Source organism: Saccostrea cucullata, unplaced genomic scaffold (assembly GCF_032062105.1).
Source record: "Saccostrea cucullata isolate Sc308-1 unplaced genomic scaffold, CSIRO_AGI_Scuc_v1 ctg2089, whole genome shotgun sequence".
NCBI lineage: Eukaryota > Metazoa > Mollusca > Bivalvia > Ostreida > Ostreidae > Saccostrea > Saccostrea cuccullata.
Window position 1 is genome coordinate 1 of NW_026922317.1, and position 60,000 is coordinate 60,000.

A 60,000-nucleotide genomic window follows, 5' to 3' on the forward strand; every position below is an offset into this window, starting at 1 on the left:
TTAAGGTGCAAAAAATCAGGTGACCTTGATTAACAGATTGACTGGGTATCATGATCAAAGTAAAATATCTGACTTTGCTTTATTTGCATTGGTCAATATTTTAATGAGCTACAAAATATCAATGATCGAGGTACAAAATATTCTTTTTCATTCGATCACGGTCAGAATCGGAGAAGATTATACATTTTGGCCGTGGGTTGCAACGATGGGTTAATGTATAATTTGACTTGATACCTTGTGGATTAACTACAGAATACTGCATCTGCAGATTCTAAATTTCAAAAAAATATTCATTTATTTCTTATTCAATTGTAAAAATTGACCATTAAAATCACATGAGTTTAAACGTCTTTATCGCTCAGAGTTTTGAGTTTTTAATTATTTGTAACACTAAATCTGTTTCACAAATCACATCATCTTTACCATTTTTAGCTCTACTGGTCAGAGACCAGAAGAGCTTATGCGATAGTAATGCGTCCGTCGTCCGTCCGTCTGTCTGTCTGTCTGTAAACAATTTTTCAAAATGCTACTCCTCCTACAGTTTTGGTCCAATTTCAATATAACTTGGCACACAAGTAGACTACACTAAGATACATAATTCTGTGTATCGGTTTTTGATTTCGATGAACGGTGTTGCCGTGGTTACTAAAATAGAAATTTCTGTGAAATTCTTTCAAGATGCTACTCCTCCTACAGTTTTAGTCTGATTTCAATATAACTTTGCACACAAGTAGACTACACTAAGATACATATTTCTGTGTATCGGTTTTTAATTTCGATAAACGGTGTTGCCGATGTTACTAAAAATAGAAATTTCTGTAAAATTCTTTCAAAATGTTATGTCTCCAACAGTTTTGGTCTGATTTCAATATAACTTGGCACACAAGTAGACTACACTACGATACACAATTCTGTGTATCGGTTTTTGATTTCGATGAACGGTGTTGCCGTGGTTACTAAAAATAGAAATTTCTGTGAAATTCCTAAAAATGCTACTCCTTCTACAGTTCTAGTCTGATTTCAATATAACTTGGCACACAAGTAGACTAAAATAAGATACATAATTCTGTGCATCAGTTTTTGATTTCGATGAACGGTGTTGCCGTGGTTACTAAAAATAGAAATTTCTGTAAAATTCTTTCAAAATGCTACTCCTTCTACAGTTTTAGTCTGATTTCAATATAACTTGGCACACAAGTAGACTACGCTAAGATACATAATTCTGTATATTGGTTTTTGATTTCGATGAACGGTGTTGCCGTGGTTACTAAAAATAGAAATTTCTGTGAAATTCTTTCAAAATGCTACTCCTCCTACAGTTTTAGTCTGATTTTAATATAACTTGGCACACAAGTAGACTACACTAAGATACACAATTCTATGTATCGGTTTTTGATTTCGACGAATGGTGTAGGCGTTGTTACTAATAATAGAAATTTCTGTGAAATTCTTTCAAAATGCTACTCCAAATACAATTTTAGTCTGATTATAATATAAATGTTGCGTGCAAGTAGAATGCACTAAGAACATAAAGAGACTTAATCAAGGATAATTATTCTATTTATCTGTTGAAAAGTTTCAATTTCCAACTGCTTAAGTACTTTTCTCTTCCTTTGCTATATAAGAAGTACAAACCAGTAGAGCTTCAGTCTCGACAGAGACTTCTGGTTATATAATCTGATTAAAAAAACATGTTTTACATACCCTCTGAGTGGTTGTAGTGGCTGTGTATGATGATGTATTGGTTCCTTGGATTACGACGTTTCCATTTAAAGCATAATATTTTCGCTGAAAAATTCACAGGACACGCAATAAATTTTCATCTTCATCATGTTCAATGTCCATCACGTTTCCATGCTTACACGTTGCACTCATTAGGGCTATTCTACCAACCGAAATAGCATCACAAAAAGGATAAATTATCGCATAGTTAGCTGCAATCAATATCAAACAGCTATGTTACGATAACTTTACTTCCAACGTCCACTGTGTCGCCATTTCGTTTCTTTACGATTGGAATATGACCAAACGAAATTCGTTAAAAATCGCTAATTTTTTCGGTAAAAGTGAAAACAGATAAAGGAAATTCATTAAATACAAATTACAAATAAAAATTACCCCCAAAATTATTTTTAATAGCTTAAAATAGCAATGCTGAAAAGAAATGGACATTACATGACTGACTGGTTCGATAAGAAGAGAAGACTGCATCATTGACTTTAGAGAAAAAATCAAAACAGGATACGACATTGCGGATAGCTGGGATTGTGAAGAGTACATTATAAAACGCAAAGTTATACCCATAAAGTAAAGCTTACGTTTTAAACCCCCAGAATTATAACCAGGTCTAAAGGTTAAAACAAAAAAAATCATTTCAATGATAATATATAGTCTTTTTATATTCCATATGAAGAACGGAAAGGGGATTGGATGAGCTATGCTGTAGATAGGGCACACTTTAAAAGGAGGATTGAATACACTGACATACTACTTTCACCCGTGTTTCAAAATAAACTGACTGAAAGCCAAATTCCCGAGAGCTCTAAAAGTCACAGTCACTCCGTATTTAAAAAAAAAGCTATAAATCAACTTTATCTCTTAGTGTAGTACCATATCACAGTCACAACGTGATCATATAATCACGTGCTCCAAAATCGACCTTATCTCTGTCCCAAGTGCTCTAAAAGTCACAGTCACTCCGTATTAAAAAATATATCTACTTTATCGCTGAGTGTAGTTCCATGTCACAGTCACAACGTGATCATATAATCACATGCTCCAAAATCGACCTTCTCTCTGGATGTTACCGGTTACACCCTCTTGTAAGTTTACAAAGTAGAGAAAAAAAAGAAATCACTTTTACAAAACAGCAGCAGTCTCAAAAAGCTTGACGATAAAGGAACACTGAACATTGGTAAAGGAAATGAAAGCCATTTCTGTAGCTAAGTATCTCTTTGCTGACAAAGTTATCACAGACGAAATGCAACAAGAGATACAGTTTGAAAAGACTGGTTATAGTCGTAACGGAAAACTACTAAATATTATTTTGGGAAGAGGACCAAGAGCTTTCCATGGGCTCAAAAGAGCACTTTTGAAAGCTCAACGAAACGACCTTACAAAGATTTTAAACAAGAAAGATAGTGAACCCTCCTAGTATGAAAAAAGTTGATCATGGCACGATCTTTTCTCCACAAAAAAAACAACAGATAGATGTTGAATCCAAAAAATCTTTTGTCAACGTCAACAGTCTCAGGAACCGCGACGTAGAATCAATTTGGGCAATTTCACTAATCTCTTTCTCACTGCTTCACCTTACAAAGAGGAAATCATGATACACATCCGCCACTTCACTGAATCAACGAAGAAAGGGGTCACTTTCCCCCTTACCCCGCTGGCTAAAGTTTGAATGCTTTCTGGATGAAATAGAACACTATCTAGAAAGCCATCTGAATCAACAACAAGAGATGAAATGGCACATTGGCGGTGGCGTCTACGTTTCCCTAACCTCTGAATTTCCCACAGTGGACATAAGACACTTCTAGAAAGCAGACGAAACCATTCCCAACCAAGAAAGGGGTCACCTTCACCAGAAGTAAATTTGATAGACTTAGATCTGCAGTTTTTGAATTGAGAGAGGTCGTACCTGAATTAAATGATGCACAATTGTGTATGCTCGATGAATCCCATCAAAACCAACTGGGGATCCTTAGTTGTCCAGAATGGACCCCGTTTGAATATGAAGCCCAAGAAGAAATAGAATCGATGGACTGTGATGTCACCAATTCAAAATAAATAGTTGATATCACCTATTCGAATAGGTGATATCTTCCATTAGCAATTCATATTAACATTAAATAATAAATGCTCCCTTGTTGAAGAAAATCACTCGGCACACCTCGGTCCTTCCGTGAAAGCGAGGCTCAGGCGAGGTAATATGGCTGCTGCTGAAGCAAAGGACGTTATCTAAAACAATATTCAGAGAATAATTCTTTCATCTCAGCGGTGCTTTAATAATGAGGATGTTGATTGTCATATTATTTTACAAAACCTACAAAATGCCATGCGATCGCTGAATTCAGACTTGTCGAAATCCGTCGGTCCTGTCGGCAAGGCCGGTAAAAATTTGTCAGGACCGATAACATTTAAGAAAACGTCAGTCCAGATGACCGTTTGAAAAAGAAATGAGCGTAATGCAAATTTAATAAAGGTCGGGATCGGGATGCGTAGTTCAAGGTCACAAACACAGGAAAAAATGGCCGCGTACGCAGCAAGTTGACGCTAGCAAAGTCATAAAACTTGTCATTTATGTTTATGTTAATGACTCTCTATCCCAAGAAAGGAAACTTGTTAGATTGAAGGCTATTGAAAATAATAAAGGACATTTTGGTGCTTTTATTCAAATGATTTTACCAGCATCAAAATGACGTACAAGTATCTGGTCTGACAAAAGTTTGACTGGTCCGACAAAACATTCGACTGTGTCAGACCAAATGTCTGACAGCGTTTAAAAAATTTCTACAAGTCTGTGAATTCGATTAAAGAATCTCTTGACTTGTTGAACTTTAGCGCCATACACAGTGCCATTTCAGCATTGATAGATCAAATACATTTAAAGATACGCAATGATACAGAAAGCTTATCATTTTCGGCTCCAAGGGAAAACAGTTTGGGTAAGTTTCACTCGTATCTTAGTAAACAGTCAATGGTTAAAGCTACCAAAGATTCAATTCCAACAGTACCATGGAATTTTCATTTCGTTTACCGGGGAAATTCGGACTAGCCATGTTTATCTCCCATCTACATAGTACAGAACAGTATATGGCCATAACCGAGTCAAAATTAAGCATTTTTACATTATATATTTCAATGAAAACTACTTTACTTTGCCGGTCCCCAGAAAAACGCGCTAAAATGTAGTGTCGCCGAAGGCGACTTGAGTATATCTGAGATATCGTGAGCGATCGAAAAAAATTAAAACTACGAAGTTTAGTTTAAAACTTTGCTTTTAAACGAAGTTTATAACCTCGTTCTCTGAAGAGATTAATAAATATTTGTTTGTTTATGGAAAAATCGACAAAGAATAATTCTGAACGAAGTGCGTGCGGCGCATGCTTAGTGTTATTTCTTCGGACTTGGGCATTCTTCCATGTAAACAAACTAACGAAATGCCGTTAAATCTGAATAATGTGATCTTGCAAAAATTACAGAAACAGCTGATTTCTTAACTTATCTAAAAGAACGAGTCACTGACCCTAATTTCTCGGATGGTATTCAAGGACTAAGACTTTTAGACGAAATCTTCCGGGCAGATGCTAGACTAATCCTAATTTGTCGAATAATATACGAGGACTAACCCTAATCTCTCGGATGGATGCGAGACAAACCCTAATCAGTCGAACATGCTAGACTAATCCTAATCATTCGCAAAATATTCAAGTTTAATCCTTATCAATTGAGTGACGTAAATGTTACGTCATAGTCCAATGAGAGCGAAGATCTTGAGGATTCTTTTCTCCTATTTCACAAGATAAAAAAATTTTTAAACCATATGTGAATCCAAGTACAAGTATTGTAAATATCAGCTTACATTGACTTGTACATAACTAATGTGAAATTGTGATTTTTAGCTCTTCTGAGCCAAAGGCGGTGTGCGTTAACTTTTTAGAATATGGGCCATAACTCAAGAACCCCTTGGCCAATCATTGTCAAATTTGTTACAGGGTATGCCCAAGGGCTACCATTTATACTAAAACTAGGGTTGGGACCCTAAAACAAGGGGAGATAATCAGGAAAATAGAACCAAAAGTACTAGTTGCTAAAAAATCTTCTTCTCCAGAACCACCAGGCAGATTTTCACCAAACTTACAAACAAGGTTCAGGATATGTTGAAGATTACAAATTGTTCAAGGCATGTCCCTGGGGCAAAGGGCGTGGTCTCAAGGTCACTTCAAAGTTTACCAAAATTTACACTTATTAAAAACGTTGATATTTTGCTTACTATAAAGACTAGGATCATCAAATCTTGTAAGTTGATGCATCTCATGATTTGAAATCATGTTGATACAAAATTTAGGTCAGGATGACCTACTTTTTAAATTTTATGGGCTTTTGTTTTCAAATTGATTTGGAGGCATATTTTGGACACTTTAAGGCCTATGATCATCAAACGTTGTCAGTTGATGCATCTTGGGTCCTTCAACAAGGTCAACTTAAAAATAGGTCACCGTGACCTACTTTTTGAATTTTATGGCTCTTTTCTAAAACATTTAATCCCATTATTTCAGATACTGAGAGGTTTAGATTCACCAAATCTTGTAAGTTGATGCATCTTGGGGCCTTAAAACATATTTATGAAAAAGTAGGTCACTGTGACCTACTTTTTGAATTTTGCAGGCATTTGTTTTCAAATTGTTTAAAAGGCATAATTTGAATACTTTCAGACGTATGATCATCAAACTTTGTCAGTTGATGCATCTTGGGTCTTCGGAAAAAGTCAACCAAAAAGTAGGTCACGGTGACCTACTTTTGACATTTTTTTTTAGCTATATTTAAGTATCTTGGGTACGTTTTGGCTTATAATCATCAAACTTTGTCAGTTGATACAGCTTGGGTTTCCGGAGAATGTCGACCAAAAAGTAGGTCACTGTGACCTAGTTTTGACATTTTATGGCTATATTTCAGTATCTCAGGTACTTTTTGGCTTAGAATCATCAAACTTTGTCAGTTGACGCATCTTTGGTTTTCGGAACATGTCGACCAAAAAGTAGGTCACTGTGACCTACTTTTGAATTTTATGGCTATACATAAGTATCCTGGGTACTAATTGGCCTAGAATTGTCAAACGTTGTCAGTTGAGGCATCTTGGGTTTACGGAGAATGTCGACCAAAAAGTAGGTCACAATGACCTACTTTTGTATTATCTCAGGTACTTATTGGCTTAGAATCATGAAACATTGTCAGTTGATGCATCTTGGGCCCTCTGAAAATGTTGACCAAAAAGCATGGTGACCTACTTTTGACATTTTATGGTTATATTTAAGTATCTTTGGTACTTTTTGGCTTAGAATTATCAAAACTTTGTCATTTGATGCAACTTGGTTTTTCGGAGAATGTTGACCAAAAAGTAGGTCACCGTGACCTACAGTAGTTTAGACATTTTATGGTTATATCTTAGGTACTATTTGGCTTAAAATTATCAAACGTCAGTTGAGGCATCTTGGGTTTTTGGAGAATGTCGACCAAAAAGTAGGTCACAGTGACCTACTTTTAATTATCTCAGATACTTATTGGCTTAGAATCATCAAACATTGTCAGTTGATGCATCTTGGGTCCTCGGAAAATGTCGACCAAAAAGTAAGTCACGGTAACCTATCATTTTTTTTTATTACATTTTATGGCTTTATCTAAGTATCTCTGGTACTTACTGGCGTAGAATCATCAAACTCTGATAGTTGATGCATCTTTGGTCCTCAGAGAATGTCAACCATAAGAAGGTCACAGTGACCTACTTTAATATTTGAGGTACTTATTGGCTTAGAACCATCAATCTTTGTCAATTAATGCATCTTGAGTACTCAGAAAGTTTCAAATCAAAAAGTAGGTCACCATGTCCTACTTATGGTATTTTATAGCTATACTGAAATATCTTCAGTCCTAACTGGCAAAGAATCATTAAACTTTGTCAGTTCATGCATCTTATAGTAAGAGGCTTCAAATAGAAGTTATAGATTGTACAATTTATCAGAAGAGCGATTCAAGGCCCTTGGGCCTCTTGGTTTAATAACAAATGAATAAATACCCATTTTTTTTGTAATTCAATGATTCTTTGTACTCACTTTGTATCTTCTTGGCCTGATCCATGAAGCTCTTCAATTCCCGACATAGGTTCTCTAAATTTGAATTTACACATTATTATTTTACATATACTTCAGAATCATGTGATTTATTATTCTTTCATATCATAAATTTATAAATAACAAATTCTGCATACTCACATCTCAGACTCTGCAGAGATCTCTGATACGGAGGGCGTTCTCTCACTCTGTGTAATCAGTGTAGAGGAAGGCTTAATAAAAGCACACCCTGGTGTGGAAGTTTTTGTCCATGATGATGAAGTTGACACCTTAAAGCTTTGACTTCCTATGACCGGAGAAGCCTGGGTGGTTGGTGCAGACTGGAGTTCTTTGAACGATGGCAAGGCATAGGGTTCATACCTATATAATAATAGACATGTTCATAATTATGCATGATAGATAAATGTTAATTATTCCAAACCAGGTCCTTAAAGTTTAAATACATGATTATTATCATTATTATAAACAGCTAGTATATAAGAATATTATTTAAAAATGTGATTGTTGTTTACATAATACAACATACACTTCATATACTGTCTTGATAAATTAACACATAGTCCATAAATTGAGATAATTGCTAACATATATGTATAATATATGTCAGTTACTTTTGCAAGGTTCTGACTTCATTTACAACAGCACGAGTACACGTGTGCGGAGACACAGACCCTAGTATGAAACAAAACACTAGCAATAGAATTTGAGTTGTAACTTGTATGTAAGCCTGTAGGACTTTTTTTGGAGAATTTCACAAAAAGGAAATAGTGTAATATAAGTATACAGAAATCCTTATCCTGAAACTCTCTTTAATTACTTTCATAAAAACAAAGAAAAAATACACGCCGTTCTATCAGCATGTTCGCCATTTCTTCATCTGTTATCAAATTGATCTTTTCTTTCAGCGCCTTCCAGCAGTCTACTGTATCCCCTATATACACTCCGCTTTTCGCCAACTTCTGATCATATTCTTTCTTTCTTCTTTTCTTCGCAGATGCCCTCAAAATCGGCACTCTATCCCCTCTTTTCTTTCGGTCTCTTTTTCCGTCACGTTATCATCCGCCATTTCTGCTTGTGTATGCAAATTTTAGTCACGAGGTTTGACTCGACTTCTCTCGCATGGAAAGTGGGTCAAATACACGTCGTATTTTAGAATTTGTTTTATTAATATCTATGTTCTCATGGCATATAAAAATTTACTGTAAGGTGATTTCGTGTTTATTTTATTTATGGAATACGAAAATATCCACAAATATTCGTATTTTTAAGTTGAAAATTAAACAAGATGTTACTTTAAGTTCAAGTTTAAAGGCCAGTCATTGGGTTTAAAAGCAACCAATCGGTGAAAATGGTGGAGGATATGAATTTTCTGGTCACATTCAGATTGCAGCACTTATTTTGAAAAGATCAAGATTCAGCTACTTTATTATCAGTTCAAAATTGTTATGCTAGGTCCTCTCATCAGTGAGCATTTATTTGTCAGATTTGTTTTACATAAAAAATATTTATTAGATTTAATTCTGGCTTCAAAAAATTGAAGCAGGGCTGATTTTGTATTTCAAACTAGAGATTGGCAGTTTGTGGCCGTGACTCACTCACTGTCTGTGTAGTGATGGTGCCAAATTGAACCAATCATCTCTACTGGTATATATGTTATTCTCTGTTAAGAGTAACAAAATATTTAGATTTACTCGCTTTTATTAGTAAGTCCATTGTATTCAGCATGTTCCATTTAGAATAAATAGTTAGGGAAGAAAAATAACTCCCACAATCAAAATACTGTTCACATGGTTCAGTCTGAGAGAGAAAACTCGGCTTGTTTAGGTAACCATCCAAGTGTTAGTCATGAAATAACTCTTCCCTCGGAGATCCAAAAAAAAAAAATATCACTCCAAGGTGTTCATTACATTATATCAAAACTGAAAACTTAGTACTGTTACAGATATAATGTCTCCTGAATAATACACATGTTGTTCACCAGTTTCATTGCACTCTGGCCTGCTCGATGAGCATTCGAAAGGTACAGAAAGGATCATCTTAATAAATATTAAATTAGTTATAACCAAGGCATATAACTATTTAATTTATATAAAAACTATAAACTACAATCTTTAAAAAAATGATGAGTACAATAAATTATATTGGTTTATAGTAAGTTATTGTTAATGTTCTTATCAATACCCTCTCTGTGCCTCGCAAGCAGTCTGAGGCAGAGCACATTGGTAGAAAAGTGCGGGAAAACATCCCCAGATCATCACCTTGAACTTTAGAAAATGTTACTCCCACAGGTGGCCGACGAATGGAATATTGTCAGGATTGGGAAACCAGCCTCTCACACATTTTATTACATAATCTGGCATTATGTCTCTGCGATGCCACACTAAATTTCTGAACCCTGGGTCTTGCTCTAATGCACTTCTTTTTTTCTCAACATATCTAGGGTGATCCCAGATATGTTTATGATACATCATAGTCCAAAATCTTTTATACTTTTCTTTACGCATATTTCTGTTTCTTGTATCCTTTGGGTGAGGGTCAGTTTCCCACCAAATCTGCCTATTCATTTCATCAGTGATACAAGGTCTACAGAAACAATATATGCACTCTGAATTATTCGGATCCTGTTGTATTCTGAATGGTTCATTTACAACCCATTGTTGGCATTTGTTTCTTCCTCATGTTCTGGTGAATCAGTCTGAGTCTCAGCATTCACTAAAGATATACCATCCGAAATTACTGCTGAATTAAAATCCCAATCAAAGTGATTGAGAACATCTCTTATATTTTCTAACTGATCATCACTCAATTCCAATACAACCTTCCGCTTGCTTGCTATTTTTAGATTTTAGATACTGTCAAAATTTTCGCGCGTAAATGTCAAGTTACTCTTATTTAATGCCAATTAGCAGCTTTAGCCAGTGCAGATGCCAAACAATAATACGGGAGGGGGACATAGGGGAAAATAGAACTAACAGCTAATAATTTAATTAGTGAATAAATTATTTTTTTTTTCAATTTTTTGTATGCATTTTACGCTTTCTTTTATCCATGCAGATATAAATAAGTTAACATCAGATTCAAACGAAATTAAATTTCACCATATGACATGCCTGAGCAAAGAATATGCAATAAATAGTTGCTTAGAAGACTGCAATGAAAATTTGTTATGTATGGTACAGATAGACACACAGATAAACATGAAGTTGACATCATTTAACAGCTGTTCCTTAGCATTCCAGTTCACTCACTTTATGCAAACTAGTAATTTGCATACACACATTCCAATAGCAGTTAACAGCAGTTATTTAGCATTCCCAGTTCTTTAGCTGTTGTATAGGCCGAAATATTTTAATGAGGTCTGTGAAAACAGCTGTCCAGTATGAATATTGATAAGAACTGCTTTAAAAACTGCTGTAAGCTAATTAACATTCAGGAGAACTGCTAACAAGCATTTCCTTAAATGGATATCCAAATGGCTGAAAACTTTCCTACGAACTGCTATAAAACTGCTACATATTTAGACATACATACATAATTATTTACAATACCATCAACAACGAGTATAATTATATACAATTTATTATATCATTAGGTACAATAAAATTTTTTTAAAAATGTACACATCATGTTCACGACCAACGCATTGGATTGTATCTTTTATAATTGACAGACAAACATGCAGAACAGCATATTGAAAAAGTTTAAACTCTTCAGCTACAAATTTATCGTGAAAAAAATAAGAATGAGACATTTTTAGATAATACCAGTAAATAAAATAAAAATCTATTCAAGTAGTAGTAAAAAAATGAAATTATTGAATATTGGAACACAGTACATTGTAATAAGAATATTTACAAGGAGCATGTAGAATTTTTTTATCAATATTGATTAAATTACACACACACTTTACAATATATATGTAAACAACAACTACAATTTTAAATCATTAGTAAGGAAATCTTATGGTATTGCTCATCTTGTCTTTGCCATTTTCTACCTGCATTCCGGATTCATTTCTCACAATTAAATTTATATCCTAGCCTCCCAGGGCTGTGCTTCATACCATTTATCCAAGAAAGATTTTCTCCACTTCTTTGTTATGTGTAAGGTCACTGCATGTTTAATGTCTGCAAGCTGCACTGGGTCAATTGGCAATTACTATATCAGTTAAAAAAACACACTTTTAGTTTCACGGTACAATAATATAAAAAATTCAAAACTTATTCAGATTTCTGTCAGACTTTTACCAAAATGTATTTATTTTTTAAAATTAGTTTTAATTAGTTAAAATTGCAAGTTTTAAAAGTTAAAGTTATACAGAAGTAAGACTTTTATTTCTGATTATAATTACGTTCAAAGATTGACTAGACTAATTATGTTTTCCTTTGTATAGTAAAACCTTGAAATATCACAGTTTCCTAGATTTAGTCTGACTCCATATTTAAACATGGCGGTAAAAGTATCAACAAGACACGGAATCTTCCATGTTTTCAACATTCCTCACTACTATTATGCTCTTTGCACTTGGATTTGGTAATAAAATTAAAGTATGACAATTTTATTTTTTGTTAGCGATGTCGGCGACATTTATTTTATAATCGATTAGTAGCATCGAAGAGCTTCTAACGACAGAAAATCGTTTCATCACAGCATTATCAATCAATGATTCCTGGCATGGCGTTAAACCAATAAAGGAGAAAATGAGAAAAAGTGTCTAGCGCTCAGCATATTCAAAGGGCAAAACCTGGTCAGAAATTCTACAGGACAAAGTCGAGCCAGTGGCAACACACTGTCATTGGGCATTGCGAAACTGTGATCAAGACCAAGAAAAATTAAAGAATCTTTTATTTAACACAGTGGAACACTATAAAAGAAATCACAGTGATTGTCATTCATCTTCCAGATGTAAAATGGACACAAACTATGAACCTTCCAGGGTTGTTTTGGTTGACAAAGTTTCTGAAAAACTATTACGCAACATTATTGTGAGCTCAAATTTGTACAAGCATCCCGAAGATTATGTTCTAGGAAAAGACACATATTATGTGGAAAATTTCTTTAACACAATGAACATTTTCCAAGACAAAAGGATAGCATTTGGAGACCACACACACAGAGCCAGATCCTATTTAGCAGATTGTCATTGGAATGAGAATGTATATAGAGAGTACACCTCAGTGTGGAACCCAGGAAGATCTGATGCTCCAAGAAGTACCAAGGGGAAAAAGTGTACAAAGCCCCAACATATTCATACAGAGATAACATCTGGAAGAGACAAATAGCTGCTCTAATTTAAACGAGCATATATTCAGTGTTCAAAACCAAATAATAACTGGGAGATGAATTATATTAAGGACATAGGACACGTTCCTCAAATTTGTGTTCTGGATCTCTTAATATAGGATAAAGAAATATTCAGTATTAACATCATTTTGTGATTTCTACACTGTTTTTAATATGTTTTTAAATATAAATACACTTAAAGAATACTGATTTTGGCTATTCAGAAGTTACCCATAAAGGATTTTATAAGAAACTCCACCCTCTCGCATCTTGTCCAAATGCCTGGTAAGGTACCTTATTTTTTGTGAGGAAATTTGTTTTAGTACCTATAAGTCAGTGCCAAATTCTTGGGGAACAGTATATATTTTTAAGTATTATAATTACAATCCTCAACAAAACTAATACAATAAATATTTGTAAACTTCTAATTTTATTCAGTTTGCTTTTTAATTCATGTTTATACAGACATATCTACAAAAATCGCGCCATCGTTCATGTGCCTCTCCTCTACAAATATCGTCTGCTACAGAGCACGTGTTAAAACAGACAACAATTCTGCTGCTGTTCTGATATCAGTGCTAAGCCCTGCCCCTCAAGCCTTATATGCTTAATTGCTGTAGGGGTGTAAAGTTTTTTAGGTCACTCTCGGCCTTTAAATTGTTTAATTCATGACCCCCATGAGTAGGGCGGGGTCACAATAGGGAATCCAAGTTAGAGATATATAGAACAAATATTTAAAAATCCTCTTCTGAAGAACCGTTGGGCCAGGAAAGTTGAAACTTGTGTGGAAGCATCTTTGGGTAGTGTAGATATTAAGTTATTAAAATCATGACCCCCGGTGGTAGGGCGGGGCCACAATAGGGAATCTAAGTTTTACGTAGAAATATACAGAACAAATCTTTAAAAATCTTCTTCTCAAAAACCACTGGGCCAGGAAAGCTGAAACTGATGTGGAAGCAACCTGGGGTAGTGTAGATTCTAAAGTATCAAAATCATGAGAGGGAAGGGGTAGGGGGCACGAAAGGTATAGCAAGAGGGGAAATCTGGTAAAGAACTGTATCACCCAAGTTACTCAGGTGAGCGATGTGGCCCATGGGCCTCATGTTGAGATTGCTTATGCCTTTTACCCCAAAAACATAATCCACATAAAGGCGAAAATTCAATTAATTTTCTCAAAGTTTTTCCCTCGCTTCGAATTTACCTGCCATGTTTACATTCGGAACTCTCTAGATTGTTCGTTGTAAATGCACTGAGTACAACTTATCGCTCGTGTCTCTTTTGGTACATTACGAATACACACGGAAGGAATTCTATCGTTAAACCGGGTCCGTAGGACAATATCATTTTAACGATAGAACGTACTATCTTGTGAAAACCGGTGAGATAATTGGAGTAAGAAGGATAACTCTTGGTAAAGATTAAAAGTTGTACATTCCATAGTAAAAATAGGGAACTTTCATTGGTTGAATGCGGTCATGTTACCTACATTTACATCAATGAATAATTCATTCATACCCATACGGAACTCCACGGATGCTGAAAAGGTGGGAGATTATGATCACACACACACACGCGTGACTATATTATACGCATTTACCCCGACAAGTTTTTTTTTTTAACAAACAAGTTTAGTTGATTATAATGAGTGAATAATATGCTTAATAAAGCGTTTACGTGCACAATGTCTTCTTTTCGCTTACATGCACAGTGTCTTATTTTTGGTTAAGTTCATGATACTTTTAAGGATTACATTTTAAGTGTGTTATACTTTATATTAGCCTATTGTGTATAATATACATCTACTTACGACAGCTTTCTCCAGTTAAACCCCGTATCTTGACATCTTCTGGTCCGCTGACTTCAATGGTTGCAAGTTTGCAATTAGTGATGAAAACTTCCCTGATGTCCATGGAATTGACACTCAGGTAGAAAACAACGAGCGATTCCGCGGTTCTTTTGTATAACGGGGAAAGCATTGACACCTGTCATTACGGTATTGAAAATATGTCACATGATCTGGACGTTGATCGGGTGGCGGGAAAAAATCAAGCTATTAGATAAACTTTTGAACCATTTCATGTGGTCAATTTAGGTTAATGTTATTTATATTGTAGTTGAACATTTTGAATGTCCATGACAGGTGTAAAGAAAGTTTATTAGAATAGGACCCCCACGGATGGTTACCAAATAGTTTTTGGTTAGATTTACGCTTTTTACATAACGCTGGACATGTCTTGTGACTGAAACGGTGTTGAAATGTTCAAGGGATCACAGTTCGTTTATAGTTTAATAGGGTATCAAAACAAAGCTTTGTCCATTTATCTTACTAATGTTTGAAAATATGTTGAAAGATGATAGCATGCTAAAATATGATAGCAATTACGCTGACACACACATCGATAATGAGAAAAAGTCTGAAAAAATAATGAAAATCCTACATCAGTATTTTACATTACACATAAAAAAGATAATAGTTTTACATCTAAGATTTTTAGTTTTCTATATAGGCAGTTGTAAAATACATGTTCTTTAATCGGTCCGATAGTTAACGTGACATGACAAAAACCAAGACATTGAGATAAGACGAACATTGTTAATTATTAAAAATCTTTGTAACAAAAAAAAAACGTGATGTAAATATCTTATATGATTGGGGAAATTTGTGGTGTATTGAGATAACAGCTGCAGGTTCACGTGATAAAAAAAGGGCGCATTTTTTTTTAAAAAATGTTTGAAATGAAAAGCGCGGGTATGTATTTGGATACGTATGTATCTTATAGGCGGGGAAAATGTTCAGAGATAACGGGTACACGTGAAACTTTTTTACACCCTTGTAATCATACATAACATTTGTTTTCACAGAATATATAATAAATGTTGTTTAGTGAAAGATTTTTGGGACACTTGGTAACGCTGATCGAGTATCTTACATAGACACACAAATTAAACATGTGATGTTTTAGGTGCATTTTTCAACTTTAGAATTCACGTTCCTTATGGAGGCTGGGGGTCGACAAATTAATCACAAATTAGCCACCAGATTTAACTTATTTTTTTTAGATATGGTATCTTAAGCTGTCAACTATCATTTGGCAAAGAAAAAATTCATACATTTTAGTTTTAAAATTTGATCATTTTTGTATATCTTTATATGGAGCTCTTCTTTTAAAGGAGATCGAAATAGTTTGAAAATAACTGCCACACCCAGCCTCTTTAATTGTATCTGTATATGTGATTAAGTAAGATTATGTTCCGATAAAAAGATTTTAGTCAATAAACTTTACCGCTCCTTCCAGTCTTGAATTAGAGCATCGACGTGACTGAAACTAATTGAATACTAGAGGGTTTTTTGGACTAAATGACTGAGCAATACCAAGACAACACTTAAGAATTAAAATTAAAATTAGATATTTTTTTTTACAATCCATTTTTTTTAGTAATATTCCCTTTATTTTCATGTAACGATATTCAAAGTGAAAGTCCGATTAGCCTTTTTATGTTTATACTTATCGGCAGTTAGGGGTAAAATTATATTCTTTCATTTATTATTATTAAAATTATTATTATTATTATTAAAATTAGGATGACCTCATCAGCGCAAAGATCATTTACGGATTTTAAGAGAGAATGGTGTGAAAAAGCTAAATCTCTCAACACTTTGAAATCAGGGTAAATATCTTTATAGCTTCTGGGTCTAGGTATTTAATTAGTATAGAAAAGTTGTAATTTTAGTAAAGAGGTATAATGCTTTCAAAAATTGTCCATAAGTTGTTGAAAGTAATTATATTCCGTGATCATTAGATTTTGTTATTAGTTAAATTACTTGTATGGGTAAATAAATCTGGTAGTAAATAAAGGACTGTTTTTTCTTTAGGTTATTCCTCTTTCTTTGTAAAATTTCTTTTTAATATCGTAGGGAGCAAATGAATAAGCCAAGTAGAAAAAGAAAGCCTAGTGAGGCTGAAGATTCTTATACATTAAATGAAAGGTAGGTTCTTTATGAAACGTATTGTTATGTATAAAGAAGTACTGGATAATTTTTTAAAATCAGATAACTATTTTTAATTCACTTCAATAAATAGGTGGTTTTAATTTTATTTGTTTTGTTAGCTGTACATATATTTTTCGAATTCCTCTTTTCCCGGGCAATAAAGAGAAGAAGATTATGCAAAGAAGAAGACGAGTTTATATCTTATTTCCGGAAGGAAACTCATGGATCCTTTTTTTTGTTCATACAAAAGTTTAACATAATTTATGAAGTAAGTATCTTCTTAGGTTTATTTCTTACTGTATATTTTTTTTTATGATTTAATAACCCCTAAAGGTACGAGCAGTTAGAGAATAGAGTGAGGGAAGAGAGAGGATTGACCTTTATAGAATATGCAGATACAGTCATGTTTTTGGAAAACAGCAACAACATAGCTTCATGCATTGTGTCGATGGGGGATATTAATTGCGGTATAAGTTTAAGCACCTCCCACAGCATGGTTCCTTGTGACTTACCGATGGTGAATAATGTTTCAAGCACCGTATCAGTGATGAACGAGGATCTGCGTACGATCCCCTTAGAGCATGAAATTAACGCTCTATCTCAGTTGGTGGAATGCACAGAAAAGACGCGGAACAAACGTCTGTGTTAGTGATGTATATAAAAGATTACATGAAGAAATTTTAGTAATATTTGTATTTATTGCATATACTCGAAAATTAGTATTGAATTCAGCGCTACAGTTTTGTACATTGTATTGTTGTATTTATTATTTTATTTTGGTTTATTTGAAGTCTATAATATTGTTTAAAAAATTTGTTATGTCTATAAAATGAAAATAAAATTGAGTAATATTTGTATTTATTGTATGTACTCGGAAATTATTATTGAATTCAGCGCTAAAGTTTTCTTTACATTGTAGTGTTGTTTTTATTATTTTATTCTGGTTTACTTGAAGTCTATAATATTGTTTAAAAAATTTGTTATGTCTATAAAATGAAAATAAATTTTTTTAATTGTTTTTAAATATGGGTACTTACTTAAATGTTAGAAATCTGTAAGCCTGAAGAGACCAGTAGGTGTTATGGACTCTTGGATAATCTGCCTTTTCGAGGTTGTCGATGTTTTCTGAAAGTGATGGTCTCTTTTTATATATACCTTTTTTAAGAAAAAGGTGTAACCGTTAATACCCTGAGATAAGTTTTGGATGTAACCATTAACACCCTAAAAAAAGGTTTTCTTTCTTTTGTTGTTTCTTTTTTTTTGTGATTGTTGATCACTGATAAGAAAATGACTGTGACTTTTGATGAATATGACCAAAATGACTGTGACCTTTGTATCGACCTTTCGGTACTGATAAGAAAACTGACTGTGACCTCTTTCATGGCCTTAGGTTCTGATAAGAGATTGACTGTGACAAAAGCCGGTTATCGTTACCTTTTTCTGATTTTCAGGATATCAGAGTTAACAGTGCTTTAAAAAAAATCGAATTTCTGTTTTTAAGCATTTTTTGGAGAAAGTGTACAGAATTCTTTTACAAGTGTAAAATTTATGACGGTAAAAATTACTAACATTCAGATGCTGTTAATAGACATCATTTACAGAGGATTTTAGTTTGCATCACCATCACACCAAAATAATCTTGTAAATGTATATAACCATGTTCATCCTTAGTTGGTGTGTTATTCGTGTATAGTCTTTTGAGGGTTTTTATCCTTAGCTAGTAACACTGTGCCGGATAATTATGCCACTTCAAAAGTGGCATTTTGGCGCCCGCCAAATTCTCATTTCACATAAAAATCATGTATACCAAGTGGTAGACCATCACTCACAGAGTTCATAACTACCTTTGTTATAGGTAAATCTCACCTGTCAGGTGAGATAATCACCTTTGAACAAAAAATTCCCATAGGAAAAATAAAGTTCCTATAGGAAAAATAAAATTCCTGAGGGATATTATCAAAATCCTGCAGGATTTCTTAATTTCATGTGGGATATTTAAGAAATCCTACAGGAAATTAAATTACTATGGGAGAATTTAATCTCCTGTAGGAATACAATTTCCTATAGGAGAGAGAAAAAATCCCTCAGGAAAAATATATCCCATAGGATTTCTTAAATTCCTGTGGGATTCTCTTTTTCGGTCAGAAATTCCTGTAGGAATTTTTTTCACTTTTGAATTATTTACTTGCTCCTAAGGGAGAAAAATATCCTGTAGGAAATTTTAAATTCCTATAGGATTTCTTCTTCTCCTATATGAATTTGATTCAACTGCATTTAGCTACAGCTAAAAATCAGCAATATACCTTATATTGTGTCAACATGGTCCAAAGAAAGAATCGCTTTGAAAAAAATATAGATGAAAACACACATTTACAGATGAATATTGATAAATTATAACATTTTGCAGCTGGCCAATTATTAATTCACATCCAATGAAAACAAATAGCTATCATAACTGTCAAATTCTAAAAAGAACCCCAGAAAGTTTTATAATATTTCCCTACCTACAATGTATTCAGTTTTTAATGCCTATATGTATTTAATAAATCAGTAATGAACAATTTCCAAGATATTTTTTTATTTGTGCAATGCTTTCAAATTATGTCTTCAATATTTCCAAAAATATGATAATCTATAATCCACAGTGGCAAGACTTGCTACCAAAATGTATAGGACTTCCAACTACATGTACCTCAATCATGTTTATCATTAAAACAATATAAGTAATTATTGTGTTACTGCTTGTCTTCCATACTTTTCATATGGTATGTGCATATTGAATGTAACAGTTAGGCCTATTAATAACCCACTTAAATAATTATCAGATTATATTATGTATATGTTCAATTTTAACATTAACTTTAATTTTCATTTCTGACAAAGATTTTAGAATGTAGAATATTATGATACCCAAATACTTACACACTTGAACTTGCATCCGATTGTGATGTTAATGAACTAATTCAGGCATATTAAACCAATATTTCAATAAATTGCGTATCAACGAAACTATATTGATTTAAATGTACTTGAATTAATCCGTAGTTTTTGTACTTTGAGCTTTCTTACAATCTTTGACATCATTCACTTCTGCAATTCTGTCTTTCCTCAAATTCTTTCTGCGAAAACAAGCGTATTACAGACATTGATCGGTAACAGATCGCTTCGTCCCCAAATGAGTGGATTCGCCCCCAGATGTTGCGCTCCAATTTCAATGCGGGTTAATAACCTGTTGAAGAATGGATACTTTAGAGTGTTTTTCCTGAGAAGCACAATTCTCTTGCATGTTTGTTAAAACCAAGGGATGTCAATGTTTTTTTTTCAGGAGCTGGATGCAATATGAGCTTTCATTCTAGTTCTCAGCTATTTTAAATTCACAATATGATATTTACAAGAAAGATGTTATTTATCATCAGTGCAGTGTGAGACCAAATTTCACATGTATTTGTCTAAAAAATAAAAATGAAAAATTATGATCATTTAAGACAATCAAGATACTAATAGCGATTTACTGAGATTATTAACATGTTGATTTATGTTCTTTTTTCTTTCTGACACTGTATTTTTTTATATTTAGATAGATTGATTGCATGTTGTTTAAAGTCTCTCTTAAATTTTCTCCAGAAGTTTCACACATATGGAGACACCACCACTTGTCCGTGGAGAGCTACAAAATTTGTCCTGTACTAGGCACTTATACTCAACGGCCACTATATGGCAGTGAGAGACCTTTTTCGTAGTGGCACCTACAGGGATACAGGCCTCGGTTTCTAGGTCTCATCCGAAGAACTGGTTTCCAAGTGCAACAGTGGCCTTTGAACTCCCAATGTCAACTTCTTACTTAGCAACTCAAGAGCAGACACTCTAACCACAGTGCCACAAGGGTGACTTGCATTTACAAGAAAAACAACACATGATAATGGAAGCATTCTTTGAGATAATTTTTTTTTGGGGGGGGGAGAGAGAGAGAGAGAGAGAGAGAGAGAGAGAGGGCCTTTCTAATATTATATCTTTTTATATATCTAGAAAGATCATGCTTTTACAAGAAAAATTATATCATATTTATCATCTTTTATTTCAAAATAAAAAAAAATATGGCCATTTAAGGGAACACACTATTATCAATTTACTCCATTCAACATGATAATGGAAGCATTCTTGTAAATAATTTTTCATTTTTTGGCTTTTTGACTTGAAATCTTTTAATATTTAGAAAGATCATGCTTTAACAAGAAAAATAATACCAAATTTGTTTTCATTTATTTGAAAATAAAAAAGATATGGCCATTTAAGGGAACACACCATTATCGATTTACTCCATTCAACATGATAATGGAAGCATTCTTGTAAATAATTTTTCATTTTTGACTTTTTGACTTGAAATCTTTTAATATTTAGAAAGATCATGCTTTAACAAGAAAAATAATACCAAATTTGTTTTCATTTATTCGAAAATAAAAAAAATATGGCCATTTAAGGGAACACACCATTATCGATTTACTCCGTTCAAGATGATAATGAAAGCATTCTTGGAAAAAAAATTTTTTTTTTTGGCGTTTTGACCTGAAATCTTTTAATATTTAGAAAGATCATGCTTTAACAAGAAAAATAATACCAAATTTGTTTTCATTTATTTGAAAATAAAACCAGAAGTCTCTGTCGAGACTGAAGCTCTACTGGTTTGAACTTATAGCAAAGGAAGAGAAAGTACTTAAGCAGCTGGGATTTGAAACTTTATAAACAGCATTAAATAGAATAATGATCGTTGATAAAGTCTCTTTATGTTCTTAGTGTAGTCTACTTGTGTGCCAAGTTATATTGAAATCAGACCAAAACTGTAGGAGGAGTAGCATTTTAAAACAATTTTACAGACATTTCTATTTTCAGTAACCACGGCAACATCGTTCATCAAAATTAAAATTCGATATACAGAATTATGTATCTTAGTGTATTCTACTTGTGTGCTAAGTTATATTGAAATCAGACCAAAACTGTAGGAGGAGTAGCATTTTGAAACAATTTTACAGATATTTCTATTTTTAGTAACCACGACAACACCATTCGTCGAAATGAAATCAAAAACCGATTTTCAGAATTATGTATCTTAGTGTATTCTACTTGTTTGCCAAGTTATACTGAAATCAGACCAAAACTGTAGGAGGAGTAGCATTTTGAAAGAATTTCACAGAAATTCCTATTTTTAGTAACCACGGCAACACTGTTCATCGAAATCAAAAACCGATGCACAGAATTATGTATCTTAGTGTAGTCTACTTGTGTGCCAAGTTATACTGAAATCAGACCAAAACTGTAGGAGGAGTAGCATTTTGAAACAATTTTACAGAAATTTCTATTTTTAGTAACCACGGCAACACCGTTCATCGAATTCAAAAACCGATACACAGAATTATGTAACTTAGTGTATTCTACTTGTGTGCCAATTTATATCGAAATCAGATCAAAACTGTAAAAAGAGTATTTTGAAAAAAAATTACAGAAAATTTTATTTTTTGTAACCATGGCGACATTGTTCATCAAAAGCAAAAACCAATACACAGAATTATGTATCTTAGTAAAGTCTGCTGTGTGCCAAGTTACCAGGGGTATACTGAAATCAGATCAAAACTGTAGGAGGAGTAGCATTTTGTAAGAATTTCACAGAAATTTCTATTTTTAGTAACCACGGCAACACCGTTCATCGAAATCAAAAACCGATACACAGAATTATGTATCTTAGTGTAGTCTACTTGTGTGCCAAGTTATACTGAAATCAGACCAAAACTGTAGGAGGAGTAGCATTTTGAAAGAATTTCACAGAAATTTCTATTTTTAGTAACCACGGCAACACCGTTCATCGAAATCAAAAACCGATACACAGAATTATGTATCTTAGTGTAGTCTACTTGTGTGCCAAGTTATATTGAAATTAGACCAAAACTGTAGGAGGAGTAGTATTTTGAAAAATTGTTTACAGACAGACGGACAGACAGACGGACAGACGGACGGACGCCGGACGCATTACTATCGCATAAGCTCTTCTGGTCTCTGACCAGTAGAGCTAAAAATATGGCCATTTAAGGGAACACACCATTATCATGATTATCGATTTACACCGTTCAACATTATAATGGAAGCTAGCATTCTTGGAAATAATTATATTTTTTTTTTTTTGGCTTTTTGACTTGAAATCTTTTAATATTTTGAAAGATCTTGCTTTGACAAGAAAAATAATACCAAATTTGTCTTAATTTTTTTGAAAATAAAAAAAAATATGGCCATTTAAGGGAACACACCATTTTCGATTTACACCATTCAACATGATAATGGAAGCATTCTTGGAATTAATTTTTTTTTTTTTGGCTTTTTGACTTGAAATCTTTTAATATTTAGAAAGATCATGCTTTAACAAGAAAAATAATACCAAATTTGTTTTCATTTATTTGAAAATAAAAAAGATATGGCCATTTAAGGGAACACACCATTATCGATTTACTCCATTCAACATGATAATGGAAGCATTCTTGTAAATAATTTTTCATTTTTTGGCTTTTTGACTTGAAATCTTTTAATATTTCGAAAGATCATGCTTTAACAAGAAAAATAATACCAAATTTGTTTTCATTTATTTGAAAATAAAAAAGATATGGCCATTTAAGGGAACACACCATTATCGATTTTCTCCATTCAACATGATAATGGAAGCATTCTTGTAAATAATTTTTCATTTTTTGGCTTCTTGACTTGAAATCTTTTAATATTTAGAAAGATCATGCTTTAACAAGAAAAATAATACCACATTTGTTTTCATTTATTTGAAAATAAAAAAAATATGGCCATTTAAGGGAACACACCATTATCGATTTACTCCGTTCAACATGATAATGGAAGAATTCTTGTAAATAATTTTTCTTTTTTTTGGCTTTTTGACTTGAAATCTTTTAATATTTAGAAAGATCATGCTTTAACAAGAAAAATAATACCAAATTTGTTTTCATTTATTTGAAAATAAAAAAAATATGGCCATTTAAGGGAACACACCATTATCGATTTACACCATTCAACATGATAATGGAAGCATTCTTGGAAATAATTTTTTTTTTTTTTGGCTTTTTGACTTGAAATCTTTTAATATTTAGAAAGATCATGCTTTAACAAGAAAAACTAGTGGGTATTGTTTTTTTGAACAAAAAACACGTCTCCCCTTCATATAATGCATTTGAAACAGAATAGGCCAGTACAAGAAGAAGAACCTGACGAAGACTTTCAGTATTAAAGGAATGGAAGAGAGATGGAACGTCATGAGAAAATAAGAAATGCTAATAACATGTAAATTGCATTTTTATTGACATATAAAATGTAATAAACTTATTCATGGATTAGTTTTTTTCCTCATTACATTTTACTTTCATTTTTTCAGACAAAATGGCATTGTTTGCCTCATTATGAAATGTATTCTTTACTAATTGCACGTCAAATGATTGGAATCTTATCCAGAAGATAAATATGTTAAAGTTTAAATTATGTTATTATCTTTTATATAATCATATCGTAGATACTGTCAAAATTTGATATTACACAAACCTGATGTTATAACAGATACAAATCCTAACACAGTTTATATGCAACAGTAATCCAATGATCACCGGTAAGTACTGCTGAAGAGTCTGTTGGTGTTGTATTCACAATAGCAATACGAAGGTTTGAGTCTCTCCTTGTTCTTCTACCAGAAAGGGAACGACGCAATCCCAGGATGAAGAAATTAATGGGCATGGGTCCATCAATCCATGTAAATGGCAGAGAACTGGACTGAATATTGTGAAGACTGGCCAATATTTCAATTATCTGAGTATCCATCAGAAAAAGTGGTTCACGGCCTGGTATACCAATAATACAATTATACTGATGAATAATGGATTTGTCCAGCGTTGGTTCAATTTCAATTTCCACCAGTTGTTTGCATTGTGAAGTATCCATGCAGTGTTTGCTGCTACATATCCACAGGAAACACTGTATTGCTGGGTGCCAAGTGTAGGAACAACAGTGAAGCCAACAGATTCTAGCCACTGTATAAGATAACAAGTGTTATTATTGCCACACCACATATCTACTACTCTGGCTTTTAGACCAGGAATTGGGTCAACTGATGTCAACAAAGCTGCAGGAGGTAATGGAAACTGTGGTGTGACAGAATCTGCTTCAAATCCAACAACTGTTTTGCTCATGTATGGTACATGTTTATCAGCTACAAGCTTTCTGTTTCGAAGGTTTATATCCCTTTTCGCCATCTGCTGAACTTTAGTGTTTGTTTTCACACTTGGTTTTTAGCTCTACTGGTCAGAGACCAGAAGAGCTTATGCGATAGTAATGCGTCCGGCGTCCGTCCGTCTGTCTGTCTGTCTGTCTGTAAACAATTTTTCAAAATGCTACTCCTCCTACAGTTTTGATCTGATTTCAATATAACTTGGCATATAAGTAGACTACACGAAGATACATAATTCTGTATATCGGTTATTGATTTCGATGAACGGTGTTGGCGTTGTTACTAAAAATAGAAATTTCTGTGAAATTCTTTCAAAATGCTACTCCTTCTACAGTTTTGTTCTGATTTCAATATAACTTGGCACACAAGTAGACAACACTAAGAAACAGAATTCTGTGTATCGGTTTTAGATTTCGATGAACGGTGTTGGCGTTGTTACTAAAAATAGAAATTTCTGTGAAATTCTTTCAAAATGCTACTCCTCCTACAGTTTTGTTCTGATTTCAATATAACTTGGCACACAAGTAAACTACACTAAGATACATAATTCTGTGTATCGGTTTTTGATTTCGACGAACGGTGTTGGCGTTGTTACTAAAAATAGAAATTTCTATGAAATTCTTTCAAAATGCTACTCCTCCTACAGTTTTGGTCTGATTTCAATATAACTTGGCACACAAGTAGACTACACTAAGATACATAATTCTGTGTATCGGTTTTTGATTTCGATGAACGGTGTTGGCGTTGTTACTAAAAATAGAAATTTCTATGAAATTCTTTCAAAATGCTACTCCTCCTACAGTTTTGATCTGATTTCAATATAACTTGGCACACAAGTAGACTACACTAAGATACATAATTCTGTGTATCGGTTTTTGATTTCGACGAATGGTGTAGGCGTTGTAACTAAAAATAGAAATTTCTGTGAAATTCTTTCAAAATGCTACTCCTCCTACAGTTTTGGTCTGATTTCAATATAACTTGGCACACAAGTAGACTACACTAAGGTACATAATTCTTTATATCTGTTTTTGACTTCAATGAACATTATTACCTTGGTTAATAAAGATAGCAATTTCTGTTACTCTCAAAATGCTACTTCAAATACAGTTTTAGTCTGATTATAATATAATGTGGCATGCAAGTAGACTACACTAAGAACATAAAGAAACTTATTCAAGGATCATTATTCTCTTTTTTGCAAAGTGTAAAGTTTCAATTCCCAACTGCTTAAGTACTTTCCTCTTCCTTTGCTATAAGTACAAACCAGTAGAGCTTCAGTCTCGACAGAGACTTCTGGTTTCTTTTCTGTTTTCATATGTTGATCTTCACCAATCTGCTGAACTTTAGTGATTGATTTCACACTTGGTTTTTTCTTTTCTGTTTTCATGTGTTGATCTTCACCAATCTGCTGAACTTTAGTGTTTGCTTTCACACTTGGTTTTTTCTTTTCTGTTTTCATGTGTTGATCTTCACCAATCTGCTGAACTTTAGTGTTTGCTTTCACACTTGGTTTTTTCTTTTCTGTTTTCATGTGTTGATCTTCATCTCTTGTAATAGTTATATAAATTGGCATATGAAATGAAAAATAGGAAGACAGAACTCCACTTTCAAATGATGGAATGTTACAAACAAAAATATTGTCTAGAGTTGAGCCTGCAGTGGTTGTTGGAGAATGGATGGCCTGATTGAAACCAAGGGATAGAAATGATCTATTTATTTCAGCAGTGGTGTTGTTAAAGTCACCAAGGACAACCATCCTAGGAATGTTTTTTGCTTTGCAAATATCAAGCAGGCACTGTGGTACAGACAAAAATGAAACAAGAGAGGCATTGCAGTGTCTGTATACAGTTGCAACCATCAAGTTAATTTGGGGAAGGAAAATGCAGATCATTTCAAAGTCTGTCTGAGCCTCAGTTTTCAAAATATGGAAGGTGGTATCATTTTGTATATAAACAGCAACTCCAGCCCCTCTGTCCTGGACACTGTTCACAGAGTTTAGATTGAACCCATCAACATCATAATGCGTCTGATCTGAGTCTTCTCCAAGCCATGTTTCTGTAGCACAGAAAACATTAGGTGAGTAGTATTCTAGCATTTTCTTTACATCAGGTAGGTGTTTTCTAAGTGACTGCACATTGTGATGCAGAAGTAAGAAATTATTTTCTCTCTCATTGGGTTGTAAGAAAGAATCTGTGAGTGAAAAAAACCTCCATTTGATCCAAAGACTGTTTTACACTTGAATCAGCATATATTACAGATGGGTCATAGTCAAGTAAATGCAGTCCCTGGAGGTGTGTGACCCTACTGAGCGCAACATATGCCATTCCGCCCTTAAAAACTCTTCTGAGCGACACTGCTGCTTCTTCAAATGTTTGTCCCTGCACTTTATGAATAGTACAAGCCCAAGAGAGTGTAAACGGGAACTGGAATCTTGTGATGTATCCAGTTTTGTAAGGTACTTTCTGGGATAAGATTCTAAACGATACACATTTGTCAGTGCAATGTTGTGCTGGATTACCAGTGCTTATTCTGTAACTATTTCCGATGTGCTCATCATCAAACTGTAATATAAGGAATTCTGGCAATCCATATGGCATACTTCCATTGACAATATCTATTACTGTTCCAAGTGTTCCATTTACTAGACCATCAGAGGTATCTATATTCACTGTCAACATAACTCTAGCACCTGTTGCTAGTTTTAATTCAGGTTGCAAGCAGGTATCCAAATTATCAAAGGGTGTTTGTCTTTTAAACACTTTGCCACTTGATGAATGTAATATATCAACTGCTGTGAAGCTGAATATTGGTTTTCCAAGTTGCTCTAGTTTGGATAGGTTATGATTTCTCACTTGTTCATTTGTAGAGAAAATGTGAATTATATCAGTAGGATAAGTTGAAGTATGCAAACAACTTTTCAAGAGATTTTCAACATCTTCATTCATTGGATCATCACGATTCTTTGTTCGAATTGTGTTTAAAGCTTCTGCAAAAGGTAGATCCTCTTTTTGTCTCATTATCTTCTGTAATTTGTGCACTTTAAACAAAGTCCATAGATCTTGTGGAAGAGCTCCAGGGTCAATGCAGAGTAGACTTTTGCCAAACACGGGTGGTATCTGGTAAAAATCACCAACACAGAGAACAGATATGCCTCCAAATGGTTTTGAATTCTGCAGTGATTTTATTTGGTTCAACCTTCCTGATATGTACGATAGAACAGTTTTACTGACCATTGATATTTCATCTATAATTAGTAGCCGAATGTTTGAAAACCTGGCTCGCAGAGTATTTAAATCATTTTCACAAAGAGGTTGATACTTTGTTTTCATATTTTTCTTTAGTCCAAAAGCTGAATGAATAGTTTGACCATTGATGTTCATAGCTGCTTTGCCAGTGTAAGCAACTTTAAGAATAATCACATCGTCCGGTGTTTCACGTATCTTGTGAAATAATTTGTTTGCCATGTGGTAAATGCAGTGAATGAGCAAAGACTTTCCAGCTCCTGCTCCCCCCGTCAGAAATATATGAAAATTGTCATGAGAGTTTGAGTGTAAAACCTGCAAGCACCACTTCTTCACAAAATTGAACAGTTGCATTTGTTCTGTATTCAGTGATCTGTACATTTGCAAAAGCTTTTCATCAGTTATGATATTTGGATCTGGCTCAGTGTACACATTGTGTGAGTTTGAAGTTTTGTTTGTTTGTGGTGTAGATTTCATTTCAGGAATGTCTACTGTTGAAAGAAACTCATCCTCATCAAACAATTCCTTTTCTTCCTCGTTTTCGATTCTTTCTTGTTCTGAGCTGGGTGCCACTTGAGCCCATGCTTCTTCCAGTGGTGGCATGTCTTTCATCATGGACCAGGTCTCATCAAGCTGATCAGTTAGTTTCTGGAATTGTTTCATATTTTCATTAACAACATCACAAATTGAGGTTGATTCTAATTTCCCTGTTTCATAGAACTGTTGATATGAGTCAAAGTCTGATGGAAGGAATCTGTTTTCTCTGTGTGGATAATATAGTCTCAACAGATTGAAAAAATATCTTTCGGGATCTTTGGATTGTGAAACCTTTGGATATCTAATGACTGCATCTTTTTTTGCCCTCCTTGTAATTGTACCCATATTGTGTAGCAACTGAATTTTTTTTCCTGTCTCTGTCTTTGATTCTTCCTCTTGATCTGCATCTTCAGTACGGGGGGAGTTTGCTATCACTCTATACCTTGATACAAATGTTGCTAAACACATATTGGCAAATTCATTTGCCAAAGGTCTTGCTAGATATCTGTCTATGATACTTGTCATCCATACGTTGTCATCACCACGGGATGCATTGGATTTTATAATATGCATAGGAAGTGTTATTCTGGTATTTTCTGTATCCGTTGGAATCCATACCACATCTCGAGAACAGTGTTTCAGCTTCAAACCACAAACTCTGTAGACTGCTTCCATAACACTTATCTCCCGATGGGTCAGATACACATTTCCAAGTTTTCTGAGCTCTTGTATTGCCTCTTCATTATTTTGTCTCGCTTCTCTTTGCGCAGCTTTAATAAGCTCTCCCAATTCTTTTTCAGCCTTGGTAATGTAGGACATAATGTACATTATACAGCTATATGGATCTAGGATAAACTGTATATCCATGTTACCATTCCATCCGCGTAGAAGTGCAGGATTATATGGATTCACCCAACAATCTTTGGGTTCTCTTCTCTGAACCACTGTAGGTCTTTGTGACAATACATTTAGTGCCTCCTGTAAGATCTCTTGGGTAATGTTTCCATGCCTCAAAATGTCTGCTGTGCACAATTCTGACTCAGTGGTAAGTAAATCCCAGAAAGTTTTCAGAATGTCTTTTGCATCTTTTTTGGACATTTTCTTTAAGTTTTTTGATTGATTTGGTTCTGTCTCTTCATCTGTTGTTGGACTTGCAATAAATGTTTTCATCGAGCATGGGCGGGGAAAATTGAAACGACAATCTTTTCCTCCTTTTTTGCATGATTTGGTGTGTGCTTTACTATGTTGTTGTACTGAGGAAACTATATCGAACAATTCTTTATCTTCTTCCTCATTTGGTATTTCACAAGAAATATACTTGTCGATAAAAGCTGTCACTTCACTATCTGGGGATTTCTGCCATTCAGGGGCATTTTCAATCCAAACAAGACCATGATAATGTGGCCAACCTCGTGCTTGAAACTCAATTCTGCCAAAGATATCAGTTACCTTCCCAATAGGATTTGATGGACTCATAATGACTTGATTGATAAAATCATGAAGCCTTTTATCGAACATGCGTGTAGCAGTCACAATGTTGCTATTTATTATGTTGTAGTACTGTTGCCAATCAGGCTCATGTGGAACTTCCAAACCTTGCTGCAGACAAATTGCTTCAATGATTTCTGACCACCTTCTTTCTGCAGCTGAGAAAGTTATAAAAAATGTGGGTATGCCAAGCTGCTTAAGCATGGCAAAAAGATCTCGCATGGTTTTTTCCCAGTATGCTGGGGAACCTCGAATGGTTTGCAAAAAGCGATAACATTCATCTTTTTTAAGCATCTTTTTCATTTTGGAAGAATCCAAGAAGCTAGCTGAAGTCAAGTGGCTGAAATCAACTGTCTTTCGCATAGCAATGGACACAGAAGAAAATACTTCCTCCAGTTCTGCTGTATACTGTGCAAAAAATATATACTCTGGATCACTAGCAAACCTAGGATCACTCGAAAACAATCTACTGTTGAAATATCGTTTCATTGATATTTTTGTATTGCGTTTGTCTGTGTAGGTTTTTTCTCCATTAGGAAAATGAATTGGAAATGCCTGTCCTTCAGTACTGATGACTTTTATTGGTGTGTTTCCTTCTGCTGGTGCAATACAAAAAATGGAGTTTGGATTTTCATCAGCAAAATACTGTGCTGGGTCTGATGGTTGAAGAGATGTGTCAAGTGGTGGTACAGAATCTTGAGATTCTTCTGTTGATTCATCTTCTTCTTCTTTGTCAGGATCTGTTGAAATCAGAAATGGATAATTTACCTGTTTCTAATGCAGACACAATGTACTATCTACCAATAGTTTTCTTTTCCATGCATTTCAAAATTACAGCTCAAAAGATCTTACCATCACAATCTGTATTGGTATTGCTTTCCATGTTTCCATTATTTCTCGATTTCTCCTTCACTGGTTCAGATTCCCCTTCCTGAACAGAATCTGTTTTGTAATTCAATATGACTTTAGTACAGTTGTTTCAATTTAATAGTCTTTCAGATAATATTCATACATTCATATTCATATGTTCAAAATGTAATGTATATAATATCTGTAACAATATTTTTATAAAGATAGTTATTAAAATAATATTTCATATATTTTTCTAAACTATAAGTTTTTCTTATTGAAGTGTGCAATGTATTTACTGTATTTTTTTAAATATAAATTTTTCTTTTATAACCATGTACAAAAGTTTGCTAGAATTTAAACAAATATATTATTGAACGCATTAATTTCATACACTATTTTTTTTTACATAAAATATTATAGAAATTAAACATTACTTTGAGATTTTTTTTAAAAAGCATTTTAACTTACCACTGCTATCTAGAGCAGAGTTGTTTTCACTATCATCTAGATATTTGTCACTTTCAAAAATATCTTCGTTGATTTCGATTTCTGAAAATAAAAACATTTATTAATATAATTTTACATTTTATAGGAAACAAGAAATGATTTCATACTTCATAAACTGATAAAAATGACTAACCTGCAAAATGTGGATTTCTTTTCTTTAGAAAATCAAGTGCTTTAAGGATTCTATTTGGACATACTTCCTGGTACAGATGATGCCCTTTAAAAGACAACTTGCGCTTTAGTTTCATCTTGATGAATGATTCGTCTGAAATGTTTCTAGGCAAAGTTGTCGTAACTTTCCTAATATCTGAGCACACTGAGATCACTGGTCCATGAATGCCTTTTTGTGTATGTTTTGGCAAATTAACTATTTTCATAAAAGGAATTACTGGGGATACCAGGTGTCTTTCCAGTTTATTAAGTTCACTTAATTCGGCTCCGACAGTGGTTAGATTCATATTGTTGGCTAATGCCTGTGCTGGAATTTTTCCATTTTTGATGGTCTTGTCACATAAAATGCAAATATGTTCTTTATTGGTTGATGAAAGGCTGTTCAATAAAGTAGATACCTGTGCTTTTTTGTACTTGTTTTCGACAAATTTTTGAACCTGGGAACGGAACATAATACGTCCACATACAATGCAGGGATAAATTGGATATTCTTTGCATGATGTTCTAAATTTTTGAAGTGCTGCATTACCATCCGACAATTTAGCTTTCTTTCTGTGATAGTTTTGCAAATTATTTTCTGCCTTCCTTTTTCTTGTTTCTGGTATCTTATATTTTTGTTTTACATGTTCTTTTTGCTTTTGTGCTTTTTCTGGAATCTTGTATTTTTTCCTGACATGTTGTTTCTTTCTATCTGCAATCTCTGGTATACTGTATTTTTCCTTCATATTATTTTTCTTTTTTTCTGCAATTTCTGGAATACTGTATTGTTCCTTCATATTCTGTTTCACTTTTTCTGCAATCTCTGGAATCTTATATTTTCCCCTGATATTCCTTTTCTTTTTTGCAGCAATCTCTGGAATACTGTATTGTTTTTTCATACTTTTTTTCTTTTTTTCTGCTATCTCTGGAATACTGTATTGTTCCTTCATATTCTGTTTCACTTTTTCTGCAATCTCTGGAATCTTATATTTTTCCCTGATATTCCTTTTCTTTTTTGCAGCAATCTCTGGAATACTGTATTGTTTTTTCATACTTTTTTTCTTTTTTTCTGCTATCTCTGGAATACTGTATTGTTCCTTCATATTCTGTTTCACTTTTTCTGCAATCTCTGGAATCTTATATTTTTCCCTGATATTCCTTTTCTTTTTTTCTGCAATTTCTGGAATACTGTATTGTTTTTTCATACTCTGTTTCTTTTTTTCTGCAATTTCTGGAATACTGTATTGTTTTCTCATACTCTCTTTCATTTTTTCTTTAATCTCTGGAATTCTGTATTTTTCCCTGATATTCTGTTTCTTTTTCTCTGCATTTTCTGGAGTACAATAATTTTCTTCCATGTACTGTTTTTTTCTTTTGGCATTTTCTTCATCTTGATACCGGTTTCTCTCATATTGTTTTTTTTCTCTCTTTATTTCGTTGGTACCATATTTTCATTTGTTGCTTTCTTAAAAGTCTCTTTTGTTCGAATTCCTGTTGTTGTGAAAGATAGTTACACAACCAATCTGGCTCTTGAACCTAAAGATAAAATTTTTATATGAATTATGAATAATGTATTATTATTTCATTTTTTTTCATGTACATCGAAAAATCAAGAGTTTGATAAGTTTTACCTTTGAACTTGAGTTTTTGTCTGGTTCTGTTGTAGTTGATTGCGAATCAGAATTTTGTGTGCATAGACCTGGTAAGAGAAAAAAAATATGCAAAGAACATATTTCATTTTAAAAATAATTAACTGATGCTTAATATCAAAATCAAATTTGTTTGTACTCAAGAATTTAAAAAAATAGAAGACATTGTTTTTCATTAAATCTATGTAGTTGCTAATGTTTACCTGCATTTTTGGTTACTTTTTCTGTGCGAGCTTTCCTTTTCCTATCCTTGTCTTTCTTTCGTTTATTTCTCCCACTCATGATACATCAGCAAACCTTAGAGTAGCCTGAAAAGATATTTATTTTTGAAAACTAATGTATTACATGAACATATAGTAAACAGGAGAAAAAAAATGACCACATATTGATTGTATTTCCATAATGAAATGAAATTTTAAGAAATTCAAACAAATATGCTCAATGACAGTAGAAGATCTTGTAGATGAAAATATCCCATGCATGTACTTTACAGCAGTTAATATATTTGTATTAGAAGCTTGATTTTTATGAGTTTAAGGAGTTTGTTATCTATATTAGCTTTTAGGTAAATGCAATATACAAATTATTCATTACACATGTAAAAGACTTTTTTCATGGAAATGCAAGATATTAATGACTGTTTAAATAGCACGTGATGAGAATACGTATGAAAAGTAAAGTAAAGATCCAACATTTCAAAAATATCTTCTTCATGTATTACTTTACATAGCAGTTAAAGTAAATTTCTGTCATGAATATTGAACAATCAAAAAACAATATTTTCCCAAATACAATACTGAGTAAAACAAAGGTATTTCCTAAAGAAAGAAAAAAATTAAGTCATTGTTCAGCAAATAAAATCATCTCTGCATCCTCTGCACATGAAATAAAGGAACTTTTCTATTAAAATAATCAGGTTAAAGTTAATTTCGGGTGTTGACGTCTTTGTTTTCATACATCACTGGATGGTCCAGGGTCCGACTTTGGAGAAGACACCGTTGTGATCCCACTGCAGTCTGTGGCGATCCCACTGCAGTCTTGAGAAGAAAGAAGGAAATCATCCTCTTCAAGGTTTTTTATTTTTTTCTGTAAATTTTCTATTTCTTTTTTCATTTGCAAATTTTCTTTTGATAGCTTAGAATTTTCTTTTTCATTGATCTTTATGAGTGTTTTCACTTTTCCATCCATGGCTTTTAATTTTCTTCTTATCTTTTCTACAGCTTTGATAGCTTGTGCGTTATTCTTATTTGAAATGTCATAGCATACTGCTTTCAACTCAGTGTCTACTTCTTCCGCAAACTCGGTCACAAAAGTATCCAATCTCGTAATTTTCGAAGGTGAAGCCATACTGATCTAAATGAAATGGTAATTAAAAATCTTGTAAAAAACAAAAACAAATACTTGTCTCTCCTGAGCTGAATGATTTGTACTGGAACTGCCCATGGCAATGGCACACCATGATTGATTAAATTCCTGTAAAAAAAACAAACAAACAAATAATGTTTTCTTCCTGAGCTGAATGATTTGTACTGGAACTGCCCATGGCAATGGGACACCATGATTGATTAAATTCCTGTAAAAAAAACAAACAAACAAATAATGGTTTTCTTCCTGAGCTGAACGATTTGTACTAGAACTGCCCATGGCAATGGAACACCATTGATTAAATTCCTGTAAAAAAAATTCAAAACAAATAATGGTTTCTTCTAATGGCAATGGAACACCACTGATTAATTCCTGTAAGAAAAACAATTAATGGTTTCTTTCTAAGTTGAATGATTTGTGAAACTATCCACGGCACTAGCACACTATTGTTTAAATTCTCATTAAATAAACCCCAAAATGTATGGTTTCTCTCTAAGCTGAATGATCTGTGAAACTACCCATGGCAATGGGACACCATTGATTTGTTTTCTACAAATGAGAAAATCAGGAAAATCAAGATTTGTGAACTCTGAAAGTAAAATCTAGTTAGTGTAATTAGTGTGCCTATAGTAAAGCTTGGTTAGTAATCATTCTGTTTTAATATGTATAAATATACAGATATAAAATGACAGGTTTTAAACTTATACAATTACAGAAAATGTATGGGAAAAAGAAAGTACTATGGTTTCTTAAATATTTTTTGTTCATCTATGGAAACAATCGATCATTATGATAAAGTATTCTACTTATCGAATATCCTTAACCATGAATTTATGTGTCTTCCAAACAGTGTGTTTAAAAAATTCAGTGTCAAAAACTTATGGCAATAAACATTAATGAAACCATAGTAAAAAGCTATATTCTGCTAATATTAGTAAATGACATATGCATTATAAGACATCACATAAAAAGCATGATCTTTTAGCCAGGCTCATTGCTATATAAAGTAGTTAAGCGATATTGAAGCTATATGAGTTTATTGTTTAAAATGACAGATGAGTTTTATGATGAGGTATATTTATGCAAAAGATGTAAAGCAGGACAGACAAAAATACTGACAGTGACAGAGAAGCTCACTACAACACTTCAGAAATTCAAACGGCTACAATAGCAAGGGGTCTGTTACTAGTGCCACCACGAAGAGGATCCTCACTATACATACGTAGCCAGACATGTATAGCAAAGACAGATCATGCAAAGTGAAATCTAATGGAGTACATTACAAAAGTTGAAATAAGATGTGGTTTTGGTAATTTATTAACCAATAGTCCATGTCAGTAAGTTATTTCCAATTCGTAAATTCCTTGTTTAAAAGTATCCATTAGATAACACTACTCTAAGCAAAGTTTGAATCATAGTTTATGATGCAAACTTTACTTGGCACCAAATAGATGTATTAGATATATGATAGTAAAAAATATGAGATAAATTTGATACTCACCTGAGTAATTCATAATGTTTTCTTCAGAGGATTTTCTTTCAATTCATCTTGTTTCTTTTTTTTTCGAAAGTTAACGCCATCTCTATTCCAAGATTCATGCCACCTCTGCGTGTTTTAAGTTTTAAGTATTTATATCAGGTAGGAATTTTATATTTATGATCAAATCATATTTTTCTCCATTTGACCTTGAGGGATAAGGGGTCATGGTCAAAATTCTGCACCCTTATTCTTTGTGTCATTTGTGATTTCCAAGCCTGAAGTCTCAAAGTCAATTGGTTCTCCAGTGATGGTCACATCATTTTTTTTTCTCTTATTAGACTTTGAAGAAAGATAGGGGTCATGGTCAAAGTTCTAATCCAGTGCATCTTGCATTTAATTTCTTCTTTCTGTGTTACATGTTTGAAGTCCTAGTAATAAAAGGTACTCAAGCAATTGCCAAAACTCTATTTTTATGTAAAAGTTTGACCTTGACCTTATAAACAGATCAAGGTCAAAAATTTTAAGCACTGTGCACTTTCTCTCAAGTTCATCTATCTAAGTTCCAAGTATGAAGTCTTCAGGTCCGTGGGTATTCAAATTGATGGTCAAATCATGTTTTTCTCTTATTTGACCTTGAAGAAAGAAAGGGGTGATGGTCAATGTTCTAATCCAGTGCATCTTGTATTTAAATTTTAAGCACTGTGCACTTTGCCCCAAGGTCATCTATCTAAGTTCCAAGTATGAAGTATTCAGGTCCATGGGTATTCAAATTAATGGTCAAATCATGTTTTTCTCTTATTTGACCTTGAAGAAAGAAAGGGGTGAAGGTCAAAGTTCTAATCCAGTGCATCTTGTATTTAATGTCTTCTTTCTATGTGACAAGTTTGAAGCCTTAGTATTAAAGGGTACTCAAGCTATGGCCTAGACTCTATTTTTATGTAAAAGTTTGACCTTGACCTTATAAATAAAGGGGTGAAGGTCAAAGTTCTTATCCAGTGCATCTTGTATTTAAAGTCTTCTCTCTATGTTACAAGTTTGAAGCCTTAGTATTAAAGGGTACTGAAGCTATGGCCTAAATGTATTTTTATGTAAAAGTTTGACCTTGACCTTATAAAAGGATCAAGGTCAAAAAATTTTAGTGGCGTGCACTCCGTCTTGAGGTCATCTATTTATGTTCCAAGTATGAAGTCTTCAGGCCAAAGGGTATTCGAGTTACGGCCTGGACAAAATTTGGATGAAGAAGAATAAGAAGAACTAGAGCAAAGCTCGTTGCAAAGCAACGAGTAGGTCTTCCGTCCTGTCTGACCGGAAGTAGTTTTCAATTTTAGCAAAAATGAGATATAACGCCCAAAAATGGGTTGAATCATCTAAAGCTTAGTTAATTAATGCAAAAATAAGCAATTTTTTGCTACTTCCGGTTTGACCGGAAGTGACGACGACGGACGGAAAATTTATTTTTTAAGCTCCCAGTGACATATGTTAACTAAAAACTTGTCAAGAACGTCAAAAATACGCGTTTTTCGACTACTTCCGGTTTTGCCGGAAGTGACGTCGCCGGACGCATTTTGACGATCCCAGTAGATTAAGCTTGACATTTTGAACAACTTTGCGTCTTTGACGTATTACAAATTCTCAATACTTTTTGAGATATAGAGAAAAAAAGTTCGGCCCCTCTAAGCCCTTAATTTTAAGGGCCAGCCCCTTTTTCGAGATACCATTTGAAAGATCTTTAAATTCCACACTTCTTTTGTTCTATATGTTTTAACAAAATATTTCTAGGTAAAAAAGTATGGAAGAAAAGGTGTTAGAAATTTTTAAATTCACGACAGGACTATTTTCGGACCATAGCGAGCGCCGACGTGCGGCGTTTCCGGAAAAAGCAAAATGCGAAAGGCACATCTACAGACCTAGATCTATCATACCTGAAAGTTTCATACTTCTATCTTAACCCATTTTCCAGAAAAACTCTGGACAACCTGACCCTTTAAAATTAATAAAATCGGCAATATCTCAGACCGGAAGTGACGTCATCAAAAAAGAAAAAAAACGCATAAGGTTCAAGTGATGATACATAAGTCCTGAAAGTTTCATGAAAATTCATCAAGCCGTTTTCGAGAAATCGCGTGCACAAAATCGGTAAGAAAAAAAACAATAATAAAAGTGAAAAAGAAACCTAAGAATAACAGAAAGGTCTTCCGCTGAAGACGGAAGACCTTAATAAGAAGAACTAGAGCAAAGCTCGTTGCTTTGCAACGAGTGGGTCTTCCTTCCTAGCGATAAGCAAAAGATTCAATGTTTCTGTCTAGATTGTCAACTTTGCTAACATTCTCTTTTTCGATTTGTCTCAAAAACCCTTACTTGAATTCTTTAATTTGGTGTGAGCATGAGGTCTAAAGGGTACTCTCTCTAACAGCATTCTTGAAATCGTATCCACAACAGTTTAACTTCCAATTTTATGACTTTTGATATCGGATATATCATGTTTGTTGCAATTATGTTTGTGAAACGTGTCATACTACAGAAACATAAGTGTTTTGCTACATTACCATCTTAAAAATGGCTTTAAAATCATTTAATATACAATATAACTAGGTAAATAAAATAAACAAATTATATAATAATTCAAAAAATCCAAATGTATTTACAATAATGATGAACAATCTTCATTAGTTGCAATCAGTAAGTAGAACAATACTTTTATAATAAACGCACAGAAATGTGTTGTGTATGTTTCGAATTTGAAGCTTTCCACTAGCAACTGGTGGTACCTCAATAGGAGTGTAAAATTCTCTGAAAGGTATATTATGAACATTTTACATATGTCTGTGTATTCTTTTTTAGCGGCTTTGGCGGAATGCAGCAATCACTAAATCAAGTACAAAGCTAAAAGTCTTGTACATAAACATAAATAAGAATATCTAGGCTAACTTATTCAAAAGTCAATTTCCACCAAATATTGTACAAGCTAAATATAATACATTTACAGCATTAAAGAAACAAATCTCTTTGAAGGTATTGCCCTGCATAAGAACAATTTGAATCCCCTACACTAAGGATGCTCTGTGCCAATTTTCACTTTGGTTCTGGAAAATGATATTGTGAAATTTTAGACAATGATGATAATGGATAAAATTATGTTTTTAAAAAATTTACTGGTTCCTTTAGCTCAGATGGGCTAATAAGTATGCAACAGGCACAGTTTTGGAGTTGACATTGAAATGCGACTGGACATATCTTCAATCTTGTTTTAGAAAACTACATGTACATGCCCTATGTACTGAATTCCTTGGAATCATACACATGTTTATGCCTTTAATTAGTTGTATGTGCCAAAACAACAATTTTTTTTTTACATTATTCTGTAAAAAATACACATACATGTATTACAAGATCTTATATTCCTGCTGAAGACAGAGGATCTATCTTAATCATTAGAATAAGTAAGTCTAAACTTTGAAAGGGAAGACCTTAATAAAGAGGTCAACATGCTACACAAACAAAATATTATTATATTTAGAAATAACATTTATTCCAATGTAATTACTGGTACATGTATTTCTGTTACAAGAACTATTTCACTTGAAAAAAACTGAGAGCAATTGATATGTTCATATTTGTGGATTTATGTTGTCAAATCAAAATTTAAAAATGATACACAGTGTGTTTAAAAATTGTCTTCACAAACCAAAACTTGACTTATTTTCACTATGCTGTTTATTCCATGTCACATCCAAACAGATGATCTTCTGGCAAATCATGGTCATGCTTGGTATCAAAATTCAGTATTCAGATGAGTTACACCTATCCAAAAGAAATTGAAATTTTTTAATTTATAATTCTTTTACTAATAAAAAGTGCAATTCATGAGATTATAAATTAGATTATCAAATTGAGAGATAAGATATTGTCACATTTTCTGTGTATAATTTGTAAATTTTAATGTACTCTTTTATCAATTAAAAGAAGTTTACACCAATTAAGGCAGTCATTTATGCTATCCCCTAATAAGACAACATACAAGTGCAAAGTAATCATGCACTAGTGGGTTTAGGATAATGTGCTAGAGTATTTATGACAACATACTAGCACGAGGTGACAATGTGCTAGCATGTACGTCAGTGGTAATATGCCAGCACACTGAATCCAACATGCAGTGAAGCTAACACTCAACAGATTGTTTAGAGTTGTGTTTGCATGATATTTTGTTTTGTGTAAACACAGCAGCATGTTGTTTAAAGCTGCATTGGAGTGGCAGTCTGTTGAAATTAACATGCTAACACACTGCAACTTCACATCATTGGAACACCATAATTTTAAAACTGGCAAACTAATATCTTATGATTACTAACTAGGTAATTGCAACTGTAAATGCTGATTTCATGGTAACAATAATACCGGTAATTCACTGTATATCTGAGAACTGATCAATTATAATAAGGCGTGTCCAGATAGGGCCACTTGCTAAAGCTCAATAGCACTTTCATAAAAGCGTGCCATCTTACCGACACAAAAGACGCCATTAGGCTATCACACAGCTCGCCATCACAACACTGAAAAACACTTTCGCACTAACACAAGTTCGCACCACACGCTGTCACACTAACACACAACACACTGTCACGCTAATACAATTTCACACAACAAAATATCAGGCTAACACGAGTTCACACAACACACTATCATGCTAACACAAATTCACAAACACGCTGTCTCACTAACACAAGTTCACACAACACGCTGTCTTGCTAACACAAGTTTTACACAACACGTAGTCTCGCTAATACGAGTTCATACAACACACTGTCTAGCTAACACAAGTACACGCAACACACTGTCACGCTTAGATGAATTCACACAACACACTGTCACGCTAACATGAGTTTACACAACAGGCAGTCTCACTAACACGAGTTTACACAATACACTGTCACGCTAACACGAGTTTACACAATACACTGTCACGCTAACACAAAGTCACAAAACAGGCTGTCTCACTATTCACTAACACAAGTTCGCACCAAATGCTGTTGCGATAACACACTGTCATCCTAATACCATTTCACACAACACACTGTCATTCTAATACCATTTCACACAACACACTGTCAGGCTAACACGAGTTCACACAACACACTGTCACACTAACACGAATTCACAAAACAGGCTGTCTCACTATTCACTAACAGAAGTTCGCACCAAACACTGTTGCGATAACACACTGTCATCCTAATACCATTTCACACAACACACTGTCATCCTAATACCATTTCACACAACACACTGTCAGGCTAACACGAGTTCACACAACACACTGTCACGCTAACACAAATTCAAAAAACATGCAATATCGCTAACACGAGTTCACATAACACGCAGTCTGGCTAACACAAGTTCACACAATATGCAATCTCGCTAACACGAGTTCACACAACACACTATCATGCTAACACAAATTCACAAACACGCTGTCTCACTAACACAAGTTCACACAACACGCTGTCTTGCTAACACAAGTTTTACACAACACGCAGTCTCGCTAATACGAGTTCATACAACACACTGTCTAGCTAACACAAGTACACGCAACACACTGTCACGCTTAGATGAATTCACACAACACACTGTCACGCTAACATGAGTTTACACAACACGCAGTCTCACTAACACGAGTTTACACAATACACTGTCACGCTAACACGAGTTTACACAATACACTGTCACGCTAACACAAAGTCACAAAACAGGCTGTCTCACTATTCACTAACACAAGTTCGCACCAAATGCTGTTGCGATAACACACTGTCATCCTAATACCATTTCACACAACACACTGTCATTCTAATACCATTTCACACAACACACTGTCAGGCTAACACGAGTTAACACAACACACTGTCACACTAACATGAATTCACAAAACAGGCTGTCTCACTATTCACTAACACAAGTTCGCACCAAACACTGTTGCGATAACACACTGTCATCCTAATACCATTTCACACAACACACTGTCATCCTAATACCATTTCACACAACACACTGTCAGGCTAACACGAGTTCACACAACACACTGTCACGCTAACACAAATTCAAAAAACATGCAATATCGCTAACAGGAGTTCACATAACACGCAGTCTGGCTAACACGAGTTCACACAATATGCAATCTCGCTAACACGAGTTCACACAACACACTATCATGCTAACACAAATTCACAAACACGCTGTCTCACTAACACAAGTTCACACAACACGCTGTCTTGCTAACACAAGTTTTACACAACACGCAGTCTCGCTAATACGAGTTCATACAACACACTGTCTAGCTAACACAAGTACACGCAACACACTGTCACGCTTAGATGAATTCACACAACACACTGTCACGCTAACATGAGTTTACACAACACGCAGTCTCACTAACACGAGTTTACACAATACACTGTCACGCTAACACGAGTTTACACAATACACTGTCACGCTAACACAAAGTCACAAAACAGGCTGTCTCACTATTCACTAACACAAGTTCGCACCAAATGCTGTTGCGATAACACACTGTCATCCTAATACCATTTCACACAACACACTGTCATTCTAATACCATTTCACACAACACACTGTCAGGCTAACACGAGTTCACACAACACACTGTCACGCTAACACGAATTCTCAAAACAGGCTGTCTCACTATTCACTAACACAAGTTCGCACCAAACGCTGTTGCGATAACACACTGTCATCCTAATACCATTTCACACAACACACTGTCATCCTAATGCCATTTCACACAACACACTGTCAGGCTAACACGAGTTCACACAACACACTGTCACGCTAACACAAATTCAAAAAACATGCAATATCGCTAACACGAGTTCACATAACACGCAGTCTGGCTAACACGAGTTCACACAATATGCAATCTTGCTAACACGAGTTCACACAACACACTATCTCTCTAACACCAGTTCACACTACAAATTTTCAGGATAACAAGTTCACACAACACACTGTCACGCTAACACGAATTCACACAACATGATGTCTCGTTAATAAGAATATGCACAACACGCTGTCTCGCTAACATGAGTTTACACAACACGCAGTCTCGCTACCACGAGTTTACACAACACGCAGTCTCACTAACACCAGTTTACACAACACGAAGTCTCGCTAATACGAGTTCAATCAACACTCTGTCTAGCTAACACGAGTTTACACAACACACTGTCACATTTACACTTTATACACGATTTTACACAACACGCTGTCCCGCTAACACGAGTTTACGCGATACATTGTCAAGCTAACAAGAATTCACACAACCCACTGTCAAGCTAACACAATTAAGTTCACAAAACACACTGCCTTGCTAACACAAATTCATACAACACACTGTCTCGCTAACACAAGTTCACACAACACACTCACATTGCTGAGTTTAAAGTAAAGGTCTACCCTAATTTGAAGAGGTTTAAAACTAACATATCTCTATATTAGTAAAAAGCTTCAAATTTAAGACAAAAACATTTATGCAGTAATGTTCCTTAACATGCATCTGGCATATAAAATGAATGAGACCTTAAAAACCTCACAGTACATGTTTACTTAGCTAATTAAAGGTCTAAATTGATGCTATTCAACAATATATATCAACGTTAACATCTCTAAGTATGTGAATGAGTGAAATTCTCAAATAAATATTATAAATCAAAGTATCAATAAGAAGCTGAACCTTACGTCGCAGGTTCCAATTTCATTTGCTAAATGCTTTAGACAGGTTACTCCTATGAGACTGCATACACCAAGATTCTGTGTCACGGTAGGTGTTAGCACAAAATGGATCTCATACTTCTTAAAGGCAATAAGTGCTGAGTACAAGTCTATATTTGCAGCTAATACCATCCCAAGTGGTGGCACCATGAAATGACTGAAAAATGTATGATTAAGGCAAATAAACAAACATTAAACCATTACAGCAGTCTTATCAAACAAAAAAAGCAAACTTTCTATTATCACAATTTTTTAAAACAAATTTCTTTTGCAATTTTTGTCCTTTTTTGTCAGTAAAGTATGATATTAAGTAATTAAGACTTTTTGAGAACATCTATTTATAGCGAGTCCAGACAGCAGCACAAATCCCTGCCCATAATGCGAGCTCTTATGATAACACCTTGGCAAAAGAAGATTGTGACTTGCACATTGCTCCACACAATTTTTCCGCAGTATACTTTGGACACACAGTGCTTAGCTTCTTTAACATGTTTAAGCTACATTCAAAATTCATTTCTATTTAATTTGAATTAGCTATCCTTACTCATGTTCACATGGAGCTAATGGGAAGTAATTTAACGAGCAGTGAATTCATTCGAATTAAACATTTGAATAAACTCTCAGTGTGAACATTGAGCATGGATGCACCAAATGTCAAATGCGGCTTGACAAGCACAATCTAAATTAAAACTAAATAAGTATCTGCCCTCACCCTTACAGTCACACTGTCAATATATAATTAAATGGAACACTTCTAGTATACCGGTCCCCATAAATATGGCGCTAAAATAGGTGCCGCCGAAGGCGGTATACAATATATAGACGATCGCGTGAGCGATCGACAAAATCGAAAAAGAAACCACAAATTGCAAATTTGACCCAAAATTCGTGTTCCTTGTGAAAAATTGGGTTTAAAAAACTGGTTTTTAAACACAGTTTTTTAAATGAGAATTAAAAGATTTTGTAAAATAACGTACATGTTTAGGAAGTATATCTCCATCTTGCGTTGTTTAGGAATGTAGTCACATGATCAATTTTTGACGTAATCTCATAAATATTCATGAGATGCGTCACTTGTGTTTTGACGTAATGAAGAAATGCCTGATAGGACTCAAAGTGCAATGCTATTAAAATTGCGTGATTTTTGTGAGAAATACAGGGATTTAACAAATGTTAGCTAATTACTAGTCATCGATGGATTGAATTGTGCATCATTATCGATTTGAAAAGATAAAATTTATGAATAAGGGGCCTATTTGGACATGATTAGGAGGTCAGGATACAGAGCTGCAGTTAACGGTAAGTCGCTTTTACAATAACTTGCCTAAACTCAGCGCTAAAATCGTCATGTTTCAAAAATTGAGTTGATTTACCCGAACTTTCATTTCTTAATCTTTCCTTTGTAAAGCAAAAATTTCATGAACTAAGCCAAAGTGTAAGATATCGGCACAATTCGACAGACTGATACATGCAAGTTTCTTATCACAAAAGGCACATGCGCACACATAGTGGCTTTTGTAAGCAAAAATTACATAAATAAGCCCTAAGTCAGAATTAAAGAATACAGAGTGGATTTATTAAAAAAGACAATTAAAAAAAATAAACAACCTAACCCTAATCACTCGATCGGATGCGTTTTGTTGAAGCGAGTGGGAAATTGCGGTTTGTTTACATTCTGCATAGCAACGGCAAGGGAAATAACTGCTCATGCGCAATCGCGTGATTCTGGGGACCGGCATACTAGAAACTTCCCAATTAGTTGAATATATTCTGTAACAGTAGGTGCAGTTTGAATTATAGAGTATGATCACTATGATAGATAGTAGGACTGTTGAAATTACATCCTCAAATTTAAAAAAAAAATAAAATATAAAGCTGTGGGGATTTACAAGGCAAACAGACAGCTTCTGAACTGTAAAACAGATAATATATAAGTGTGTCTGTGTATTTCTAATAACATCAATGTACATCACTGTCATGTAATCAGTAGTGTAAATTTTAAGTAATAAAAATATTCTAACCTTCATTCCAATGGTCCAAGCCAATCATACATTAAAATGTCGCCGTCAGCTCTTTCATCACTCGATACAATTATCCACTGGGGAATCCGGAGCAGAGTCAAGAGTGTTCATCCTTGTTAATGTGACAGTCAGAATTTCCTCGTAAACAATTCACACAAGATTCTTAGAATATATGAATCGGGATAATTCTGCTTAATAGAATAATGTTCCAGAGAAGTGACAAAGTACTTCGTAGCTCCAGATTAAATGAGTGTGCATGTCTACAAACGGATTCTTTGTGAGAAAATGTTCAACTTCACAAATCATTCTATTTTCAGTTTGTAAACCATGACAAACATGTGTCCGACGTCGACTCGAAGGGGCACACTAAAAACGGGATATACTAGAGACCTGATATTTACCTGACGTTTTAATTTTAATTAAATGGTAATATTGAGTATTTTAAATTACTTATGTACAGACTTTATGACTTCGAGGCATATGCTATACAAAAATTCAACTGTTTGGAACATTTACAGACAAATTTGAATCAGGTCAAATCAGTGTTTAGTACATAGCGTCTTTAGTACCTTCCTATTTCCCACAATGCCGCGCGTTGTTTACAAACAAGCGCGAAAAAATCCTCTAAACTAGGTACTAATTATTGTTGTGTACATTATCACATTTTAAAATCATTTGAATAAAAAGAAAACAAAGAAACACCGAATCAAAACTATATCTTTTAGATGCATCAACTAAAAATGTGCACATGTATGCAGTAAAGGCTTGGCTGGATATAGTAGACAACTTGTTCCTGAAAGGTTTCTCACATACATGTACTTGTTTTATATAAAAAACAATTAAATATAGCTGGAAGTTTATTTCTTTTTATATCAAATGACAAGATTTTATAAGTTCGAAATTATTTCAGTCAAACTTTTTCATAATATACCAATATTTTAAGCTATCAGAAAAAACGTGTATGAGCTATTAACCCCTAATTATAGGGGCCAGCCCCTTTTCATTAATCTAATATGAAAGCTCTCGTAATTACACACAACTTTTGTTCTATATTTCTTACCAAATTATTCTCGGTTCAAAAGTTATTACACAAAAAGTAGCAAAAATTCAAGAAAAAAAATTACTAAAATTTGCCGTTTTATAGCTTCCAAACTTTAGGAAATCAGCTAATAATTTTATCGTTCTGCACATCTACAATGTATTGGCTACAAGTTCTCCAACTTTCGTGTAAATATCTTACGTCGTTCTTGAGATTTTTAGTGGAAACGAGACATCAAAATTATCAATTAAAGGGCAATAACTCACGATTAAAGGCATGCATCAAAAAATTGAAAACAGGTGTAAATAGGTTTAATTACAAGGTATCTAACCTGAAAGTTTCATAAAAATCAGTCCAAAGGTCTTTGAGAAATCGCCTGTCAAAAATCGAGCGGGAAAAAAAAAAAATAATAATAAGAAACAGTAGAATAACAGTAGGGTCTTCCGAAGGAAGCGGAAGACCCTAATAAGAAGAATAAGAAAATCGACAAAAACAATATGTCTCCCCTTCGGAAGGGGAGACATAATAATACCAAATTTGTTTTCATTTATTTGAAAATAAAAAAAAATATGGCCATTTAAGGGAACACACCATTATCGATTTACACCATTCAACATGATAATGGAAGCATTCTTGGAAATAATTTTTTTTTTTTTTGGCTTTTTGACCTGAAATCTTTTAATATTTAGAAAGATCATGCTTTAACAAGAAAAATAATACCAAATTTGTTTTCATTTATTTGAAAATAAAAAAGATATGGCCATTTAAGGGAACACACCATTATCGATTTACTCCATTCAACATGATAATGGAAGCATTCTTGTAAATAATTTTTCATTTTTTGGCTTTTTGACTTGAAATCTTTTAATATTTAGAAAGATCATGCTTTAACAAGAAAAATAATACCAAATTTGTTTTCATTTATTTGAAAATAAAAAAGATATGGCCATTTAAGGGAACACACCATTATCGATTTACTCCATTCAACATGATAATGGAAGCATTCTTGTAAATAATTTTTCATTTTTTGGCTTTTTGACTTGAAATCTTTTAATATTTAGAAAGATCATGCTTTAACAAGAAAAATAATACCACATTTGTCTTCATTTGTTTAAAAATAAATAAGATATGGCCATTTAAGGGAACACACCATTATCGATTTACACCGTTCAACATGATGTTGGAAGCATTCTTTGAAACAATTTTTTTTTTTTTTTGGCTTTTTTTAATTTAAATCTTTTAATATTTAGAAAGATCATGCTTTGACAAGAAAGCAACATCAAAGTTGTCATCCTTCATTACAAAAGAAAAAATATATGGTCATTTAAGAGAATAAACCATTATCAATTTATTGAGTTTAAAACATGGTTTATAAAATTAAAGCAATTTTGAATTTATTATATTTTTTGCTTTCTGAGAATTTATTTTTCTATATTAAGAAAGATCATTCAATTTGGTTTATCCAAAAAACAACACCAAATGTCATCTTTCATTTAAAAAAAAAAAGACATGACCATTTAAGGGAAAAATTTCACAATACCTTATTTCTCTGAGTTTTAATAATGTGATGATGGGTGCATTCATGATAAATGACACTTCAATCTTTTAACATTTAGAAAAATCATAAACTAATATGATTTTAGAGAAATAAAAACCAACAAAATTTTCATTGAAAATATATTTTTTAATGTGTCTAGAACTATTGGGAGAAAGATAGATAATGTACTTATGTTGGATAGTGGATAGATTGTCTCAATTGACAGACTGCGAAAAAAAAATTTTTTTCTTCATTCTGGGACCTGTAGCTTTATGGTAAAATCTTAATATTATATAAAACCATAAAGCTATACAGTTCTGCGGCTTTAATTAATCATATCTCTAATGCTATCGCATATTTTAGATCAAAACCTTTAATTATCTATCAAAAAATCATATAAGATGAATTTCTAGCACGGATTATACTCCTTATCTAAGTGGCATTTTTTTTTATTCAAAATCAGCACATGCCCATGATCGGCCGTATTTCCGAGAAATCAGCGATTTCGGTTTTTTATTTTTATTTTTTATTTTTTGTCTCTATATTTAAATTATATAGTTTATGCTTTAAATTTTATTAAAAAGCAATTCCATTTCACAAAAGGAATAAATGAAAATAATTAGAAAACATATGGGTCCCTGCAAACTCTATCAGTTTTTCCGAGTGTTTACAAGGCGGGTACATGTACACGAAAGTGTTTGACGCATGTGTCTTCAAAGCATGCAAAATTCAGATTATTATGTAGCACAGGTAGCTGACCTGTCAATCAAATCAGGGGTTTCAAATTCAGGTTTCACACCTTTGAAAATATATTGGTCATAGGGATATTCTCACACCTATCGGAGTTTCAGCCCAAACGATGATATACACATAAATTCAAGAATTCACCGACTGATCATGACACGAGTCATTTCCTGTTTATTATACATTTGTGTATACATGCAGCATACTGTCACGCAAAATTGTACATTTTGTGGTAGCTGATATGAAAATATCAGAAGTGTAAAACAATGGTGAACATTCAATAAAAACAGTTTTTACTGCATAACATGTTGAGCATAAACATATTAAGCATAAGGTTACTTTAGTTCTACGAAATTTTGAGCTAATTATTCAGTTAAAATCAAGTAAAAACTGGCGTTGACATTCGACTGTTTTTTTAGTACCCATTGCAGATTACTGTAATTCATGATATCTCAAGTATAGTGACCCACCCCCTCCCAAAAATATGTATGTAAGTAAGTAAATTGTTTATTATAGTGACATGTGTTATACAGTACAATGAAAAACATGTAAAACATGCAATTAATATCCACACACCCGGCCCATCGGACCTTTATGTCACTTTTAACAAAATATATGAAATATATACACAGATATTAAGCATGGCGTTTTTTATACAACAGAGATTGCCTGTGCATGTATGAAAGGTATAACGTTAAATATTTTGACGTCTGCCTAGGAAAATTTGTTAAAGGCCGAGATTTTTAACCGTACGGTTTTCTCAGGTAAGGGGAGGGACTAAATTTTACATGCGTGAATTGACGGTCGTGCAGACCGTAGGGAAGCGCTAATCACTATACACAAACAGTATACACAGGAAGTCCATGGGTATTACCTGTCCAGCTTGATGGCCTACTTTTCATCATAAAATTAGTAGAATTCGACATCGTAAATAAGAAATATAAATAGTTATTAATGATAATTTTAAAATTTTGTAATTTCATAATCATATCTAATATCAAACAAGCAGAAATCTCGCAGGTCGACTTTTTCTTTTAAAAAAAAATAATCGTACGTCACATGTACAGCAGCAATGACTTGAGTTCGTTGTAAAAAAAATATAATCATTATGAAATACAGGTATAAATTTCAAAAGTAAAATACTCATCCTTGTCTGTCCCTTTCAAAATCTTAAAAAATATTCTTTAATCATAATTATCGTAGATATAGAGCTTCGATCACGGTCAAATTGTAATAGTTACTTGCCGTTTGTACAAAAAGTCGCGTGGTCCTATTTTAAGCAAATGTATATTCTCTATCCTATTGTGAACAATTCTCGATAACAATGGTTTGTAAAGTTAAAATTACATGTAAGTATGTCTGTATTTTAAATAAATTTAGATTATAATTTAAAAACTTAGAAACAAAATATCAAATTATTGTAACAAGGTTACAGCGTTAGTGCAGTGTCTATGGAAAGGCAGCTTCCAACCGTGTAATCGGTGTAAATCTGTGAACCCAAATAGTTGTAACGAAGTGCGCGATTCTGTACCATCTCAATGCAGTGATAGTTTCGAAGACCCCATATTTCACTACAATAGTCCCAAACTGCCGGTGCTATACAATTCAGAAAAAGTTTTTTCGAAAGTTGAAATCCCTATTTCTTTATATGGACGAATTTTGGAAACCATCCCTCCGAAAGCACGTCCACCTGCTTTTGACAAAGTATCGGCATTATTTTAGAAACTAGGCTTTTCATGGAATATAACACCAAGGTATTTGTAATCCGACCTGTATTGTAGAATATTATCGTTGAGTTTAAACTGGAAATCACTGCGGGATCCTCATTTACGGAAATGCACTACTGCTGATTTTTCATATTTATACACGAGCAACTATAAGTCAAATATAACCTCCGATTTTATGCAATATCAAATGTATATATTAGATTATCTATATATGTTTTAAAGTTGGGGGAAGATGAAGCATATATTATATACATTACATACCTCTGGGCTCTTTTGTAATATTAGTAAGGATCATTGTGACAGTGAGGAACTTTTTTATTGAAAATACATGATTTAGTCTATCTTCCATGATTTTGCCCCTCGCATTACATGTTTCATATGTGTTTTTCTTTCTTTTTTTTCTTTCTCTCCCTTTTCATATTCTGATTATGTACTTCATATTCTTGCACCTCTGACCTGAATTGATGTAAATTAATATATAGTTTTTCATTATCCTCATCATGTATTAATTAAACCAACAAAAATTATCATGTGCATTTACAAGTTTTCATTTATTACTTTAATAACAAAATAAAAAGTTATGCTAAATAATTAATCATTAATAGTAAAAGGTGTTATTTGTTTTTCTAGAAATGGCAGTCTCTTTAAATTATAATGTTGGATTAAATGTTCAATATATTCACTTTTTTCAAATGAATATTCATATAGTTACATTGAATTACTATTTATTCCTTCTGTTTATGATACATAGGTAAAATAAGGTAAACCAAAATCAGACTATAATTTTATTCAAAACACATTTAACACCATTATTGTTTTATACCTAATTGTAAAATATGTGCAAAACGGAAACACACCGCTGGGAGTCATCAAAAAATTCAACATTAATTTACGTTACATTTGTAGGTGAGGTTCGACGTGGAGTAGCGCCGAGTGGGCTAGCTGGGATTACTAAAGAAGTACTAACAGTGTATAATATACACTGTTACGCACGCCTGAACTTCAACGATAGTCCTAAACATGGTAAACAGCAACAGGGCTAAGTCAGTCAACGTAAAATGTTAGGGGAGGGATTCATTGCTATCTAATTGAATAATAAAAAAATCTTTTCCCAAATTATTTTCATCCTTTCATAATTATACCATGTTTCTTCAACATTCAAGAAATAGTTATATACTTGACATAATTACGGTACTAGGATTGCGGAATGGTTTCTTGCCCAACCAATTATGAAATAATTAATTTACTCCTAACAGAGACATATAAGAAATATTTTATGAAATTTAAATCTGTTACAATTATTCCAAAGGTGTAATAATGTCAAAAGAAATCATGTCCAAGATAATTTTTTTTCATTCTTGAAAAATTGATAATCGAGTGAACGTGTTATATTCAGTTACCTGCGCAATTATAATCGGCGATAAATTTCAGTAATTTGGACTATCTCAGTATAATGTGAATATAGTAGACAGAACATGATGATGAGCAAAGAAAAGGCAGGTTTTAGATTGCTAACGGATCGAAAGAGGTAGTGGCTAAAATATGTCACGAGAAAGCAAAGAGTACAATAGCGGAAAAAGCTGTATAATTTGTCATCGGAAAGCACGATTTTTCTCGCGGAAAGCTGTTTTGAATGGCGGAAAAGTGATACTGCGAGTCTCAGTCCTATAGCTTTCGCTGAATATTCATCGAAAGCCACAGGACTGGATGAGGGATGAAAATGAAGTGAATCTATTAGACCCCCTTCCCTGATAACCATATATGCATATGAACGATGGACATCGATCTTCTTAAACGTGTATAGACATATTTTCTCAAAACATATTAAAGATCTTATTTTATCTAAAAAGTTATTGAAACTTCAAATTTCTGGACGGGTTTGAAAAACCTTTTTTTAAGGAGAGTTATCACAAGGTGGAACAAAATTAATATCTAATCAAAGGCAGGAAAAATTAACAGTCTGTTTTTGTAATTCATTATTTTAGCCACGACGGGTATTAGTGAGGCCATTGGAAAGAGACTTAGAGAGTGTCAAAGGTCATCTTGATTATTCATTAATTTGTAGGGCTGTTAGCTGTTCCCGCCCTGTATCTCTTCTAATGTAATTTTTTTCGTTATGGAATCTGGTAAGGTATGCTAGTAAATATTTCACGGTTACCTAAACGGAAATTACTTTCCTACAGGCCTGTAGTTTGATCGAGTCTATCGTTGTAAATTTAAGGACACACATCTTTTTTCTTAAAAAGAGTAAATTAATACAGCATGTCGGCGAATTAAAATAAAATATTGGACAACGTAGATCAAGACATGTTTGTAGTAGTTTTGACAAACTTCACATCTTTTTATAATGGTATCAACAGAAACTGCATAACAATACAACTATACAATTAATTCTTTTTATAGATTGCCTTTAGTTAGCATAGGGTAACTTCAAAAGCCGTAACGGTTGTTCTTGAGGAAAACAAAATAATGTGAAATACCGGTATTTAAGAAAATTATTTTGAGGATAAATTTATTTTAAATCAGTAATGAAAATTGAAATCTTTTAAGTTCTAAATAGTTGTTCTTTCATTGAACGTCTTAAAATAAATGTAGGTTATTTTATGAAAATGTTCTCTTGTGTAACTTATGAATTATTATAAAATAATTTTTAATGATTGAATTAAAAAAAAAACCCACACAAATTGAATCATCATCTTGCGGAGACTGTGTGTGTACATGCACGACAACAGCCCTGTGTTCCCTTTGGGTAGAAAACCCTCTCAAATCACATAGAATATACAAAAAATACACAGCGACAGGTGTCTTCCTGACACGTGTCTACCCCTGATATGACACGTGAGGACAGGTGCCCGTAGTTACACAGACCGTAACAACGTTTGCAAAAGACTTTGTGGGGTTTTTTTTTGCCCGGGGTGGGGTGGGGGGGGGGGGCTTCCCAAGAAATAGAAAAGACAAACAAAACAAATAGAAATAAATAAATAAAGGAAAACCTAACAAACAACAATTATCTTTAATATCTTAAACAATATGTACCATAGCAAAATACTAGTAATATAATACTCAGACCCCACCCTATTCAATGAATGAGTTTTATCAGATCAGTTTACATTGATTTCTATATAACTATACTTACTCTTCTTTATTTTGTTTTTTAATCAATTGTCGCAACTTATTTCTGTATGACTGATTTCTATGTAACTGCACTTATTCTTCTCTATTCCAATTCACGCATTCGATATATGAGTTTACCAACACTAATGTAATAAATAAAATTTAAATTAATTTGCGTTCACGGTCATTACATTTTATCACACAAAAATATACATTCATCTAGTTATTCTAACTGTTTGAAGGGAAAATTTATTATTTTGATTCAGGACATGTACGTGTACACGTTTGAATAATAATATAATGTATATCCAATAATGTAATCGTACTTTACATAATAAAATATTAAATGTACGAAGGAACTTCAAGGATATGCATGGAAATAACAATCTGAGAATAATCTAATTTTTCTGTAATAATGCTATGTTTTGGAAGCTCCTTCCACACATTTTGTTTCCAGAAAATACGCAAATTCAAGCATTAAATGTTAATTAATGTACCGAACAGAAAACTTAAGTGTCAGGAATGGTTTTGGGGCCCCCCCCCCCCCCCCCCCCAATTTAGAACGTGGTGCATACATTAGGTGTTTTTTTTTTAATTCATTTCTTGTTTTTGGTTGTTTGTTTGTTTGTTTGTTTTTTTTTTTTTGCTTCTTAATTGTTTTTGGAGGTCCCCTTCTTATATGTGATTCTATGCAAGAATGCTGGGGACACCGACCTGGGACCCCCCCCCCCCTTTTCTACAATTGTTGGATCCGCCCCAGGCCTGTATATACTAGTATATAGTCCCTGCATGGTAAAATGACTAAGATCAGTTCCTTCAAATTGTTTATTGTTTATTTGATGTAGAGGTTTTGAGACAATTATATCAGCTTTTATTTTGCGTTAGATGCATAACTGTAGCTCCCAGAAAAAATATTTTGAAAGACCAGAGAGCTACAGTCAGACCCCCCCCCCTTTCCATCTGCATTCTACATGAACCTTTCTCTTCGTCATTGAATATGAAATATTGAAATATTTTATACATACTTCAAAAAGTTAGTTACTTCTGAAGATGGTCCAAAAATGGTATAGTTAATTAAACTTCGCCAGAATCTTCGATCCTTGCATGTTACTTAAATTGTGGGTGGTCAGGAGCCCGTAGCCGGGTTTGTTAAGGTACAGGTACACGAAGGAAAGCAAATATACGCAAAAATCTACAGATCTAGCGAACAGAAAGGACAGAGTTTTTTCTTCAAATTATTAGACGTATAAATATCTTTATTACAGAAAAATCTTTCTCTTTCCTTCTCTCTCTCCCAAATAAAGGGGGTGGGTGGGGTTCCAACCACCGACCCCCCCCCCCTCTGGATCCGCCCGGCAATGATATGGGCCCGTTTTTACAAATTTTGCCCAGCTTAGTTTTTTTTTTATTTTCACGCAAAACACGGAAACGTTTTTTTTTTTTTTGTTTTGTTTTGTTTTGTTGTTTTTTTTTTAAATCGAAGTGTGCAGTTTGTTTCCTTGAAAATGTGATTTACAACTTACGTATAGTAGTTCGCTATAACACCTCCTCCCATGAAAATATTTGGTTTTACTATTCAAAATAAAACAAGAAACACAGAAATAATTCCCTTTATGTCGCATTTTCAACTTTCTGAGCATTTGTAAGTTCATTTTTTTTTAAAGTAAATTCCAAAATCTATATTTTCAACTTCGGTAGGTCTTATTTTATAACAATATAAAACACAAATCAAACAGAATGCAGTTTGTAAATGGTATGATACCTGTATAAATTAAAAAAAAAAAACCCTGTATCTCTCTCCCCCCCCCTCCCCCCCCCCCCGAGTTCGATTACGGGGGCATGAAATATAGGTATCACACCGGTAATTGACCAATCCCCCCCCCCCCCCCCCCCCTTTCGAGTTCGATTACGGGGGCATGAAATATAGTGTACACCGTGATATGATCCAAGTCATTAAAACGCTTTATTAAACCTTCTGCTAAATATTTTTTCATGTAAAAGAGAATGAAATCGAAAGTAAGAACAAGAACTGAAGTAGATTGAAGGGATAATTCATGCAAGTGTAAATCATTCTGTTTAAATTTCTTGATTTAACTTGTGTGAATTACTCCATTAACATCACCACCAACTTGACTAAGACCAAAAGTTAGCAGACGGAAGTGCCTTGAATATGTCAAACTGTAAGTACGGTTAGCATGGTTCGTACCGTGCAAACAGATTAGCACAACTTGCACACGTTAGGCCACATTCTGTCACATAACAGTCTATCTGATAACATTTAAATTGAAAAAAAATAGGGCTATCTTGTCAGTGTAAGAATTTTAAATAAGATTTGTTCAGATAATGGCACACTATTTAAAGGGGAGTTCATAAAGAAATATGTATATTTGTAGCCATCTTTCAAAAATCTTCCCAAGAACCATTCATTGGCCCATAAAAGTTTAAACTTATGTGAAACATTTATTACATAGTGTAGATTCAAGTTTGTTCATATCATGACCCCGGGGATTAGGGTGGGCCACAATAGATCAAAGTTGTACATAGGAATACCCTGTATTTTTTTAAAAAAATCTTTTTATCAAGAACAAAGATTTGATCAGTCATTTTGATATGGAAGTATTATCATCCAGTACAGAATCAAGTTTGTCACAATAGAGAATCAAAGTCTTACACAGCAATATATATATATATAGATATATAATGTAAAATCTTATTTTTGATAGAAGCAAAGCCATGGTTTAATCCTTTTGATATGGAAACATCCTCAGGTAGTGTAGGTGAATTTTTCTTGTTCAAATCAATGCAATCATGACCCTAAGGGGTAGGATGGGGCCACAGTAGGGAATCAAAATTTTACATATTAGGAATACCTAGCAAACTCGGTCTTCAGATAACGTCAACTAAAAAGTAGGTCACAAAGACTTACATTTTGAATTTTGTGGCTATATTTAAATATTTCCATTTCTAATTTTTTTCTCTGTGATAACTCTTTGAAAGTTAGGGGAGTTTATTTTTTTATAATTCTGCCAGAATGTAAATTAGGCAGCCAGGTCGATAGGTCAGGAGCTATGCATGCAAATCTCGTGCACATCTGTCTCTGTGTCTGATGCTAAGGAGGCCAAATAATATGCATATAAATCTCGTGCGGCTGTCTGTGTGTTTGACGTGATTTGGCGAGGACTATCGTATTTAAATTGGCATGGGAGTCCTCGTGTAATTTAAATCCATTAGTCTACATTTTCAAAGTCTAAGTCTACAATTTTATTTCACAATGAAATGGAAATATAAGGAATCACTGTCTAGTTAATATAGTATGCCAGGGACATCAACGATAGTGGGAAACATGGGGTAATTTATGCATAATGGGCTTAGCCCGTTATGCAAATTATCCCATGTTTCCCACTATCGTTGATGCCCTGGCATACTACACTTACTAGACAGTGATTCCTTAAAGGTCTTATGCAAGGAAATAGCATCAAAATGAACTTAGTCAATTGAAGTTCCATATATATAAAGACGATCTTTTTTTCTTTTTTCATTTTTGGCAATTTGTTTTAGGCCTACAGTATTAAAATTGGACTCATGTACTAGGAACATCATTTCTTTAGCAGAATTATCCCACTGAATTAAAAGGAACTCTTTTTTCAGGTGCGCATGATGCAACTTCCTTGATGATGTGTAGGCTGTTTGTCAACATGTGAATCCAATGTGCATTTCTGGGTAGGTATGTTTACTGTCGATTTTCTTTCTTAAAAGCCGCATAAGGCATATTTTTTCTGATCTCAAATTTTTGTTTAAGCATTAATCTTTATTTTCTCTTTCATGAATTTTCTGCTGAGAGTTAATAAATTAAATAATTTAATTCAAGCTATATATATATATATAGTGAAATTATTTCCTTGTGTGAGATTGGAAGAGGAACAGGTAACTCTCATTTTCACTAAAATTTCTCTGATTTCAGGAGTTGTCTCCCCTTGAAAAGATCAATAATGGCGGATAAACAATGCGGCATGCAGTCTGGTCACCAACGGACAGTTTTGACACTGTATACCTGTATTTCTACCAATTACCTCAGTAACCTTTGTTGTGATCACACAGGTAAGAAAAACAAGATTTTTAATTCAAATAATTTTAATGAGCTAAATAATTAAGAATATAACATTTTTACATGTACAGACTCTCTCGTATAAGAAAATGTCACATTTTACACTTACAGTAATACATTATTTACATGTCCACATTTTCCCCATTTACACAGTTGAAAATAATCAATGCATAATGTACCATAAAACAATTATTACATGTAAGATAGTTCACAAAATATATTTTAAGTACAAATTTTATATATTTGAAATGGATGTACATATCGTCAATACCCCCCCCCCCCTTCAAAGTCTTACAACTTCCTTTTTAATTTTGGATCTGTTAATGATTTACTGTAAGTGTCTTTAGATTTTTTATCGTACAGCCAATATCTTTTAGATCTGTAGTATTTTCATTGAAATTTATATTTTAAAAGTTTTTGTTTCATTTTAAAGTAATTTTGTCTATTTTGTTGTTGTTTTAGATGATGGACCACTCTACTCTCTTTTACAACAGGTGCCCCTACAGATTCACAAAATTCCAGTGTTGAGTTTCCATGACCCCTATTCAGTGAGTGCACAACTTTATGTATTCTACTTTAAAAATTTCTACTACTTGTAATACATTTTGGATTTGATTTTAAATATGCCCTATTTACAGATTCAGAATTTTGTGTACAAGTTGATATTTGATTCTATCAAGATTACTTTGTCCTAAAGTCAAATTTATACAGTCCTTTAACATACGTTTGTCTTTTTCTGTCATGTTTAATTCAAAGTCACTAGGCAACACTGAAGATTTCCACTTATTGCTTTTCAGTCCAAGACAGGAAAAGGAATAGAGTTGACAGGACTTCCCGCACTGTCCCTGGTAGCAGTTTATGAGGGAACCAACCGCAGTAGACATAGCACGCTTCATCAAAGGTAAGTCGCCGGAGTAGTGTTTGTAGCAATTCTCGTACTTTGTCCTGCATCGAAGCTTCAGGTCCAAGGCAGATCTTCTCTGCATGGATTCTCTTATGGCCTTGGTTCTTCCCGGAAACGTGTGACTGCTGAATGGAGCTTTAGCACTCTGTTTCCTTTTAGAGTCAAAGAAGTGACCCAAGTCCTTAAACTTTTCAATGAAATGTCCTTGTTTTTCAGATGCACCAGATGCAGCGGCTTTGTCTCCATCACTGGTGAAATGGGATATAAGTGGCTGGTCATCACTTTGTAACTCACCAACACAATTAGCGACCCATCTCTTCTAGTCTGCAATGGTGGTCTCCGGAGGAATAGTTGCAGTGCAGTCTTCTTGTCT

At 33.7% G+C, this 60,000-nt stretch overlaps 1 protein-coding gene, 2 long non-coding RNA genes and 1 pseudogene across 3 annotated transcripts; 1 reads left to right on the plus strand and 3 right to left on the minus strand.

The window, feature by feature from the left end:
* The first annotated feature begins 3,241 nt into the window (after positions 1–3,241).
* Positions 3,242–3,792, plus strand: LOC134261587 (uncharacterized; annotated as a pseudogene).
* A 7,279-nt stretch (positions 3,793–11,071) lies between these two features.
* On the minus strand, positions 11,072–11,653 carry LOC134261588 (uncharacterized). The gene is made up of 2 exons (XR_009990844.1): positions 11,476–11,653; positions 11,072–11,341 (listed from the first exon to the last, which is right to left on the minus strand). It is a non-coding gene; the product is annotated as an uncharacterized LOC134261588 (long non-coding RNA).
* Positions 11,654–24,732: 13,079 nt separating this feature from the next.
* Positions 24,733–33,508, minus strand: LOC134261594 (uncharacterized). The gene is made up of 6 exons (XM_062744017.1): positions 32,150–33,508; positions 31,978–32,058; positions 31,510–31,599; positions 27,696–31,397; positions 26,720–27,580; positions 24,733–25,190 (listed from the first exon to the last, which is right to left on the minus strand). The coding sequence occupies exons 1-6, from the start codon at positions 33,432–33,434 to the stop codon at positions 24,733–24,735; spliced, it is 6,477 nt and encodes a 2,158-aa protein (XP_062600001.1). The 5' UTR covers positions 33,435–33,508.
* Positions 33,509–40,209: 6,701 nt separating this feature from the next.
* Positions 40,210–46,950, minus strand: LOC134261589 (uncharacterized). The gene is made up of 3 exons (XR_009990845.1): positions 46,458–46,950; positions 44,404–44,593; positions 40,210–40,461 (listed from the first exon to the last, which is right to left on the minus strand). It is a non-coding gene; the product is annotated as an uncharacterized LOC134261589 (long non-coding RNA).
* Between the last annotated feature and the right edge of the window lie 13,050 nt (positions 46,951–60,000).

Coding starts and splice junctions, on each gene's coding strand:
- LOC134261594 (XM_062744017.1), bottom strand. CDS start 33,434: ATGAAAGAGAGTATGAGAAAACAATACAGTATTCCAGAAATTGCAGAA. Junction 31,398..31,509: donor TACCAATACAGATTGTGATG/GTAAGATCTTTT, acceptor TGATTTCAACAG/ATCCTGACAAAGAAGAAGAA. Junction 27,581..27,695: donor AATGGCATATGTTGCGCTCA/GTAGGGTCACAC, acceptor TTTCACTCACAG/ATTCTTTCTTACAACCCAAT.